At 42.9% G+C, this 70610-nt stretch overlaps 3 protein-coding genes across 6 annotated transcripts; 1 reads left to right on the forward strand and 2 right to left on the reverse strand.

The window, feature by feature from the left end:
* Window positions 1-3202: 3202 nt before the first annotated feature.
* LOC311101149 (phosphatidylinositol 3,4,5-trisphosphate 3-phosphatase and dual-specificity protein phosphatase PTEN-like) lies at window positions 3203-18687 on the reverse strand. 4 transcript variants are annotated; one of them, XM_084142224.1, is made up of 10 exons: window positions 17948-18687; window positions 14998-15082; window positions 11490-11534; window positions 10211-10254; window positions 9840-10078; window positions 9324-9465; window positions 7826-7894; window positions 7241-7407; window positions 6794-7009; window positions 3203-5009 (listed from the first exon to the last, which is right to left on the reverse strand). In XM_084142224.1, exons 1-10 carry the CDS (start codon window positions 18024-18026, stop codon window positions 4824-4826), a joined length of 1272 nt encoding a protein of 423 aa, XP_083998350.1. In that variant the 5' UTR covers window positions 18027-18687; the 3' UTR covers window positions 3203-4823. The 4 variants fall into 4 exon arrangements, with proteins under 4 accessions (XP_083998350.1, XP_083998349.1, XP_083998352.1 ...); XM_084142223.1 differs by having other exon boundaries at window positions 6785-7009; XM_084142226.1 differs by lacking the exon at window positions 7826-7894.
* Window positions 18688-19754: 1067 nt separating this feature from the next.
* On the forward strand, window positions 19755-27969 carry LOC311101154 (outer mitochondrial transmembrane helix translocase). Its single transcript, XM_084142232.1, has 10 exons — window positions 19755-19777; window positions 22402-22587; window positions 22718-22816; window positions 23089-23209; window positions 23338-23538; window positions 23670-23776; window positions 25434-25523; window positions 25815-25865; window positions 25951-26087; window positions 26264-27969. Exons 2-10 carry the CDS (start codon window positions 22414-22416, stop codon window positions 26382-26384), a joined length of 1101 nt encoding a protein of 366 aa, XP_083998358.1. The 5' UTR covers window positions 19755-19777; window positions 22402-22413; the 3' UTR covers window positions 26385-27969.
* Window positions 27970-41398: 13429 nt separating this feature from the next.
* minpp1b (multiple inositol-polyphosphate phosphatase 1b) lies at window positions 41399-46600 on the reverse strand. The gene is made up of 5 exons (XM_084142233.1): window positions 45830-46600; window positions 43358-43552; window positions 43137-43234; window positions 42885-43015; window positions 41399-42480 (listed from the first exon to the last, which is right to left on the reverse strand). The coding sequence occupies exons 1-5, from the start codon at window positions 46419-46421 to the stop codon at window positions 42105-42107; spliced, it is 1392 nt and encodes a 463-aa protein (XP_083998359.1). The 5' UTR covers window positions 46422-46600; the 3' UTR covers window positions 41399-42104.
* Window positions 46601-70610: the final 24010 nt, after the last annotated feature.

Raw genomic sequence — 70610 nt, forward strand, 5'->3', positions numbered from 1 at the left:
TTTACAGAAAATGAACTTTAAAAAGTTAGAATTTCACTGGACAGTTACTTTAAAATAAGCTCCTTAACAGGGATACCCTTGAATAGATTCATACATTTAAGCTGCTGAACATCCAGAATAGTAAGCATATGATTCAGATATACTAATCGGGATAAAAAGAAATAACAATACTGTTATAAATAGTTTATTCCTTTTTTTCTCCAGATGTTTTTATTCTTTTTTTCTTTCTTTTTTTTGATAATAAAAGGGTCAGGACAAAGTAACACCTTTTTGTATCTAAGGGGATGCATGGATACAAGATTAAGGTACAACTAGCCATATTATTCCACCTTCTTTCACTGATTGCAAGGCATTTGTTTTACTGAGGGGAACAACGGGGGGGGGGGGGGGGGAATACTGTGGACCACTGACTGAAACCCTGCAAAAACCTGTAACAGTGCAAAAGTCTAGTACAATATGTTGCTCTATTAATAGTAGCTTTAAATAAGTACTTTAACTATCAAGTCAGTGCTTGGGCAGAATGGTAGATTTCAAAGCAGTAGCAGAGTAAGCATTGTCAACTTCAAGTAAGGCAAAGAATACCTCCCATAGGCCCCGCCTCCAAGAACAAAAAAACTAAAATAAAAAAAGTGTACATTTGGCAGGTTTTCAGTGATGTAATAAAATGTAAACAAAAAAATAACATCTAGATTAAGGTGTTCCTGGGTTAGCTAGTGTACATTTTGCGATGAAGAAAAGTCTCCTTCTGACACCTAGGGAAAGTATTATTTCTAAAACAAGGCGAGATAAAACAGAATGTGCGATGGGGTGGTGAAAAGAGGGAAGCCTTAATGTCAAAAGTACAAGAAAAGGCAGCTTACATCACTACCCGCTGAAGATTCCTGCCCAAGAGACTGAAGATTTTTTGGTCTGGCCCGTGGTATGCCACAGGTCAGGTGTTACAATTTTTTTTGGCATGCTTAAAAGAAATTATGCATATCTAAATATGCTCATATATATATATATATATATATATATATATATATATATATATATATATATATATATATATAGTGTACCAGTCAAAAGTTTGGAGACACCTACTCATTCCCGGGTTTTTCTTTATTTTTACTATTTTCTACATTGTAGAATAATAGTGAAGACATCAAAACTATGAAATAACACCTATGGAATCATGTATTAACCAAAAAAGTGTTAAACTAATCAAAATATATTTTACATTCTTCAAAGTAGCCACCATTTGCCTTGATGACAGCTTTGCACACTCTTGGCATTCTCTCAACCAGCTTCACCTGGAATGCTTTTCCAAAAGTCTTGAAGGAGTTCCCACATATGCTTAGCACTTGTTGGCTGCTTTTCATTCACTCTGCGGTCCAACTCTTCCCAAACCATCTCAATTGGGTTGAGGTCAGGTGATTGTGGAGGCCAGGTCATCTGATGCAGCACTCCATCACTCTCCTTATTGGTCAAATAGCCCTTACATAGCCTGGAGGTGTGTTGAGTCATTGTCCTGTTGAAAAACAAATGATAGTCCCACTAAGCGCAAACCAGATGGGATGGCGTATCGCTGCAGAATGCTGTGGTAGCCATTCTGGTTAAATGTGCCTTGAATTCTAAATAAATCACTGACCTTGTCACCAGCAAAGCACCCCACACCATCTCACCTCCTCCTCCATGCTTCACGGTGGGAACCACACATGCGGAGATCATCCGTTCACCTACTCTGCGTCTCACAAAGACACGGCAGTTGGAACTAAAAATCTCAAATTTGGACTCATCAGACCAAAGGACAGATTTCCACCAGTTTAATGTACATTGCTCGTGTTTCTTGGCCCAAGCAGGTCTCTTCTTCTTATTGGAGTCCTTTAGAAGTGGTTTCTTTGCAGCACTTCGACCATGAAAGCCTGATTCACACAGCCTCCTCTGAACATTTGATGTTGAGATGTGTCTGTTACTTGAACTCTGTGAAGCATTTATTTGTGCTGCAATTTCTGAGGCTGGTAACTCTAATGAACTTCTCCTCTGCAGCAGAGGTAACTCTGGGTCTTCCTTTCCTGTGGCAGTCCTCATGAGAGACAGTTTCATCATAGCGCTTGATGGTTTTTGCGACTACACTTGAAGAAACTTTCAAAGTTCTTGAAATGTTCCGTATTGACTGACCTTCATGTCTTGAAGTAATGATGGACTGTCATTTCTCTTTGCTTATTTGAGCTGTTCTTGCCCTAATATTGACTTGATCTTTTACCAAATAGGGCCATATTCTGTATACCACCCCTACCTTGTCACAACACAACTGATTTGCTCAAACGCATAAAGGAAAGAAATTCCACAAATTAACGAGGCACACCTATTAATTGAAATGCATTCCAGGTGACTACCTCATGAAGCTGGTTGAGAGAATGTCAAGAGTGTGCAAAGCTGTCAAGGCAAAGGGTGGCTACTTTTTTTGGTTACTACATGATTCCATATGTGTTACTTCATAGTTTTGATGTCTTCACTATTATTCTACAATGTAGAAAATAGTAAAAATGGAAGAATAACTCGGGAATGAGTAGGTGTCCAAACTTTTCACTGGTACACACATATATATCTGAAGCAAGCACAATACTTTCTGTAAAATCTGTAGCTGCACTATTCTCATTCCTCAACGAAATGAAACCTGTTTGTAAAAAGGAAAAGAACTGAAAAACCCCCCAGAAAAGTAAAAGAACCCCAGCCAGCTATGGACTGCAGAAGACTACAGAAGTATGCACGTGGCCGTGAACGTTAACAGTTCTCACACACAGAAGTAGTGTATGCCACTGAAGTTACTTGCACCATATGATTGGAACATATTCTTGGCTCTGTTGTTATTATTGGATCTTAAGTATGCAGTTTGTAAGCACCTTTTGTTGGATATACAAAAGCATTTCCACAGAAACAGAGTGATGCGGAGTTAAGATTTTTCACTTTAAAATGTCAAAAATCAATGATTGCAAAGTTAAACAAACCATACAACTCTATGCACAAGGACTAATTTTAACAATTTCCACAGAAGATTTTACAAAAACACATTTACTTGAAGAACAGTGCAGATGCAAATTTAGTAACAGAATGATGATTTGTGCAGTTGGTGCAATCATTCTGTTACCAAACTTTACATCTGGACTGTCCTTCAAGTAAATGTGTTTTTGTAAAATCTTCTGTGGAAATTGTTAAAATTAGTCCTTGTGCATAGAGTTGTATGGTTTGCAAAACATTTGACTCTCAGCATCACTCTGTTTCTGTGGTATTGCCCTCAAGTGATCCGGATCTCATAGGACCAAGTACGATAAGGCTGCAAACAAGTCAGTCAAAGAGCCAAAGATCTGATTTCACAAGAGAAAGATACCTAGTTCACATATTATCCACTCCTGGGTTGATCAAAACCTGCATTAACACCCCTGGATCGGTTCAGAGACAAAGCATTACATTCAATACCTCTGCTCCCATGGTCTCTTACCAAGCATAAGCCTATGGGCCTTACTGAACACTCATCAATAATAGGTCACCATCACCAACACTCCAGGCACATACTAAGATGACAAAAGTGCAGTTTGTCAAAAAACTAAACTTTCTAGAGACTGAGGAGAAACCAACACAGAAACACTAATGCAGGGTTTGATACATGTTCTAGTACGGCATGTTAAAAAGGTACACATTTGGAAGAGATCACCTCTCTATAAGCACATGACACACTGAAGTAGTCACCAATTCAAAACATGAACCATCAAGTCAGTCAGCACCCTATACTATTGTCTTCTGTGATGATCACCAAAACTGTGTCCGGTTACCATTAAAATGAAGGGAAACGCCATGTACTGTATCATAAAAACACAAGGTCATTCTAAATGGCTTGCCAAAAGACTGAAATCATACCTGCAGATACCATGAGAATAAAGGATGTAATCTTTGACCTCCTGGCTAAATACAATCCGATCTTAAATGACTTTAGAAATCTTTTTGTTGTTGTTGAAAAACATTGTATACAATTTATTAAACAAGATGGACAATGATTCCAATAACATGCACACTGTTTGTCGTTTAACTATAGTGTTAACGTTATTGCAACACTGGCTTCCCTGCAGTTTTGTGTTATATTATTTATCTTAACATAAAAACATCAACAATACATGGGATACTGCTTTTCTGCATACCTTGAACAGAAATGGTAGAAGGAATGGACATTGATTAGATGTCATGTAGCTTAATAATATTGATAATAACAATAATCAAAATTCAACTGGAGAAATTCTAACATGCAGTTTATACTGCACAAACTCATGTGAGACAGCCTGCAAAAAGCACAAGAAGCATTCACAGTAGGTAGGATGAATGGGATGGTAGGGGCGTGGTGGAGGACAATGGATGAAGGGGGAGAAAGTGACAGAAGCACTGGCCTTGGTTTCCACAGGAGATGGAGCAGCCAAATGTAGATCTCCAATAAGCCTCTCCCATACCAGATCTCACATCTCCTGATCGTGGAAATCTTCTTCTCTAGTCTTTGACAAAAAAAGGTATATTACATTACAGCTACTGAACCTTTTTCCACTCAACAACGGTGTCAATACTTTTCAGATGAAAGAGTGGGGGCGGGGCAAAAAAGTAAAAAAGTAAAATAAAATTGGTCAGCATTATTGTTCTTAAATTGGTGGCATTTTCCATGACGCAAATGTCTTGCTGCCATAGGTTGGTGGGGGAAAAGGTACTTGCTTTTCAGTTTATATTCAAGTTCTCATTTTTTCCCTCTGAAAGTAGTAATTTTTTTTCCTTCTTCATTTATTTTTTCTTCCCATAGAAATCTCTCACACTTTCGTTATTTGTGTGTGTTGCTCCTCGTCGAACGGTTCATTCTCCGGGTCAGAGTCTGTGGTGTCAGAGTATCGGTAATGGTCAGGCTCGTTGTCACTAACGTCTGGCGTTACCGAGGTGGAAGTGCTGGCCTCAGAGTTGAAGGGGTCCTCCACAGTCTTGGTAAAGTACAGCTTCACCTGGAGTACCAGAGAAAACACAACATCATTATCCATATACTGAAACATGGCAACAGATCTACAGGACCAGTCAAAAGTTTGGACACACCTACTCATTCAAGGGTTTTTCTTTATTTTTACTATTTTCTACATAGTAGAATAATAGTGAAGACATCAAAACTATGAAATAACACATATGGAATCATGTAGTAACCAAAAAAAAGTGTTAAACAAATCAAAATATATTTTATATTTGAGATTCTTCAAATAGCCACCCTTTGCCTTGATGACAGCTTTGCACACTCTTGGCATTCTCTCAACCAGCTTCACCTGGAATGCTTTTCCAACAGTCTTGAAGGAGTTCCCACATATGCTTAGCACTTGTTGGCTGCTTTTCCTTCACTCTGCTGTCCGACTCATCCCAAACCATCTCAATTGGGTTGAAGTCGGGGGATGGTGGAGGCCAGGTCATCTGATGCAGCACTCAAATCACTCTCCTTCTTGATAAAATAGCCCTTACACAGCCTGGAGGTGTGTTCGGTCATTGTCCTGTTGAAAAACAAATAATAGTCCCACTAAGCCCAAACCAGATGGGATGGCGTATCGCTGCAGAATGCTGTGGTAGCCTTGAATTCTAAATAAATCACAGACAGTGTCACCAGCAAAGCACCCCCACATTATAACACCTCCTCCTCCATGCTTTACGGGGGGAACCACACATGCGGAGATCATCCGTTCACCCACACCACGTCTCACAAAGACTGGAACAAAAAATCTCCAATTTGGACTCCAGACCAAAGGACAAATTTCCACCGGTCTAATGTCCATTGCTCATGTTTCTTGGCCCAAGCAGGTCTCTTCTTCTTATTGGTGTCCTTTAGTAGTGGTTTCTTTGTAGCAATTCAACCATAAAGGCCTGATTTACACAGTCCCCTCTGAACAGTTGATGTTGAGATGTGTCTGTGACTTGAACTCTGTGAAGCATTTATTTGCGCTGCAATCTGAGGCTGGTAACTCTAATGAACTTATCCACTGCAGCAGAGGTAACTCTGGGTCTTCCTTTCCTGTGGCAGTCCTCATGAGAGCCAGTTTAATCATAGCGCTTGATGGTTTTTCCGACTACACTTGAAGAAACTTTCAAAGTTCTTGAAATGTTCCGTATTGACTGACCTTCATGTCTTAAAGTAATGATGGACTGTCGTTTCTCTTCGCTTATTTGAGCTGTTCTTGCCATAATATGGACTTGGTCTTTTACCAAATAGGGCCATCTTCTGTATACCCCCCCTACCTTGTCACAACACAACTGATTGGCTCAAACACATTAAGAAGGAAAGAAATTCCACAAATTAACTTTTAAGAAGGCACACCTGTTAATTGAAATGCATTCCAGGTGACTACCTCATGAAGCTGGTTGAGAGAATGTCAAGAGTGTGCAAAGCTGTCATCAAGGCAAAGGGTGGCTATTTGAAGAATCTCAAATATAAAATATATTTTGATTTGTTTAACACTTTTTTTTGGTTACTACATGATTCCATATGTGTTATTTAATAGTTTTGATGTCTTCACTATTATTCTACAATGTAAAAAATCCTTGAATGAGTAGGTGTGTCCAAACTTTTGACTGGTAGTGTATACCAAGCGGAAACAACATTTTAATCTAATTAAAATGTTTTGCTCTCATGAATTGCAGCAAAAGTTCATGAGAGCAATTATCTTGGCACAAACAGTCACATTCTTTCCCAAATATTAATCAAAAGGATATCCCCCCCCCCCCAATGAAATTAAGTCTCAATCACCTGACTGACCTTGAAGTTGGGGGAGAAGTATCTGTTTGCTTTATCCTTGTTGGCCTTGTCCAGGTCGTTCTTCGTCAGTGAGAGGATCAGGCAATCCTTGTCGTTGTCTCCCGTTCCTCCTGTGGTTTGGATTCCTTCCTGCTCCTTCGGTAACGTCCCGTTCTCCACTTTCTCCTCCGGTCCAGGGATGAAGAAGGTGTTCACCCAGAAGTGAAACATCTTGTCCTGATGGAAAAATACATGGGGGATGGAAGGGTGAATAAAGGCAAGACATGACTCCAAAAAGCAGTTACATCATCTCAACCACAACACAAATGCAGACTATACTCCAATCAAAAATCACAACTCATGTGTTTTTCAGTTAAATCCTGCCATCCCTCAAAGTGAATCGGAATAGGCTGCTACAACACCTCATTTAATATGCATATAAATCAATCATACAATCAAGAACCATACCTTCTTCATCATTTTGTTCTGTTTGTGGAAGAACTCCACCTTGATGTCTCCACACACAGGCAGCGGCTGGGGGAACTCGAAGAACACGTACTTCTCCTCCCGCCGTGTGTTCACCGGGTTGGACGTGTGGATCTTTACCTTGAGCTGGTACACAACAAACTGAGGATCTGTGGGGGAGCACAACAAGTTAACACCAGTCCCTCTCTTGGTGGGTGGAGTTGGTGGGTGGAGAGACCACATCACAGCAACTACAACCGGGTACCTATTATTTACATCTAGGCAAATGATGAAAGGAGGACAGCAGAAAAAGGGACAGAATTACATAGTACCACTGCCAGGAATATTAAATATAGAAAAGATTGTTACAGTAACATGCGATAAGGGCCCTACTCTGAGAAGAGTCGACCAAAACCAAGCTTGTTTAAGGGAGCACTTCTAGCCTAGAATCAGTCCACTGAGTTGTGGGGGATGCAGAGTTGATTGTTACCATATTAAGTTCCAACTACTCCAACAACACTGACTTCTAAATCTACAACAACCTCCTAGTCAACATGTAAACATGGAATGAAAGCTGATTATCATTACCCCAGTGCCAATTCCCTTTTCTGAAACCATGTGGAATCTGCTCACTCTTGTTTTTAACGGAAGTGTCCCCTTAGAGAGAGAAAAAAAAGGAGATTAACACAGAGTTCTGCTGCCCTGCCTGGGCTTGGGAGGGAGGGGGTGGGTGGGTTATCATCAGGGCTATGTACAAACATACTGTATACATGCTTACAACCACCCATAAACCGATCCTAACTCACCATCTCAACATGCGAACAGCAACTTCCTGTTGTCAAGTTATTAGGAACTTAACCAGTATAATAATTACGTAACATCCCTTAAATCAATCATAATATTCATATTAATGCATCTCCTAACATATAGGCCTAAATAAGCATCAGCAAAAAAATATATAAGAAACGGACAGAAAACACAATCTTTACATTGCTGCTACTCACTAAGATTTTATAAGGGAAAGGGGCGGGGGCATGGGCGTTGATTAAATTAAAACCACTTCAATATTTTGTGTGTTGTGCCATTGGAACTGACCACATAGGCTGAGGGGGGCTCATGTCATGCTGTGGGTGTGTGTTCAGAATAGGGCCAGGAATTGACATTAAAGTCTGAAAGGCACTGGCCAATCAAGCAAGTCAGGAGTATGTTTTGGTTGCCCAGAAGATTATGACCACTTGCCCGAAAATGTCAATGAATTACTTACAGGCAGAAGTGCCATATATTGCCTGCCTATCACCTACACATAGTGGGGAGGAATCAGAAAGATTATAACTGGAATTCTTTCTATTTTGGTTGTTATCAGAGCAGGCTCAACTTGCCAGAATGCCATAAATTGTCTGTCTTTCACTTAAACAATGGGGAGGAACCAGAAAGATCCGTTTTAGGCTACTGGAATTATTTGCTGTTTAGTCATTTTTTATTTTTGAAAAATATCACCTGCCCAATGGGGCAACATCAGAGCAGGCTCAACTTGAGCGACTGCTCAGTTCACTTGCCCCAGGCAATAGGTAATCCCTGTAGGGCCCGCTAAAGGGACAGGTGAAGTGTCCGAAAAATGTGGATAAAGGAAGTGAAGAGGTGAAACGCCAGACACAGCTGACAAGAGCAGCCACTGACGACAGAATCACACAAAGGGGGTTGTTATATCATAGCTCCGTAGTTGTCTTCTGGCTATCCAGCAAGGTATAAACCCCCTTATCTCTGATGATGCATGCATCCAAGTCAAATGACCAGTGAGCCAAGCAAATAATAGCAGTGAAAATACACCATGCTGTTTTGACTAGCATAACAATAATTGCAAAACGTTCCACTGTGGTTAATGTCAGCGTTGCATGGAGAAAAGGGCAAAAAACATGCAACATGGAGAAGCAAAGCTGTACAGAGCAAAGCAGCAGACAGGGGCAGGACAATCAACTGAAGATCATATTGTGAAAGTGTGGGAAAGCCAGTAGCACACAAGCCCAAGGTAAGACAGCATACAGGAATGAAACAGGATTGAGACCAATGACAAGGAGAAAGCACTTACTACACGTTCCGCCACTGAACATGGGCACCGTCTCGAACACTATCTTGTGGAACAGCAGAGCCACTGGTTTGTACTCCAACTGGTTCTTGAGAAGGTGGCTGTAGTAATAGACATACCGCCTCTGACTGGGGATCGTCACTCCCTGTGGAATGCCAAAGAGAAACACTTAGTGAAACTGAAGATTTTCACTGTCAGTAAAGAGGATCTTTTCCATTTGAAAGATCAAATCATGACGACAAGCCTTTATATGATCCTCAAAAATGTTAAAGCTAGGAAGGGAAGCCTCGACTCCTGCAACTATTCATAATGTAGCCTACAATTAAAATTAAGATTAGAGATACTAGCAACACCCATGATGAATAGGTCTATGGTGTTGACATTATTATCATTTTATCCTTTTAACCCTTATCTTACCATCAAGGTAAGTTGAAAATGGGGATGATCAGTTTCCATGACAGTAGGCGGGCCAGATTGGAACAATAAAATGTACGGCCAGATTGGAACAATAAAATGTACCTTCTTATCTCTGGTCCTGACTTCGCCGTAGAAGTCGAGAGCTTCTTGTGCTTTAGGGAACTTGCCCCGGTGTAACAGGTAAGCACAGATCATGACACCCGTACGTCCCTTTCCAGCTTTACAGTGAATCGCCGCCACATGATTGTCGTCTTCACTTAACCACAGGTCAAGATCTTCGCAGAACGGTTTGATCAGCTCCAGCTGGGGTGGATTGTGATCTTCAAACGGATATTGTGCAACTGGAGAGAGAGGGAGAGAGGTTCCGGGCTGAGTTAGTTATTGTCACACGTGGGTTTTTAGTGAAAGATTCATTCATTCAATGACTGCCTGAATGACAGTGATAATGGTTTCCCTGTGATGTAATATCTAACCTCTGCAATTGAATTTGGCTGCGTCATAATGTCGCTCAGCGCACCTATAAAAAGGGACAAACAAAATACGTTGTTATAATACTGGAATACAAACAGAAGCCTTCTTTCTTTTGTACAAATCGGTCTGTCATTTTTCCACCAGAGATGTGTTTCCATCAAATTGAATTGTTGTGGATAAAAGGCTGTGCATGATGACATAGTGCACGTAAAAATAACTTGCGGTGAAATTCCCACGTACTGAATAAAAAATACAAGTTAAATGGGTTTCCATCGTATTTTCAACAGTACTGATGGTTGTCACAAAAAAAGTTGTTGTTATATTGCGAATTTGCCCACTCTGGTCTTGGCACGTGCACTCTAGCCAACAGCTTGCAGATACAGTGCGGGTATAGCACACAAGATGAGATTATTATAGACAAAATAGCTAGATTTTTATTTGTCAAACAGCAGCCAAGCATCGATCATCATGTCACCAGAATAAGACTTCGATATTTATTGGAAAGGAGCATCAAGCTCATCAACGTGCACTTTCACCACCCTGTGAAGTTCATCGTAACTTATTTAATCTGTAGCATAATAAACTGCATGCTTTCCCGAGTTGTAGTGGGAGGACCACACAATATATCATCGCATGACTCCAAGTTTACGTCGATATGATGGTTATTATATCAATATGTGCATAAAAGCATTTCCTCCGCCATTTCTCACATAATTAATTTTACCGACACAAAAAGATCCCACCTTGTCTAGCGTATTTTGTTTTGTTGACATTTGGAAAGTTTACCGATACATTTTCCATTTCCATCAGGCTTGTCGTGCCATTTTTTATCCAACATATACTTTACTACTCCCATAAAAAGGTTGGATAGAAAGCTGGTTAATGAGAAACCTGTGGTCTTCAGTATCTTTGTAACGCAGTGAGTCATTCAGTTAAAGCCAGTCTACTCAGTAACGACTTTATACTGAGTGAGGAAGACATTGTCGTAAATTCCCTTTCCAGGGTAAAACTATGCCAAAGGTTACCATGATATGATTGTTCTACCCCTTCATCACAATGCTTAGGCCTATCCATCAAGAACCACTGATGACTAAAGGCAAATAAGTGGCTACTGTTGCTACTGCGGTTTGCATTCTCAAAAACATGAGGACTTTTTCTTCCTCCAGGCCTATACTCTACAGACATTTTCTGCACGCATCAGACATAACTTTGCAGCACAGCAACCGCCGCTGACCATACTGCATATGCACAAGCAAAATAGTCAGATAGCAGGGTACTCACAGATTATATATCTTGTAATGATTTTTGTGTTTAGAGTCCAGAAACCTGAGGAGAGAGAGAAGAGGAGAATTACTTTTCCATCCGGAACACATTTTTCGCAGATTCTGGTCCGATCTAAACCTTTCAACACTAACTAACTGCCCTCTAAATCACTAGCTTATGCAGAGTGTAATGACAGCATGTCATAGGGGCAGACTGACAGGCTCTCAGACAAGCTAAATAATAGTGTTACAACATTGACTATCCAGGGTTCTACATTAACATTTTCCACTGGTGACACCAACCTTTTCCACTGGTGACACCAACCTTTTCCACTGGTGACACCAACCTTTTCCACTGGTGACACCAAACTTTTCAGTTGGTGGCACCAGCCCATGATTTGGTCGCACCAATTGTTTTAAATAATTGATAATGGCCTGTGTCCCATAATGTGCCTCCATTCCATACAGAACCAGGCTAATAATCACTAGCCATCTTTTAAATTAGCATGCCCTTGTGTTCTTATATTGATTTGGATAGATTTACTGTAACAGCAAAGAAAAGAGACTTAAAATAAAGTGCAAAATGAATTTATTGCAGATTTCAAAGTGCCATGTGTTATTTCCTGCGAAATCCTCTAGAGGGCAGAATTTGACAAAACTATACTTAATAACGACTGCAAAAATCAAATAAAGCGTGTAGGACTGACTAAATTGGATGTGAAGCAAAAGTGCTTTAAACACATCAGACCATTGATAGCTTGGAAGATTTTGGAATTTAGATTTTTTTTGTTTAGTTATCCTTTAAAATCAGGTGAGCACCAGCCAGACAGTAGTGTTTGGCTAGCAGTATTTCTTAGAGCACATGTGATGGAGTTTTTAAAACAAATGGCTACATAAATGGCTACTGGATTTATGCAAATAATCATGATTCTGCCTGGTAGGCATAAAGGCTACTTTGTAGTTACATTTTAATTGCCTTTCCATCTATCCGAAAACGGTTAGGCCATCATTAGCATCGCTAACAGCTACATAAAGTGGCCGATATATAGGTCCAACGTGCACCACACACAGCAGGACTGGACATTCAGGTACATTTGCCAGTGGCACACCAGCCAGTGCCAACTGAAAGCTACTGGCCCAAATGAAAAAAATACTGGCCTGGGTCAAGACCTGACAGGAAAGCGAATGATGCGTGCATAATTTCAATAGCAGGTGATTTTATCTTTCATTTGCGGGCTGAGCAAATTGCCTATACATGGTTCATACAGACATTGGCAAGTCAAATTCAAGGACTTTTCCAAGCACTTAATTGTAATGTTCAAGGACCTATATTTTATAATGAACTGTTGTAATAGCCTATAGAAAAAAGCTCCCTCCAAAATGTATGCAAAAGTAGTATGCATTACCACTAAGAATAATGCATTTTAATAGGCCTATCCAATGGCATTATGCATTGACATTACTTTTACATTCTAAAATATGTCAGAATAATGTGGACATTGCCTGACTAAAGACAGCATGCTCCCGACACAAACACACTAATTATATCTGTCCATGTGGTAGCTAGTCAGTCGCGCCCTTTTGAGATGTTTAAGAGTTATTGTGAGGTTACTGTATCATGTTTTAAAATGAGAAAGCGACAAGAAATCTGGGTTTCCTTTGTAATGGAATGCTTTGTATGGAAAACCAAGTTGAAGCCAACATTCGATGTGTTGCTCATAATAACTGCACATGTTTTTACCGCAATAGACTAGTGCAACACCCTTCAATTGAAACGGCGGGAAACAAACGAAAGCGCCTACAACTCTCAGAAAAACTGATCAGAAATGAACTCACAGAATAATTATATTGTAGCAGTAGAACAAATATTCAACCATGATTTTGAACTTTTTAAATACCTGGTTTGCATACCCATTATTGCCTTAGCATTTACTGGTAGATATCATAACTTGGAACATCTTTCCTACCACTCCCGCTGTTGGTTTTCGCTCCACGCAACAACCAGCTGTTGGAGGGCTGAGTGCTCTCTCTGCTTGACAGATAATCTATAGGCTGCGTGTGCGCAGCGAGCGTGTGATAAATAAACCGACATAACGAACAGCTTCGGGAATCCATCTGTTTTCTTAGCATTTATAGCCTAGATTAAAAATAGCATTATTACAATATTTTTCTCACTGGGCCAAGCATCCACTGACGGGGACGATAGACTGGCCCGTAGGGTTTCCAAAACCTCCCGTATGTTGAGCCCTGACACACACAGACAGGGGCATTCCCGTGCTGTTGTTGGTTTATTTTTGGTCAATTGCACATTACTGTTTGAATAAATCATGATAAAAATGGTAATTGTGAACCAAAGACTAACGTGACCAGGAAAAGAAAAGAAAAAAAAAAGAAAAATCACTGGCACCCTTGCGACCAACAAATAATATGTGTCGCAGGCCTCCCTCCCGAGTGGCACATCAGTCTAAGGCACTGCATCGCAGTGTTGCAGCGTCACTACAGCCTGGGGTTCGTTCCCAGGCTGTATCACAACCGGCCGTGACCGGGAGTCCCATAGGGCGGCGCACAATTGGCCCAGCGTCGTCCGGGTTAGGGGAGGGTTTGGCCGGGGGGGGGGGGGGGGGCGTTGTGGCTTTACTTGGCTCGTCGCGATCTAGCGACTCCTTGTGGCGGGCCGGGGCGCCTGCAGGCTGACTTCGGTCGTCAGTTAAACAGTGTTTCCTCCGACACATTGGTGCAGCTTGCTTCCGGGTTAAGCGAGCGGGTGTTAACCTCTAAAGAAGCGCGGCTTGGCGGGTCATGTTTCGGAGGATGCATGACTACCTTCGCCTCTCCCAAGCCCGTTGGGGAGTTGCAGCGATGAGACAAGATCTTCATCACGAAATTCGGGAGAAAAAAGGAGGTAAATTAACAAAACCAAAAAATATTAAATAATAATTAATGTGTCGCACAGCCAAGTCAAACGGTCGCAGATGCGACTGTTTTGGTTGCAGTTTTGAACCCTGCTATCAGTAGGGCATGTTGGTCGCTCAGGTTGGTTCACACATCTAAAAACTACAGCTTCTGAGAAATGATGAAGGATGCTTTTTCTGTTCACATTTCCAAAAGCCTGCAACTTTCTGTGTCTACAGCCTGCGTAAATCGAAGGAAATTGTTTGGACAATACAACAAGCAGGGTTAGGTTAAGTTCACAGGTGGCTTGCAGGTCACCCCTTTGGTTTCAGTTGACAAACCAGGCAAGCCTCTGAAGCTGGGATGACAGCATGCATTTCAAACATCCTATTCTCACCACTGTCGCCCATATAATGATAATCAGTGAGAAACAAGACGAGACCAAAGATAGGCCTAGTTTACCAAGGGTTGTGCAAATTAGGTTTAAGAATGGTTTGGTTAAGGTAGTTCGTACATGTTAACTACCTGCTGTTTTCATTTACATGTAGCCCATTTCATTCCTTTACATTCTAAGAAACCCTTCATTATTTTGACAGGGACATCAACATGCACATTTAGGTTTTTTAAGTCCTTACCGTACTACGTCATCGATGTTGTTTCTGTAGACACCCTCAAGTCTTTCAGCAGGAAAGCCCATGGCAATTATGTTTGGATAAATATCTGAACGCAGGAGTCAAAGAAACCAGGAGGTTGGCTGCTGAAAGGTCTGAGACTAATGGGAAGAATCACACCTAGGCCAGTATTAATCACCAACATACACATACAATTATGATTGTCTAGCAATCGTCATTCAATTCACATATCTCGACAATCGTCGCATAAACAAACAACTCCTTGATTTGCCCAAACATAGATGGCTTACACCATACTGTACATGCATTACTTATCATGCCAGACCAATCACGACAGAGCTGTATGGAGAACAGGATAGAGCATGTGTAATATGGAGCAGATGGTGCTCTCTCTACGAGACCCAGTGACGGACATTAACCTACCAGGCCCCACAAGGGCACCAAATAAATCACATTGTTCCACAGCCAACTGCCCCCGCCCTTCCCATCATCTCTTCGAAAGAAAGACCATTACATCACTTAGATATATGTATAATATAAAAGCTTACGTTAGTCTAATTTCCTCATGCCACTTGGGAAATATATCCATGCACAAAATAATTGAATTCTTCATACAATAAATGACCTATTTTGTCAAACAATTAAATCAGAAATAGGCTACTACTATATGAAATAAATATAAAACATTCTCTAAATTATTATTCTGTTACTGTTCATTTACTGAGACGCGGTCCGTCTCGTCACACACTCATCTCCTCCGATAGCGTACTTTACATTTGAACTGGCATAAAATCACAATGACGTCATGCTCAAAAAGTACCCGACACTACTGCAATGACAAATGCAATGTCAGCATGAGCAGAGCCTCACATGTAACTGTTCCTATCAAATACATAGTCAATGGACTGAATGGGATCAATTCAATTGTTCCAGAACATAGGTAGTCTCTATAGGCCTACTGCCATTTTCCAGCGACACCATTTAGGAAATTAACTTAGCATTTTCGTATTCTTAAATAGCACAGACATAGGCCTATAAAAAAGATTTGAAAACCTAACATATCATTACAAAAACCTCCTCTAGTCCCATGAAGACGAGGAGTCTCAAATGGCAGTTAAGGCCTAAAGGCTAATCTTTAAACCTCTGCTACTAGTGTGGTGGAAAGGCATTGCTGTTGATGTGAAATCTCATCACAATTTTAAGGCCAATTCCTAGAACTGGAATCATTACATAACAACCATAGCTACAATGCCTGGAACAATAGCTATCTCACATCAAAATATGTTTGATAAAACAAGGTGATTTAGCTATAATCCCATGTTTCACTCATACAATATCATTTCAAAATTACTTAGTTAGGCAAACCCTAACCCAGTGGTTCCCAAATTTGGGGTTGGGAAAATGTAAATGAGGTCCCCTTAGAAAATCTGTACTCTTATCAAACAAATTAATAACATTTTCCCTCTTCAAATAGGTATAGAATACAACCTTTTAGTGTCAACTAATGGCGTTTTACAATATGTTGGGCCAGCCTACAGCAACAAAGATTTTGTGAATATGAACACAGGGTGTTTACTAGGGAATATAATGTTTCCCCTGTATTTTCTTGTGTCAATTTGCAGTCAAGTGCAGAAAAGGTTTGGGAACCCCTGCCCTAACCATATTCCAGTTCTGCTTTTTGCACAGAGCTTTCTGAGATCACTGAACCAAGGGGCCACACACACAACAAATAGGCTTTGACCATTTCAAGTGCAAGACAAGACATGACAACTTAACATACCAATATTGTACTACAGTAGTACGCTGCACTTCCTCCCTCCAATCACGCTCATAACCTTTACCTAGCTTTTATTTGTGCATTCTACATGCACCTACACTTTCACCATTTGATTGCATACCTTGCAAGGTTAGGTGACCCATTTCAGACAAATCTAACTTCTGAACATTTGTCTTTTAGAGAATGTTCTTCTCTGGTCATTTGTAACTAAACACTTTATCCCTAAGATTGCTCAAATCAATACAAACAAGCTGACCTCATTAAGACATCAAGACAAGCAAACCAACTGTCTACTGATTACGTACATTCTAGCACCATGAAATTGGTACATCCCACTAATGAGCAAGTACTATTACCATTTCGCCTCACTCTGATAATGATTCCATGCTTTTGGTCTTTGTGTGGCTAGCAGCAGCACTGATTGTGAATATAACGTTAATCCATTAGCTATAGTTTGCTAGATCATTTTGTAGGCCAGAGAACCTCAAGAATGCGTCGCAAAAGGTTGATCTCTTTGTTCCCCATCCAAGATTTAGCTAGCTATATTAGCCAACTAACCAGTTAAAATGTACAGTTGACAACCAAATAATTAAAGACTAAACATTATCAACATCAATTAACTAGACAACGTTAGCTACCACGGCATTAGCTAGCCTAGCTACGTTATCCTTATGTTATGATGCTGAATCTCTCATTCAATCATGATGATGTGCAAACTACTAGCTAGCTAACGTTATGCAAGTTTTGGGATATATTTAGCTAGCTAGCTATCAAGACCGCATTTAATTTAACAGGACAGACACCTTTATCAAATAGCAATGAGTAGGTTAGTGTCATTAGCTGCCTAGCTAGCAGGTTAGTTATTCTTTCACATATAGTTAACTAGCCTAACTAAAGAGATATATATATACATATACACACACATATACATACATACACATTTTTTTAGAAGTAATGTTCACCGACTACTAGTACAGACTTACTAGCTAATATTAGCTAACGTTAGCTAGCTAGCTAATCATCTTTTGGAGAAAGGTTAAGTTAGCAATCTAGGTATTCATGTGTTAGCTACAGTAGCTAGCTAACTAGCAATGTAATACAGAGAAAGATTAACATACATAAAAGTTACTGTAGTTAGCTAATATTAACGTTACAGACATTGAACAAAAAGGATACAAGTCAAGTCCAAGTCAAACCCATCTTCCTGGTATCTCCTTTTGTTTCGGCTGACAATTTCCTTTATGATTGCAGCCATATCTGTGGCAGGAGTCTATACCGTTTTTAAATTAAGAGAAAGTATCGTTGCCTTTGTATGAAATGTTGCCAATATTTTTCTCCCTCGCAATCCCGTTGGTGTCAAACGTTGACAGCTAGCTAGCTAAGCTAGCCGTGCTAGCTAGCTAGAATAGTTTCTGCTGCCGATAGGTCATAAAGGAGGGCCTCACTCCGTTCCACCACAGGCCCGGCTTCCCAGGTCCCGCAATTTTACACAAAATCCCCCAGATGAATAGGTGATTAATTATCCAGCCCTCGGAGCGTTGTATTTCAAGAGAGTACCAAGTATCTGATTTCGCCAAAGGCGCCGTGATTATGCCAGACAAGCGGAGAGAAATCTCCCCGCCGTTCCTTTCCCAGAAAAGTGACTGACACACTCGATCTCAGCACACACGTAGGTAGATATGGCTAGCGCATAGCATGTCAATTCTCAAACAAAAAAAAAAGCAGTCACCCGACCAAAAAAATTGAGGGAAAATTGACAGCCTCCACCTTAAAGACTACAAATCTGTTCGATTTTTATTTATTTTATCTTATAACACGCCTGCCGTTCTTCCCTGAAACGTCCCTTTCCCTACTGTACTGACTCGTTTCTCCCAGCCCCAGGCTGCACTCGCGAACTTCCATCATGGCTTCCGTAAATTCCGTTCCAATTGAGAAGGCTATGATTGGACAGAACGTTATGCCGCAGTGTAAAATAGTTATTCAAAGACGTCTATCCGGCGAAACGCCGCTAGGACAACACGTAAAATAGTGCAGAATAAATTGACAAAGCTATCATTAAATGTCTCTTTCATTGAATAAAAAAATAAAAAATGTAATTTAATTTATAATAAATTGTTTTAATCTGCGTTGGAAGGACATGGGCACTGAACAGCGACCTATCTTCTCTTATCACGTGTTTCTGTAATTGTGGAAGTTTCCTATATTTAATTTAGGAATCATGACATTGATATGTATATAATCAAATCAGAGACTTTGCGTTGTGTAACTCTATACTCGATGTGCTGGATGCATTTGTTTTAGCCTTTTAAACAAATACATTCCATTGTATCATGGCATTGTATAAACTACATGTGGAGCAAATTGCAGGTGTATTAGATGAGGAATAAATACATTGGCTGTTGCCTTTTCACTATGCAAATAGACTAGGAAACAAAAATAAAGAGTACGTGTCTCACCATTTCAATGTTTTGATACTTGACAACTTCAAAGTTGTTGCACATTGTGCATCTTTTACACTATGCATTACAGACTAGGAAACAAAAATAAACACAGTTGTTGCACATTCTGCAGTGTCTGAGTACCTTGAGTTTTCCTAGTTCTCTACCCGGACAGGAGTTTGTAAACCAGTGTAGATGACAAGTACTAGTTGTGGTCACTGGACTTTCGCGAATAGTTGTGTTAGGGCGCCATCTGTCAGATTTGCATGGAACATGAAGTACAGTATCCTGACCTACACAGTAAGTAACAAAAAAATAAACGTTTTATGAGAGGGGAGTACCTTAATTTGCACAATATGGGTTGTAGCCACCTCATTAAATCTATAGTTTTACTTGTTGCTATTTACCTAGAAAAATGTTCGTTCAACATCTGTCTCATGTCACAGAAATATTGAGGAAATTATTTTACAGTGTCTATTCCAAAACAGTAGGGGGCACCGATCATGCAAATTGCGCGGAGCCTCACGCTGACAACCCCCGGACAAGAGTAAAGAGTCGGAAGCGCGAGGTGAGTGTCATGCCAGTTCACATGAGCAAACTGTGATGATGGTTTATTTGTTTTTCTAAATATGTTTAATGTTATTAGAAATAGATGGATTAATCCAACACATTTCACAAGGTGGCCGGGCTAGCGGGATTTGTTCCCCTACAAAGTAACGACTAATTTTGGCATGAGGCTGCATGCTAACTGGAAGGTCAAAGCTAGCTCTCGAAAACCCTTCTCCATATAGGGTTTTCAGCGGTTACATTCGCATACATGTGAACTACAATTCCGACGCTGTGTTTTTAACGTTTAGAAAAGTCAATCATCGCTTTTAAACCGGGTTTCCAAACATATGCTGATATGCCCCTTATCTTTCATATCAGCGAGAAATAATCATTCAAATAAAGATACATTTACTGTAGCAGTTTTGCACAGATCCACAAGCTGTGTGTCTCCAGTTGAACTACACATCCTCCCCAGTTACGCATACACACAGGTGTTCGGATCACGCTAGATAGTTAATTAGCACAGGTGGCCGCCTATGTTTTCCGTGAACAAGCGATGTAACGTGGCGATATGGCCATGTGGGAATACTAATGCAGTGTTTACATGGTAGACGGCAAACCGGATGTCATTGTTTTCAAGCACGACTGTAAATGCCGACGGTGAATGCCGTCAGCCGCCACAGTAGACTGGACAAAGTTAAACTATTTCAACTTTTGCCGTCTGTGGTAGCATTGTTTTCTACCGATGTTGATTTGCACTGATTGTTTACTGAAATCACTATAGCAACACATACCTTGTGCTGGCTTGGTTTTGCTGTCACCCTCTTTCTTGCTTTGTTGATCCGCTATGCCAACAGATATTACGTTTTTTTGCGTCCCTCCTCTAAACGCATCATAACACTAACCTAGCTTTTAAACTGAGGCATTCTGCCTTCTTACAGTTTTCAGCCATTAATGCCGTTAGCTTCGCCCACGACTACCTCTTGTGAACTACAATCTTGATACTGTTTTTTAACGTTTAGAAACGTCAATCAATGCTTGCCATATGGCTTTCAAAACATATGGCCCTTATCTTCCATCAGCGAGAACGAATCCTTCTAATAAAATAAACTTACTATAGCAGTTTTGCATAGATCCATCGGACGAAACTACACTTCCGTTTATACACAGGTGTTCGGAGATTGATAATTAGCACAGGTGGTCGCCTCTTGTCTTTTCGTAAACAAGCGCTGTAACATTATGGCCTTGTGGGAACACTAACCCTATCAAGGTGTGTAGTAATTGAACTTTTAGTTTTTAGAAAATTATTTCTCGCTGATATGAAAGTAAGCGTCATCTTGATATTCTGGTGTTGTTCGGGCAATTTTTTAAGTATTGATAGGGCCCTTGTTTGTGGGGGAATGTAACCTTTTCTGGGTGATTTGTGATGTTCTATTTGTGCCATGACTGTGTTTTTGTATTTTAACGTATGTGTGTATATTAATGTTGTACTATACAGGGCGCATTTTAAAAAGAGACCTAGGTTACATTAGAAAAAAGTACCTTGTGTTTCCAAAACCGTACCGCAAGCGTCGAGATCTTAACAAAATTCCAGCGGCCAGAATATACTATCGTCAATAGGTGCTAAAGGTAGTTGGCGTCTATGAATGGGTTAGGTCAAGCCAAACTTTCAGTTTTGTAACACGCAAAGGGAAACTGCTAGCTAGCTAGTAGTCTTTTCACAGTTTAGATTGTCTGTATTGTAAAATAATTTTTAGAAATAGACTGTTAAAGACCCAGAGCAGTCAAACTTGATTTTCCTCTGTTTATACACTGAACAAAAGTATAACCGCGACATGTAAAGTGTTGGTTTCATGAGCTGAAATAAAAGATCCCAGAAATGTTCCATAAGCACAGAAAGCTTATTTATCTCAAGTGTTGTCTACAAATTTGTTTACACCCTTGTTAGTGAGCATTTCTCCATTGCCAAGATAATTCATCCACCTGACAGGTGTGGCATATCTAGAAGCTGATTAAACAGCATGATCATTACACAGGTGCACCTTGTGCTGGGGACAATAAAAGGCCACTCTAAGATGTGCAATTTTGTCACACTACACCAGGGTTCTTCAATTCTGGTCCTGGAGGGCCGAAACACCTCTGCTTTTCATCCTCTCCTTCTAATCAGGGGCTAATTCAGACCTGGGACACCAGGTGAGTGCAATTAACTACCAGGTAGAAATAAAAAACAGAAGTGTTTCGGCCCTCCAGGACCAGAATTGAAGAACCCTGCACTACACAATGCCACAGATGTCTCAAGTTTTGAGGGCGCATGCAATTGGCATGCTGACTGCAGGAATGTCCACCAAAGCTGTTTTGAGAGAATTGAATGTTCATTTCTCTACCATAAGTGGATGTTACAAGTGACATCAATAAGGGATCATAGCTTTCACCTGGTCAGTCTATGTCATGGAAAGAGCACGTGTTCTCAATATTTTGTACACCAAGTGTATTTCCACACTATGAGGATGGAATAATACTGTGTGAAAATTATGTGTTTTGGTGGGATGGAGTTTTGGCCATAGTAGCTACTAGCCAAGCTTTATTGTTCAATGTCAACTGTGATCAAGTTGGGAGAATTTATTTTTTTCTCCAATCCCGCAGACATCTAAGAAGATGGTGTTGAAGGAGATTCCAACTGAAAGTGTTGGCCGGCCCTTGGGCCGGAATGAAGTTATTGGTTTACTCTTCCGACTGACTATATTTGGTGCAGTCACCTACTTCACCATAAAGTGGATGGTTGATGCCCTTGATCCCACAAGGAAACAGAAAATGGAAGCGCAGAAACAGGTGAAGTTTTAAAAAAATGAGAAGTTTGACCTGTTTGATTCTGAGCATCTTCTGTGGATATGTATCATGTTTGTTGGGACTGTATTGTAATGTGCAAAGGTAGATGACTATTTACAGTTGGGGGTTTTAGGCAGAGAAACTCATGAAGCAGATTGGTGTGCAGAATGTCAAGCTCTCAGAGTATGAGATGAGCATTGCAGCACATCTGGTGGACCCATTGACCATGCAGGTAAGAGAGCTGCATCAATACACAATTTTTTGAACCCCAAACTTCATTACAACATTCTACAGAGTATACGAAACATTAGGAACATCTCCTCTCCTTCAACTACACTGATTTGAAGTGGATTTATCAGGTGACATCAATAAGGGATCATAGCTTTCACCTGGATTCACCTGGTCAGTCTATGTCATGGAAAGAGCAGATGTTCTTAAGGTTTTGTATACTCGGTGTATGCCGTCTATGCCTCATAACTAACTGATGTGATGCTCTCTCTACAGATCACATGGAGTGATATTGCTGGCCTAGATGAGGTCATCACTGAGCTGAAAGACACTGTCATACTTCCCATCCAGAAGAGACACTTGTTTGAGGGATCCAGACTGCTTCAGCCACCAAAAGGTGAGTCTCTTCTTTCATAAAATATTAGTTTATTGATACAGGTAATGATAGAGACACAATGCATATTAAGGTTCAACAGACCACCTTCAGTCTTTAGTACTCCTCGTACCTCTTCATTATGATAACAGGTGTGCTGCTGTATGGACCACCTGGCTGTGGAAAGACGCTGATTGCCAAAGCAACTGCCAAAGAAGCTGGCTTCCGCTTCATCAACCTGCAGCCTTCCACCCTCACAGACAAGTGGTATGGAGAGTCCCAGAAACTGGCTGCTGCCGTCTTCTCTCTAGCCATTAAGCTCCAGCCCTCAATCATCTTCATAGATGAGATTGGTAAATGCTTATTTTACCATTGCCCTTCCTTTGGTATACAGTACTTTGAAATCTTGTTTGGGTTCTTCAGCTAAGCCTGTTATGTAGTGATCATCACCATCTCCTGTTGATCCTGTCATTTTCTGTTCCAGACTCTTTCCTAAGAAGCCGTTCCAGCTCTGACCACGAGGCCACAGCCATGATGAAGGCTCAGTTCATGAGCTTGTGGGATGGGCTGGAAACTGACTACAACTGCCAGGTACAGTGAGGGGAAAAAAGTATTTGATCCTCTGCTGATTTTGTACGTTTGCCCACTGACAAAGACATGATCAGTCTATAATTTTAATGGTAGGTTTATTTGAACAGTGAGAGACAGAATAACAACAAAAAAATCCAGAAAAACGCATGTCAAATGTTATAAATTGATTTGCATTTTAATGAGGGAAATAAGTATTTGACCTCTGCAAAACATAACTTAGTACTTGGTGGCAAAACCCTTGTTGGCAATCACAGAGGTCAGACGTTTCTTGTAGTTGGCCACCAGGTTTGCACACATCTCAGGAGGGATTTTGTCCCACACCTCTTTGCAGATCTTCTCCAAGTCATTAAGGTTTCGAGCCTGACGTTTGGCAACTCGAACCTTCAGCTCCCTCCACAGATTTTCTATGGGATTGAGGTCTGGAGACTGGCTAGGCCACTCCAGGACCTTAATGTGCTTCTTCTTGAGCCACTCCTTTGTTGCCTTGGCCGTGTGTTTTGGGTCATTGTCATGCTGGAATACCCATCCACGACCCATTGTCAATGCCCTGGCTGAGGGAAGGATTTGATGGTACATGGCCCCGTCCATTGTCCCTTTGATGCGGTGAAGTTGTCCTGTCCCCTTAGCAGAAAATCACCCCCAAAGCATAATGTTTCCACCTCCATGTTTGACGGTGGGGATGGTGTTCTTGGGGTCATAGGCAGCATTCCTCCTCCAAACACGGCGAGTTGAGTTGATGCCAAAGAGCTCGATTTTGGTCTCATCTGACCACAACACTTTCACCCAGTTCTCCTCTGAATCATTCAGATGTTCATTGGCAAACTTCAGACGGGCCTGTATATGTGCTTTCTTGAGCAGGGGGACCTTGCGGGCGCTGCAGGATATCAGTCCTTTACAGCGTAGTGTGTTGCCAATAGTTTTCTTGGTGACTATGGTCCCAGCTGCCTTGAGATCATTGACAAGATCCTCCCGTGTAGTTCTGGGCTGATTCCTCACCGTTCTCATGATCATTGCAACTCCACGAGGTGAGATCTTGCATGGAGCCCCAGGCCGAGGGAGATTGACAGTTATTTTGTGTTTCTTCCATTTGCGAATAATCGCACCAACTGTTTATCACCTTCTCACCAACCTGCTTGGCGATGGTCTTGTAGTCCATTCCAGCTTTGTGTAGGTCTACAATCTTGTCCCTGACATCCTTGGAGAGCTCTTTGGTCTTGGCCATGGTGGAGAGTTTAGAATCTGATTGATTGCTTCTGTGGACAGGTGTCTTTTATACAGGTAACAAGCTGAGATTAGGAGCACTCCTAATCTCAGCTCGTTACCTGTATAAAAGACACCTGGGAGCCAGAAATCTTTCTGATTGAGAGGGGGTCAAATACTTATTTCCCTCATTAAAATGCAAATCAATTTATAACATTTTTGACATGCATTTTTCTGGATTTTTGTTGTTGTTATTCTGTCTCTCACTGTTCAAATAAACCTACCATTAAAATTATAGACTGATCATTTCTTTGTCAGTGGGCAAACGTACAAAATCAGCAGGGGATCAAATACTTTTCCCTCACTGTAGGTCCATCATGAATAAAATACAAGGATCATGTGACACCTGTCTGGTTGAGTCTGTTTCTCACTTGCCTCTCACCTTTTCCACATGTAGGTCATCATTATGGGGGCCACTAACCGTCCACAGGATCTAGACTCTGCCATTCTGAGGAGAATGCCCACAAGATTTCACATAAATCAGCCTGTGAGTATATTCACAAACTGTACACGTTTATCAGTGTATATACACAGTACTATGAATATGTACTATGATATGTGGTCCTCTGTAGCTCAATTGGTAGAGCATGGCGCTTGTAACGCCAGGGTAGTGGGTTCGATCCCCGGGACCACCCATACGTAAAAATGTATGCACACGTGACTGTAAGTCGCTTTGGATAAAAGTGTCTGCTAAATGGCATATTATATTATGATTATGCAGTACTATATGAGATTACCTGAAATGTATTTAATTCCTGCTAAAAATATCTTCTTGCAGAATGTCAGGCAGAGGGAAGAAATCTTGAAACTCATATTGGAAAATGAAAATGTAAGTTCTACATGTAAGTCATGGTAATTAAGTTATGCTTTTTGTCAGTGTGTGTTTTCACTAAACCTCCCCATGCATATCCCAGGTTGAGCCCACTGTTGACTTTGTTGAGATAGCGAAGGAGACTGATGGATTCTCAGGGAGTGACCTCAGAGAGTTGTGTCGGGACGCTGCTCTGCTCTGTGTGCGGGACTTTGTCCATAACACCCATGCCAATGACAGGTACCACACCCCTTCTCGAGCCCTAACGTGATGACCATTACCACTGTCTTACATTGGCTTTACATATGAGCATTTGTAGTGATTAGAGATTTCACACAATTAGAGTGCCTTCTGCAGTTACCAGCAAGATACTGACCTTTTCTTTGTCTTCTGTCTCCCTCCCACCACCCTTCCAGTCTAGAAGAGGATTACATCCGGTCCATCCAGCAGCAGGACATGCAGAGGGCCATCCAGAAGATGAGGAAGTCCAAGTCTGCAGGGGGACAGAGTGTACTGATGCATGCTGCTATGGATTGAGTGTTGACGTGCAAAAGAGAACTATTAAGCCTCTGGATATGTTTTCCTTATGTATGAAGAGTACTGATAGAAACCATGAAGCGGTACACATAATAATGTAATGCCTAACATAATATCACTTCAACATTTTACTTCATTTATTATTTAAGAACATTTGGTTCAATGTATTCACATTAAATGTTTCGGTCAAAATGCAATTTATTATCTTGAAGTTAGGTGTTACATGATACTTATGTTGGCATTAGTTTCTTATGCATATCTGCTCAACCAACATCTCACCGAAGCATGCTCTCAGACTGCAAAATATGAGCACAGCTTTGGATCCTTTCAGGTTTGACAGTACACATGCTCGTCCTTATTACACACACACAGCAATATTGATTTAGCCTTTGGCTTTCACCTTCCATTTTATCTGAACATCAAATGTTTATTTTGGTACTGTATATTTAGGGCTATTCAGAAAAATGTTTTCAGGAAAGCTGTTAATCAAACTAGCTAGTGTAACATCTGTAATAGAATGTGCTACTTTTAGTTGGCACTGTCATCCTTTGACTATTAGCTAAGTGTTATACAATGAGTGGTTTTCGGATGTCTGAATTATATGAATTAGATCATACTTTTTATCATGCATGATAAATGTTTCTATATCAAAAAGAGCAATTCAACTTTTCATTGAAAGTGAATTATCGCTGTGGATGTTGTGAAGAGAACACGATGCAAAGATGTTTGGGTAAGTTTACAGTGTCATGGCCTTCCATTTATTTATAGTAAATACATAGAGCAGGCTAGAGCTGTAATATCATGAGCTACTAATGTTAAGGTATTTATTATTCAAGTTTACTTTTGTTTTTAAAACTTCAATAGATCAGGAAACCTGTGTGACAGGTTGTGTGTCTGTGTTGTGCTTTCAGGTCCTTTTTATGACCTCTTGTTAGTCCAGGTTTCATTTACAGTAGAATATAGAAACTGCTTGTGAATACTTCCTGCGCTGATTGTCATGTCGCTTATGCCGCATTCATGTGCTTATGCCGCATTCATGTGCTAGTCGGAACTAGGAAACTCGTAAATGTCAGACTTGCTAACTTGTTGTAGTTATACATGTGCCGCGTTCAACCAGTTAGCAAGTCGGAAATTTCAGAGTTCTGACTAGCCCGTGAACGCAGCATTATAGTTTCTGTTGATCCCTTATGATGACCAGGATGCTTAATTGTTGGGTGATTGATTATTTATTCATGACAAACTTCTAGTATCTCCCACAAGCAACAGCCATTGGAACTTGTAAATCTATTGAATGTGTGTGATTGCCAATTCATAGTTTACTTGAATGACAAGTTTTCTGTGGACATATAGTTTTGAGGATTAGTGGAAATTGTTTTGTTTATTATTAAACTCTTGTTTAGATCAAATATGCTTGCTTTACTTTATTTTATATTAAATAATGGTATTGTTGATAAGTTCCTGATTGTGACTAATATTTTAATTGAATATTGTCTTCTTTGCCATTAACAATCGGCTGATGCGCTGCCTTTGTAGTACCCTGAATTCTGGTGTCAGCTAAAATAAATGACACAAATACATCTTTTAATGTTATGTAATAATTTATTTGCTTGACATTTCCTATACTCTGAAAAGTATTCTGAAATATAAAAAGGTAAATACAGTATAAGAACATGAGTTAACATGGCATCACTTGATAAATAAAGTTTCATTCCATTACACAAGAGTAGTTAAAACCCCTTCCATTCACATACCACAAACTTCTTGGTCACTCATCTATGGAATTACATCATTTGTCTTCTCACAGCTTAAAAAACATCTATCATGCATTTTTTAAGTTACTACCTTGGAAGTTAAGATGCATAGATAGGTAACATAAGTGATCTGTTAATAAATCATTCATATTGATTTCTCTCAATGACTTCCAATTAAAAAGTACTTTACTTGCTTACAGATTCCTTTTGACCCACTCATCAAACTAAACGATTTCTAGTTGAAATAATAAACAGTTAAAAAGGAGTAAAAAAAAAAAAAAAAAGCCTAGATTTCTACAGTACTTCAAATCAAATTGTATTTGCCACATGCGCCGAATACAACCGGTGTAGACATTACAGTGAAATGCTTACTTACAAGCCCTTAACCAACAATTCAGTTAAGAAAAAAAAATGGATAAGTAAAAAATTGCAAATAATTAAAGAGCAGCAGTAAAATTAAATAACAGTAGGGAGGCTATATACAGGGGGTACCGGTACAGAGTCAATGTGTGGGGGCACCGGTGGGTCGAGGTAATTGAGGTAATATGTACATGTGGGTAGAGTTAAAGTGACTATGCATAAATAATAAACAGTAGCAGCAGCGTAAAAGAGGGGGGTGGGGGTGGGGGGGGGGGCAATGCAAATAGTCCGGGTAGCCTTGATTAGCTGTTCAGGAGTCTTATGGCTTGGGGGTAAAAGCTGTTAAGAAGCCTTTTGGACCTAGACTTGGCGCTCTGGTACCGCTTGCCATGTGGTAGCAGAGAGAACAGTCGATGACTAGGGTGGCTGGAGTCTTTGATAATTTTTAGGACCTTCCTCTGACACCACCTGGTATAGAGGTCCTGGATGGCAGGAAGCTTGGCCCCAGTGATGTACTGGGCCGTACGCACTACCCTCTGTAATGCCATGCGGTCGGAGGCCGAGCAGTTGCCATATCAGGCGGTCATGCAACCAGTCAGGATGCTCTCGATGGTGCAGCTGTAGAACATTTTGAGGATCTGAGGACCCATGCCAAATCTTTTCAGTCTCCTGAGGGGGAATAGGCTTTGTTGTGCCCTCTTCACGACTGTCTTGGTGTGTTTGGACCATGATAGTTTGTTGATGATGTGGACACCAAGGAGCTCTCAACCTGTTCCACTATAGCCCCTTCGATGAGAATGGGGGCGTGCTCAATCCTCTTTTTTTTCCTGTAGTCCACAATCATCTCCTTTGTCTTGATCACGTTGAGGGAGAGGTTTTTATCCTGGCACCACACAGCCAGGTCTCTGACCTCCTCCCTATAGGCTGTCTCATCGTTATCAGTGATCAGGCCTACCACTGTTTGTCACGGTTTCGGCCGAGACTGCTCCTCCTCCTGGTTCGGGCAGGCTTCGGCGTTCGCCGTCCCCGGAGTACTAGCTGCCACCGTTGAATGTTTTGTGGTGTGATTGCTTTGGTCTGTCTTGTACACCTGTGTCTGTTTGTGTTCTGATTACGTGTCCTATAAGTTCCCTGTTTTGTATAGGTTAGATTGTGTGTTGTTGTCTGCCCGTATTTCGGAGTTGCGTGTTGTCGCTCTGTTTGTTTGTTTAGTGTTTACGCATGGTTTACGCATTCACTCGCCTCTGTTTGTTTCGAGGCCGTGTATTGTATTTTTGCACTTTTGACTAGTAAAGTCTGTTGGACGAAGCCTCTGTGTCCTGCGCCTGACTCCTCCACCACATCCACATCGGTTCATCTGACACTGTTGTGTCGTCAGCAAACTTAATGATGGTGTTGGAGTCGTGCCTGGCCATGCAGTTATGGGTGAACAGGGAGTACAGGAGGGGACTGAGCACGCACCCCTGAGGGGCCCCCGTGTTGAGGATCAGCGTGGCAGATGTGTTGTTACCTACCCCTACCACCTGGGGGTGGCCTGTCAGGAAGTCCAGGATCCAGTTGCAGAGGGAGGTGTTTAGTCCCAGGGTCCTTAGCTTAGTGATGAGCTTTGAGGGCACTATGGTGTTGAACGCTGAGCTGTAGTCAATGAATAGCATTCTCACATAGGTGTTCCTCTTGTCCAGGTGGGAAAGGGCAGTGTGGAGTGCAATAGAGATTGCATCATCTGTGGATCTGTTGGAACGGTATGCAAATTGGAGTGGGTCTAGGGTTTCTGGGATAATGGTGTTGATGTGAGCCATGACCAGCCTTTCAAAGTACTTCATGGCTACAGACGTGAGTGCTACGGGTCGGTAGTCATTTAGGCAGGTTATCTTAGTGTTCTTGGGCACAGGGACTATGGTGGTCTGCTTGAAACATGTTGGTATTACAGACTCAGACAGGGAGAGGTTGAAAATGTCAGTGAAGACACTTGCCAGTTGGTCAGCGCATTCTCAGAGTACACGTCCTCGTAATCCGTCTGGCCCTGCGGCCTTGTGAATGTTGACCTGTTTAAAGGTCTTAATCACATCGGCTATGGAGAGCGTGATCACACAGTCGTCCGGAACAGCTGATGCTCTCATGCATGTTTCAGTGTTACTTGCCTCAAAGTGCCAGCAGTTAAGTCTACTCAAGATTGTACATATCAAACCCAAAAACTCGCATACAAGAAGGATTTGTTACCTTGGTGATGCTGATGGTGGGCAGTGTCTTGGCGTCGCTCAGTGCCAAGTCAAGCTTGTTCTCTGGCACAAAGAGCTCATTCACTTCCTCTGTCACACTAGTGGGCACAATACAAAACAAAGGGATCAATGTGTTAGTACATTAACAAGTTCACACTGTTCAAAGGAGCCTGAAAATACTAATTTGGATAATATTGTCCAATGACTACGACATTTTCCTCATGGTAGAGATAGGGCAGTACCAGTAATTTGAAAATACTGATTTAGCTACACCACAGACAGACGAGGCCCAACAAGGTCTCAGGAGCCATAGATAGACTCACCTGTTCCTTCAGCAGCTCGACCAACTGCTGGATGCACTCATTCGCTGAGATCTCTCCGGTCTTCAGCATAAGCTCAGGTGACTCAGGCTTCTCAAAGGGTGAATCGATGCCCTTAAAGCCTGAGGGGAGAGGGTTAGGATACCTGTTCAGGACCTTGTCAGTAATTGACACTACTTTAGTGCTGTAGCTGTACATTCTATGACCCACTCTCTTTGCTTGTTTAATAGCATGTAAAGTAGTAGACTTTGAAGCCATATGATCTATGCTGTTAAAATCTTGCTCTGTAATGTAACGTAAAAGAGTACTGGAACACTAGAGGGCAGAGTCAGTCTGATCAGTACCTTTAATCTCACCAGCACAGGCCTTCTTTTAGATGCCTTTAACATCCCTGCTCTCAAACACCTCCAGAGGAGCGTCAATGAACACCTCGAAGAACGACAGCCCAGAGCGCTCATGGATCTTCCTGGCTTCATTTCGGTCCTTTCGGAGGAAGAGACTGGGTAGCAAAAATCAACATGTTTGGTATCTTAATTTTGCTTCCATAACAAAAACTGGTTTTCAAGACCATATACCAACAGAAGTGAATGCAGACACACAGTATAGCAGCTATACAAGCCAGAGCTCAGATCTATCACAATGGATGATTTAGAGATGGCCCTTTGATAAGTTTCCAATTGAGTATCTCAATTGCGAATTGAACAGTGTCTGTTTAACTGTGTCACTCACTCACCTTAGTGAATGGGGAAATTAAGCTGGTGATGCAGACCAATCCTGCATCTGCAAACAGCTTGGCCACCTCAGCGATGCGCCTGATGCTCTCCTCCCTGTCCACAGAGGTGAAGCCCAGGTTACTGTTCAGTTTCTGTCGGATGTTATCCCCGTCCAAGGAGTAGCAGGGAAAACCAAGTACTCCTCCAGGGCAAAGCCGACGGTTTTCTTTCCAGCACCTGACAAACCCTTTGTACACAGTGACATAGTCAATATTTACAATACATCCATTATCCAACGAGGCTTATATGAAACTATGTAGTGTAGTATTGGAGAGAGAGGGTTTTCTTTGCTTACCTGTGAGCCAGACAGTGCAGCCTCTGAAGCCTTCTCTGGTGCCCACCACTGGCTTCGCTTGGACCTGCTCACATGGTAAGCCTGGTACCCCACGTTAGTGACCCTCTGAAAATCCTGAAACCACAGAGAGACCGCATGATAACACATCTGCACATTTATAATTGAGCTATTAGTACAAGAGAAATAAATACTGCCTTAGGGGTTTGCAACTGAACACACAATATTTGAGTCAGCTGGGAAACACATAACTGTGCTGTAACATGTAGTGTTACAGCTTGATAAGGACTGCATTAAGTCATTCCCAAGACAAGTATACCTTCCCATATGTTTAAATTCCAAGCAGAACAATATGTCTGTCTTTGTTTAGTTTTGATAAGAGAAACTAGAGAACAACAATTCATTGTTCCTTTGGAAAGGGCCTTATGCATAAATTAGAAGGTGGTGGGAGAACGCAAGTAGTGAGTGACACGTGATCAATGCCATATGATCCCTCTATAAGCTTATGTGAAATACCTGAAAGAAGCCATGCTACAGTGAGCTGCCCTGCCCCAATAGCTGCACTACTCTGGACTCCCCTGTACAGCTGTCTATTACTCTGAATGCAATGGGAAGGATTGTAAAGAGTTTACAGCTCATCAGGTCCTTGTTAGATGTAAAAGAGTTCCGACTACTGACCACCAGGCACAGAGACTAGAATGATATAGATAACCCCAACCCAGGGAAGCTTTCATTGGATAGAATGTCTTTCAGATCATCTGGATATAACAAGGTACACTAATGTCGCTCCAGCCTTTTCTAGTAATTCTCTGTCCAGCCTCCCTAAGTGCACCTCTGTGGCTTCGCATACTGTGTGCAGGCGGACCAGGTTGTTGGGGGCTGCAGAGGGACAGGGGAAAACAAAAAGGTCTATTCATTCATACATTGGCAGTCAGGCCCACTGCTCGCTGGCTGCAACCCCTCACACACAGGCCTGGCTGGGCCTCTCCCAGGTCTGCCCAGAATGAGCATCATTCATTTGGCCCATGGGCTCAGTGACTCCCATAGTACATAGCGGCTCACTGTTACTGTTAGACACAACTCCTCAATGAGCCCTTGTTAGTGACATGGATAAGCTTCATGAAAACCGGTCCAACTGGCACAACTTTGCGCACTGTTTAGCAGCCATAAGCCAGATCCAGGTGTGTGGCCTAGATACCTGTCACTAAATATGTCACAAGCTGTAATAACACATCTCAGCTATTTGAAATAGTTAAACACATCATACACTATCATATCATATGGTAAATCTTATAATACATTCAAAAAAATAAACGTGATTATGTTAATATTATACAGAACAGTCTCAATTCGTCGGGGCATGGACTTTACAAGGTGTGGAAAGCATTCCACAGTGATGCTGGCCCATGTTGACTCCAATGCTCCCCACAGTTGTGTCAAGTTGGCTGGATGTCCTTTGGGTGGTGGACCATTCTTGATACACATGGGAAACTGTCGGGTGTGAAAAGCCCAGCAGCGTTGCAGTTCTTGACACAAACTAAAACTAAAAATAATTAGGCTTCATCTCAAAAGTAAAACAGAATGACACCAATAGAACTGGCATAGCGGTGGGTCCGATAGAACTGGCATAGCGGTGGGTCCAATAGAACTGGCATAGCGGTGGGTCCAATAGAACTTGCATAGCGGTGGGTCCGATAGAACTGGCATAGCGGTGGGTCCAATAGAACTGGCATAGCGGTGAGTCCAATAGAACTTGCATAGCGGTGGGTCCGATAGAACTGGCATAGCGGTGGGTCCAATAGAACTGGCATAGCGGTGGGTCCGATAGAACTGGCATAGCGGTGGGTCCAATAGAACTGGCATAGCGGTGGGTCCAATAGAACTGGCATAGCGGTGAGTCCAATAGAACTTGCATAGCGGTGGGTCCAATATAACTTGCCTATCGGTGGGTCCAATAGAACTGGCATAGCGGTGGGTCCAATAGAACTGGCATAGCGGTGGGTCCAATAGAACTGGCATAGCGGTGGGTCCAATAGAACTGGCATAGCGGTGGGTCCAATAGAACTGGCATAGCGGTGGGTCCAATAGAACTGGCATAGCGGTGGGTCCAATAGAACTGGCATAGTGGTGGGTCCAAAAGAACTGGCATAGCGGTGGGTCCAATAGGGAAGTAAATGAAAATAAATTGCCAAAATTATATTCAGTGCCTTCAGAAAGACATGTTCTGAATTCTGTCACTGTACATTTCAAAACTGCTGAACAAATAGTTATATTGACTAGGTCCGTCCTAGCTCGCTTATTAATGTTTTAATTGAAATTACGGATTGCCTCTTATCCACTCATTGTCCCCTTATGCCATAGTTTGTACATCTCAATTGCCAGTAGAAATCACATTTGTTTAAGCAAGTCACCTATATCAGCTATGTTGTTTCAAAAGGAAGTAAATGAGGCTGAATGAACTGTTTCGCTGCCAGACAAGGCTCCGCTGATAGCCAGGTGTAGCAGTGGTAAGGATTCACTCCATGCTGCTGAAAACAAAGCTCTGCTGTTGGGACAGATTTCTGTAGGCCCTAACAGTTTGTGGGCACCGTTTGTCACCGTTATAATGCAATTAATGTATTGTTTAGTGTTGTGTTGTGTTGGGTAGTGGCTTTGCTGGCATGCATCTAAAACATTTTTGGGGAGTTTGCCCCACCAAGATTTATATGCTAAAATCGCCACTGTGCTTAATATCAAAGATGTTTACAGTCACGCCACGCCCTTACTGTACCCATGTGACCTGTCACTATAAAATGCGGTGTGGTGTGACATACTGTCTATTACTTCACTCGAACCCTACGGAAGTGGAGGAACGACATGAAAGCTTGGCGACCCGTTACTCTACTCAGAGAACCAATGTTAAATTCATAACCCAACAGGATGCAACAGAATGTAACACAGAATTTCAACTGTGGTATACAACCGTATACACAAGCAAGCTGAAAGCTATAACTTACAATATGAGGCTTCAATTGAGTGCAACAGCACCAATAGTGGAAGGCCTCTGTGTAGGACATCCATCTCACTGATGGTTGATAAGTAAGTATGTACAAGGTTCACGGTACGCTCACTTATCTGGGCTGAGAGAGCGTGCCGTGTCCAGAACCACAGACCCCACTGATGGTGTGGACATAGCATTGAGTCTGTAGGACCTCATGAAAGTTATGGGTGTTGCCTGGGCAGCAGCCCATATAACAGTCCAGGGAGGCCCCTCTGAACAGGGCCAATGAAGTGGCCATACCCATGGTGGAGTGTCCTACCATGCCTACCTGCTGCAGGGTGTGATTTTGACACTGCATTGGTAATTCAATATGTCAGTCTCTGCTTCGAGACAGCGCACCCTTTGGTGTTCTGCCCATAACACACAAAAAGCTGTTCTGTTTGACGAACAGTTCTTGTTGCAGCAAGATAGGCACTCAATGCCCTAACCGGGCAAAGTGTATGCAACTCACAACTCTCCTGTGAGGAGTGGGGATGCGGGTGAAATGCCGCTATGATTAAGGGCTGGTTAGCATGTGATGATGAAAGGACCGTAGGTGAGAATGCTGAATTTAACCAAAGCACTGCCTTAGATCCATCTTCTGCTAAAGTGAGGCATGAAGGATGGGTAGAAAGCGCATGTAATTCTCCAACATGCTTGGCTGAAACAATAGCCAATAGAAAGGCAGTCTTGACTGAGAGCTCACATAGCTCAAGTGAAGACAGGGGCTCAAATGGTGGCCTCATAAGTGATCGTATTACAACAGCCAACTCCCATGAGGGTACTGAAGGAGCCTCGGGGGGACGTAGCCTGCGGGCACCTTTCATGAATTGCACCCGCAATCTGGTCATGGCCCATAAACATGACTGCCATATACACTTTCAATGTATAATGAACAAAAATATTAAGGCAACATGCAACAATTTAAAAGATTTTACTGAGTTACAGTTCATATAAGGAAATCAGTCAATTGAAATAAATTCATTAGGCCCTAATCTATGGATTTCACATGACTGGGAAGGGGTGCAGCCATGGGTGGGCATAGGCCCACCCACTTGGCAGCCAGGCCCACCCACTGGGGAGCCAGACCCAGCCAATCAAATACGTTTTTTGTGCATTTCTGGGATTGTTTTATTTCAGCTCATGAAACATGGGACCAACACTTTCCACGTTGCATTTATTTTTTTGTTCAGTGTAAATGGGGAGTTCCCTGCAGCCATAAGCTCCTAGAGGAAAATCCAAATGACAGAAATTGGGCAGGAAGATGGCGATTCTGCATGGTCAGGTGTATTGCTCTGAGGGATGTAAGGTGTTGATTTGCCCAAAGCAGTAGCTCCCTTGCTACCTGGTGCAGTGCCATTGACCTCAATCTGCCCTGGCGGTTGATGTGTGCAACCACAGTTGTGTTGTCTGTCCATATGTGTAGTCCCCTGTAGCTCAGTTGGTAGAGCATGGCGCTTGCAACGCCAGGGTTGTGGGTTCGTTTCCCACAGGGGGCCAGTATGCACTCACTAACTGTAAGTCGCTCTGGATAAGAGCGTCTGCTAAATGACTAAAATGTAAATGTTGTCCTCTCAGTACTGGGAGGAAGTGCCGGAGTACAAGGTGAACCGCCTTGAGCTCCAGTAAGTTGATGTGAGCTGTTGTCCATGGCATAGCTGTGGGAACTAGGGGTGCTGAGAGTGCTGCAGCACCATCTGAATTACAATTATTATTATTTTTAAATATGTATTTCAAAAAACTTTACTAGTCCTGTATTAGCGGACCGATAAAGCCGTCTTTAGCGCATGCAAAAAAGGTTTTTCTGCCATTAAAATTGCAGCACCCCAACTCCACTGGAAGTTTGAAGTGCTAGGCGCCACCATTGTATTGCTCTCCAGCAACTCATTGAAATTGCCCCTTCTGGCAAACACAAAAGCAATGTATTGGCCGCATGTGGAGCAAGCCCAATGGTACAACTTGGACTGCAGCCTCTGACTCTCTATCATTGTCACCGGTTTTCTCAGTTTGAATGTTGAAAGACAATGTCAGAGATACCACTTTTTCTGGAAAGAGTGTTGCTCGCATGATTTCAATGTAACAGTGTCAAGCCCAGGAAGTGCACACAATGAGTGGGGACCAGAGAACTATTTTCCAAGTTCATTGTTAGTCCCAACTCGGAGAGGTGATTTGCAAAAGCTTGGCTTTGTGACTCTGCACATATTAGCCAATCGTTTAAGTAGTTCAGGCCCCCTCTACTCCCTCTTGGCAAAGGGGGGCTAGCGCTTATGCACTTCATGAAAGTGTGAGGGGTGAGCGAACGCAAAACTGAAAAACATGTTTTTCGATGGCAAATCTCAGGTATTTTCTGTGTGCTGGCAGAATGGGGATATGGAAGTATGCGTCTTTCAGGTCCACTGTGGTGAACCAATCTCCTGGTTGTACTGACTAAAGGATGGTTTTGATTTTCAGCACTTCCCTTCAAAATGCTGACAGATGATGATTCAGGCACCTTAGGTCCAGGATCGGACGGAGGCTTCCGCCCTTTTGCGGCACCAGAAAATAGATTGAGTTGAACCCGCAGTTTTGTTGCACTGGTTCCATCTCTTCAATTGCATGCTTTTCCAGGAGCAAGGAGACTTCTGAGCAGAACGTTTGCTTTTGAGCAGGGTTGCAAGCCATTGCTTTCAAGACACCACTGAAGCGTGGGGGTCGCTGACATAATTGTAGTGCGTAACCTTGTGTTAGAGTGCGTAACACCCATTTGTTGGCCGTTGACCTTTTCCAGCTGGAAAGGTGGTGCTCGAGGAAACTGTGTTGTGCTAGCGAGTCAGTCCAATCAGGACCGAGGCTCTGCGTGATGTGGTGCTAGCGAGTCAGTCCAATCAGGACCGAGGCTCTGCGTGATGTGGTGCAGAGGGGACGCGGCCTGCATATGGTGCACCTCTGCCTCTTGGGTGATGCTGCGCTCCACCTCTTTGGTAGGGCCGAGAGTCTCTGTTCCTCCACTCCTGAGCAGGTACAGTGTGAGTCTGAGCCTGGTTTCTTGGCTCCCCAGTTGGGGCCCTGGGATGGGAGTAATGGTTTGCTGGCTGATGCATTCTAGGCTTTGGAATGAGGCACTGAAGCTCCATCTGTGCTTCTCTTGCCTTCCTTAGACACTGGCCAGGTGATATATGGGTACACCTAGGAGTGGAACCTTCTCTTTGTAAGGGAGCTTAGACTGCACTAACCATAGGTGGTGCCGTGCAACACACAGTGTTGCCAAAGATTTCCCAACCATCTGAGTATTGCCCTGAAACCATTGGATGAGCAGCTCTACATCCCAACCATCTGAGCATTGCCCTGAAGGCATTGGATGAGCACGTCTGTAACTATAGACAGTTATTTTATGGTCTCATCATCATAGTTTGCGGAGAGGCATTCCTGCAGCTCTTTCTGATAGAAATTCAGCAGCGATACTGACTTAAGTCTAGCGGCTGAAGCAGTGCTGTCATTTGTCCTGCGTAGGAATCAGAGGAGGCTGGTGGGAGGAGCTATAGGAGGACGGACTCATTGTAATGGCTGGAATAAATATAACGGAGTCAAACATATGGTTTCCATATGTTTGATGTGTTTAAAACCATTCCATCTATTCCGCTCCTGCCATTACCATGAGCCCGTCCTCCCCAATTAAGGTGCCACCAACCTCCTGTGGTAGGAAGCAATCAGATGCCCTGCATCGTTTGTTAGGCAGCTCTTGGTCTGAACTGTGACTAAGAGAAGCAGGCAGAACAAGCGAAGCAAATTATTTGTCCATATGGGAGAAATGGCCAAAACCATTCTAATCTGCACCATGAACTGTAGCTAAGCGAGTGCATATGCTTGGCATGACAGTGGTTGTCATTTGGCATGCTCCAAGTGCATTGGAGCTCACGCAAAGTCTTTGAACAATGGGATAGATGTCTCAGTCTTTGAAGAACTGAATGAATCAAACTTGGATGTGGACATCATGTCAGTAGGTGCATGTTCCACGTTGAGGTTCCTGCATGCCATCGCAAAGATTTCAGAGAAGGATATTTTCTGGTCGAACGTCACTGGGACTGGACGATGCTAGAGCTGTGGTACGTAGTATCATCATCAGAGTGCTCATAGTCTGTGTCATGAGTGGGAGGCTCTTGTGGACAGTATGTCAGTGTCATCTGATTCAACAACCACGCGCCGTTCAGAGGTAGGGGTTGGATTTGGAACCGGCGGGGGAAGCCTGGCCACGATGTGCTCGAGGGCAGACTCAATGGTTGCCATACGACTGTCCAGTCATGATCTCCTTGCATCTCAGTGTGTCGAGATTTGTGCCCAGGTGAGGATGAGCGACAGCGTTTATTGGGTGGTGGATCACGAGGGTAGTGAGACCCGTCATTAGACATTGGAGCGTTTGGAATGATCATTGACCTGTGTGGCACTCATATGATGAGAATCCAGAGGCACCACCCCCAAAGCTCGCAAGTCGATATTTCAATGCTCTTGGTTAGAATTTCTGACAGTGAGTGCAAGAGCTGCTACCCTGTGCAGCCGCTTGAGCATGTTCATTTCCCAAGCAAAGAACGCAAAGTGTGTGCTCATCTGAGGCTGGGAGTTGTTTTTCACACTGTTGCCATGGGTGGAACGTCATCCTGTGTACAGCACTGAATCAGTGTGCAAAGAATGGATTTTCACATAAGAGAAGTGTGTTCAAAGAAAAAAGTTACAAAAAATATATTTTTGTTCCGGTGTGTCTCGGTGTATGCTTTGATTGCTCTCGGTATCGGCTTCGGATACTTTGAGAGAAAGTTATATTTACTATTGGCTCCAACCAGTCGTGTTTCGGGGTCGAGACTCCCGCCTAAATATGTATCAAGGTCCGGGCTCGAAACTCCCACTGATATGAAGCAATCTGACTGGCACAGTCAAGGGTGGACTGTCAGTCTCATCGTTAGTGGACTCGGTCAAGCGAGGACCGGTAGCCTACATCACTGTTGAGCTCCGTGATCACAGCAAAATTCCAAGCGAGGGAGTGGTAATGCTGGATCAACGGGCTGGTGTGGTAGTCAAGCGGGGACTGGCACGACACCGCGGGTCAACAAGCGCCAACAACAGGTACAACAAGCTAACTAGCTATGGTTGCTATGTATGGCTAACTTACAGTGGGGGAAAAAAAGTATTTAGTCAGCCACCAATTGTGCAAGTTCTCCCACTTAAAAATATGAGAGAGGCCTGTAATTTCTATCATAGGTACACGTCAACTATGACAGACAAAATGAAAAAAAAAAATGTATTTGCAAATTATGGTGGAAAATAAGTATTTGGTCAATAACAAAAGTTTCTCAATACTTTGTTATATACCCTTTGTTGGCAATGACACAGGTCAAACGTTTTCTGTAAGTCTTCACAAGGTTTTCACACACTGTTGCTGGTATTTTGGCCCATTCCTCCATGCAGATATCCTCTAGAGCAGTGATGTTTTGGGGCTGTCGCCGGGCAACACGGACTTTCAACTCCCTCCAAAGATTTTCTATGGGGTTGAGATCTGGAGACTGGCTAGGCCACTCCAGGACCTTGAAATGCTTCTTACGAAGCCACTCCTTCGTTGCCCGGGCGGTGTGTTTGGGATCATTGTCATGCTGAAAGACCCAGCCACGTTTCATCTTCAATGCCCTTGCTGATGGAAGGAGGTTTTCACTCAAAATCTCACGATAAATGGCCCCATTCATTCTTTCCTTTACACGGATCAGTCGTCCTGGTCCCTTTGCAGAAAAACAGCCCCAAAGCATGATGTTTCCACCCCCATGCTTCACAGTAGGTATGGTGTTCTTTGGATGCAACTCAGCATTCTTTGTCCTCCAAACACGACGAGTTGAGTTTTTACCAAAAAGTTATATTTTGGTTTCATCTGACCATATGACATTCTCCCAATCCTCTTCTGGATCATCCAAATGCACTCTAGCAAACTTCAGACGGGCCTGGACATGTACCGGCTTAAGCAGGGGGACACGTCTTGCACTGCAGGAGATTAGATTAGATAAAAATCAACTACTTACAGCACCTCCGAGTCATTGAAAAATCGAAATTCCATATGAAAGTAACCTAAAGGAGTTCCCATAGGTCATTTGCCGACCCGTTGCAAAATCGAAAGAAAACCATGAAATCAGAGACCATGAATGGCATTTGATGCCATTTACAAATAACCACTGTTTGTCATGGAAAATTTGAACCATGACATAATTTACTGATTTTAAAATGGGTTGCTAAATTTGCATTTGATACAAAAGCAAATATGTCAAAATAAAAACTCATAAGTCATTTACTTTAATCTAAAATATTTCACAGACAAATCAAATGACAATGTAGAAAATAATCAAATAAAGTAACTCAAGTAAGGTAACCCCAAATTAAAAGCTTATTGTTTAAAATGTATATTTTGTTCACAATGCAGTCCAATAAATCTAAAAAAGGCAACCTTTGGTGTAAATGTCTCTGAAAATGAGTGCAAATATAATCAGCCCACACAAATTACTCATATTATAGAGCAAAATGTTTTACAAACACAAACAATTGCAAATAGTTTTTCAGCAAGGAAACCCAACCCATCTATCCAGTGGCAGACATTATATTCTACTCAGTGTTTCTTTCTTCTTTTGGAAAAAACATACTGTACGAAAACACAAAAAGGCACCTGAAAAATCTGCAATATATTAGAAATCAATAAAAACTCATGAAATAGCATAAATATAAAGCTCTCTCTCTTCTAAAAAGAGTGTGTTCAATAAAGACCCTGGATGATTCTGACCCTAGAAAAGAAAGCAAGCATCATAATAACTCATGCTAAAGTGACATCTGAAAAAAAGGGGGCCCTGTAAAAGCTATCTGTAAAAAAAAAAGGTGTAACTGGTTCAGAGAAAACCTTTAAAACCTCTCTCTTGAATTACACATAGAAGTTTGAGTCTTCAAACCCCTGTAGAGAGAGCCCTCTACCTTCATATGCCCCAAGTTCACAGCTCAGAGTTTATGTTGGGTCTGGGCAGCTCGCACTCCTTCTCGAAATTGCAGCCTTGCAGCAGCTCTCTGTAGGTCTCTCTGACCGTATCGTAGAGTGGAGCCTGGTGCTTTATATCGGGGAAGTTCTGAGGTGTCTCGTTGAGGAGGAACTGCAGCCGGAGGCCTTCGCTGCAGTCATACAGCACAAAGAGCAGGTTGGCTGCGTAAGGCACGATGCGGCTGGTACGGAAGGTGCGGCCATGTTGCATGTCAAAGTTGTCAGCGGTCAGGGGCGTCTCGTCTCTGAAGAAGCCCATGAGGGCCAACAGGGGCAGGAGGGTCTCGGCATGGCCCACCTGGATGGTCACAGCCTCAGATACATGCCCAAACCTGAACAGGAAAAAAGGGGGCATAATCCACAATTCTAAAATCATGATAACAACCAGCCACACACTTACTATGCTATTACAATGTTATAACAACTACTTAGGGAAGTGCTGTGAAATGCATCAGAGGGAAAAACAAAGGAGAAACTATATATTCCCAATTGCCACGTAACAGTTAACTTCAATGACTTTCTCCATTGTAGAGAGCCCATTTAAAACAGGAGTAACCATTAATGGGCGAGGACTTGGTGGATATACCCTCAGGGACCCAATAGTTTTTTAATAACAATCAAAGGAACAGGCTTGATAACAATAATTGGCCTATATAAGCACTTGTGTTTAAGTGATATGATCATGGTACACAATAAAATTAGTGTGGACTGTGGTTTAACTTTACAACCAACTCACCTGATCTCATGAGCAGCCTGATCAAGGCGATTGAACAGGTCATGAAAAAGAGTGCAACTGGACTTGCGGTTGATGTCATGACCATAGCCCCTCTTCCAGTACTGTTTCAGGTCATTTTTGTACTCCAGCACCTGAAAAGGCACAGGTGATTGCGTCAATGAAAATTTGAAAGACCGGTTTGATCTGTATGACTGAACTGGGTGCTTCATTGTTTATGAGGCAGAGGCAATAGCTCTCTCACTGTGGACATACTTGGGCATCAGTCTCATCAAACAGGTTGCACCAGGGGGAGTTCAAAGATTTGATGGCAAACTCGTATGAGCACAGGAAGAATGCAGCCTCCACCAGATCTGGTGAGAAAAAGTGAGAATTATTGAATGAATTCAACTGGCATAAGAGGATTGCAAGTTTCAACCGTAACATTATGAACTCCCTCAACTACACAAAGTGGTTACGATTTGGAACCAAGCAACCTGGTGTGATGTGATTGTATGGAACTTGCAGTTGGTCAGCCATCTTCACTTGCAGTATTTTCATCTCTGCTGAGGCCTTGAAGAGGTGGACCTCTTCCAGGGCAGTTTTGTTGTTCTCCACATCCTCAACAAATTTTTTGCACTGGTCAAAGAATCTCATCAACTCATCATTGATTTTGTGGCTGGGTCCAACTTCTGTAATAAGACAAAAATAGAATATAATAAGTCCAAACATTGTATATTACTGTTGCTGATCTCGCCCCCACCAGACTGTACTAATGGTGATCAGCATTGTTTAATTAGTAAATTGGGAGGTCCCGGAACACATAGTGAGCGCGAGGGGGGGGGTTATCCGTGGGGCTCTGAGGTACCGGATTACATTGAGAAAAAAAGTTTCAAACACAAAGTAGCAGCGCAGCAGACAGAGTAAACAGCCAAGTAGCCTATCTATGGTGGTGAAACGGACAGCACTTTCCAAGGTGCTGATTAATTCAAAGCATTTTATGGCCACATACTTGAGTATAGCTGCGGGGCTTACACAAGTCCGAATTTCTTATAGCCTAATTTTGTAGACATCAATGTACAGCAACATTTTTAGACGTCACTGCAGAACACCCGTCATATGCATATGCACACATACTCAGCTGTGGGGCCTACAAGAACCGAATTTCATATCATTTTCAAGACATCAATGTAGCAGTAGAACATATATCACATTATCGGAATAACTTCAAATAAAATAAATCAATGTAGGCTACAGCAGAACACACATGAGAATATATAGGCCTCCTGTCTATGTGATAAAATTAAGCACATATTCAGATTAACTTCACAGTACAGAACAAGTTTGTAAAGGATTTTTTTTTTTCCTACCTTAGTTTTCAAAACCTCCCACAATGACTCTCCCTATGTCAAGTCCATTTAACTACTGACAATCAATTTCTTGCTCAAAGTCATGAGCTGTGACGTTTAGACTCCTAAGGCTGTTCGGAAAACTCTGGCTGTAGTGTCTACTTTTTCTTTTTGAGTGTTAACTATGCCCTGGGTGTCCTCTTTAGCCTTGTCTACAAGGCTTGCTGCCACCAAATGCGCCTTGGTGAGGGCTCTTTGTTGTTGTTTTTTTGCTGAGGCAGAGGATGTTACTGTACATTCCAACCACTCTTTTGACAGTTTAATCCCTTCAGTCGTTTCTAGACCCAAGCTCCCTACCTTTTTGCATGTTGTACAGCCCGACTTTGAATTCTGCATGACAAGCAAGGGGTTATACGTTTGCTTGTTCTTGAACTGCAAATTGCACCTGCTCAGTGGATGCACTGAAAAGTCATTACTTTTTTATTACATTGCTCAACATTTTCTTAACATTTATCATAATTAGTTAAAGCAATGAATATTTACTTTTTGTATTTACATTTGTATCGGCTCTCGTCAGACTTCGGCTGCATATTTTCTGCCATTTTCTTAAAATCTGAAAATGTTGTGAAGCCACGCCCATTTTCTGAAGAATTGCATTCTAGGGCCTAAAAGTACAGAAATAATGTCCACTGCTTATATACTTCGAATTTTGACGAATGTAGTATGACATCCGGGAACTTTTGGCATACGAACTTTATACAATGGGTGGATCTAATCCTGAATGCTGATTGGTTACCACCGGATATGCCGTTAAAATGCCTATTTACTCTGTTCCATCTGACTCATCAGCCAGGCAATTTATAAATTTGATCTCCACTATAAAAAGCATCTAGACATTATCTCACATTTCTTTTAGACTAACATTTACAGTGGCCTAACGTCTCGGACCTAACAACACCTGTGCCAATATATCCTCCAAACACCGGCTTCTCGGGCATTATCACTTCTTGGGCATTATTACTTAAATGATCAATAAGCATACTACATACTAAATTTAGGTCACAAATAGTACGGTTAGTATGAGTATTCGAACACAGCTCGGGTCTATGGCGCCGACAGACATGGCAGCTCTCCTTCTAGCTCCTAAGCAACCTTGCAGTATTTATTTTTGTGTGTGTATTATTTCTCACAAGCTTTTCGCTACATCCGCAATTACGTCTGCTAAATATGTGTATATGTGACCAATAAAATTGGATTTGGAATCAGTGTTGCAGGATAGGATGAATACGCAGAAGGATCACCGCGCTTTTACATGACGGTCTTTCTGGGGGGCGGGAGAAATAACGAGGCAACTTAATTCAACGCTGATCGCTTTTAGTAGAATGTTTACAGTGCGAACAGTGAAAGAATTAATAAATAATGACGCGACAGGTACCGGATCCGGGAAAATAGTTGCCGGAATGAACAAAGTCAAATCTGAGAGGTGCCGGATCCTGTTCGGCCAGGCAAAAAAATTAAGCACTGGTGATCAGTGTGAGTGACTGAGTGTGATACCCCCAGGCATATTTATAATTCAGGGAATAGTAAAACGACTAAACTAGCTTTACTCAACAAACTCACCTGTCACTTTCCAAAGGTTGAGTAGACCCTCTTGGAAAGCTACAATGCTGTCCACGCATCTGTGTTTGGAGCTAGTGATGAAACGGATACGTTGGCTCCTGAGGTTTTCCTCTGATATCAAAGATGGAAACAATGTTGCCAACCTGACAGCCAGATGCCTATGGTCATCTCGCCCCTTCTCCACAAGCTTGCCATCCATATCGTCAGTGTACCACATTTCCCACTTGGTTTTGATTTCATTCAGCCATTTATCAGTGTTCATTGCGTCGTTTAGAACAAGGTCGTAAAGCCGTTGCATCCTTTTGATATTTTTGGTCGTTGGATATCGTGTTCCATGCCGAATTATGGCGGTCACATGAATAGCCGTGCAATCGGTACATCCCGGTTTTAAAAGGGATTTGTTTACCGAGAGGATGTCATTAATGAGATAGGGGTTTACTTCCTCATATCTGCCTTTCGTTCCGAAATAATTTGCAATCGCAGGTATGTTTGAATTAACGTTAGCATTTGCAACTGAGCAGAATGAAAACCCGGTCAAAGCAAGACTAAATGTCGTGAACAACAAACTTTGTTTAGATAACGCAGATGTCATTTCGTCAAATTAGTTGAGGTAGAAACAATTGATACTTGCAAACTACTAAACTAAGTTAGCTAGCACATTGATGTCTGCTTTGTTTGTTGTTGTTTCCCTGCGAACTTTGAACTTGGCAAAAAAGAAAATGGAGCTCCACCAGCCGGCCAACCGAATTATATCCCTGCGTTTTCGTGTGGAACGGGACCCACACTAAAACACTGCATGACTTAGTTATAATTGATGTAGAAATTGGACAGAAATCAAGATACAAGATAATAAAACAAACAAAGTGTTCAGGGCTGTGGGATATCAAAATCAATCAAATATCCCAAACGCAGATAGACCCAGTGGATTCAACATAATTTGGTTTCTTTCGACTGCCATACAATATCAAAGGTTTATCACAGTGCTTTTATGTGCCTGAGGCACAGATTTTCTCTTATATCCCGAGATTTGCAAATTTCCAGGATTGTTAAATTCCGTAGCTATTCATCAGCAGAGCAGTAAGAAAACGACAACTGGGATTTGCATTAGTGAAATTGCTGAAGGAATTTCAGGTGTCTTGCACATCTCCATCATTCGGAGGCAAGGACTTTCCTATCGAACACCACACACGCGATTTCTAGGTCTGTTTGACTGGCATCGGAGCTCTTCTGACTGCATACCTGATGCATTTCAAGTCAAAAAGTGAGTATGAAATAAGATGTCAAATATCTTTCATGCATCAACTTTTGCTGGATCGCTAGCTCACTAATTAAGGAGAATAGGCGCTGCTCGTGCTTAAAGGTAAGTAATTTGGCTCGAATCTGAGTTCTTTGCTCGGCGCACGCGGCACTGATTTATCTAGATACCCTTGCCAGAAGATATCGATCCTACCATTATGCTTGTCTACACTGAGCTGCACTGGGGTCGGAACTCAATCATGGTTACATTAAGACACCATGGAGCTTGTACAAGATAAAAAAAATACATGCATGAGATGCATGCATACACTTGCCAAGCTCGTGCACATGTTTACATGGTTCTGTGCATGCTACAGGTGATAGAAATTAGAATGCACTACGAGCGCTTTCAAAAGTTGACGTAACTGCACTTTCCTGTGGATATATTGTCTCGCATTCCTACTGCCAAAAGGACCAACTGCACAGACAACCGGTAAAGTACGCTAAAATATAATTTTATAAAAAATTCTGGCTTGTAGAGGTCGTGAGAGGAAAACTTTCCTGATTCAAACGCTAATTTCTGCCCGATGTAGAATTCTATGGAATTCAATGTTGGGTTTCCAGGCAAGGGCACAGTGTTTCCCGCTTGGTGAGGACTGCTGTCCTGCAGTAAGGAGAGGCGAGGGAAGTAGCTAGAGAGTGTAGCCAATATCAGATTAGGGTGACAGCTAAAGCACATTTATTGTAGTGATTTTCACCAAAAAAGGAGGCCTATAACTACAACATTGACCTACTCCTATAAAAACTTCAGCAGACAAGTTTCAAATTCTCGCTGAAGTTTCTAGCCACAAGCATAAACTATCTAGCTGATAAGGGCTCATTAGGAAGATTGACTGAATCGAATCCGTTCATCCCCACTAAATTCTCGCTGCGGGACATACTGTACGTCATCAATTTCGGGCACCCGGCTTGCCCGTATAGCCTCGTCCTTATAATTCTGAACGTCAGATGGCTAGCAAAAATAACAAGAAGCTGCCATGTGGGGAATCATAGGTGGTTAGTTTTAGCTCGTTGTATCTTGTTATTGATACCATGTCTTTTTGTCCCCCATGATGAAATCGGGGAGGGGACTGTGGATCTGTCTCCGCGATATCTCAGACAGCACTGGGCCAATTTTGGCCCCTAGTTGGGAGCTATAGTAATTAACTGGAATTTGTTAGTCACACGCGATATCTCAATTGGCCCAAGGGGGTGGGTGCTGTATCATTCGTGGGGGATGACATGTTTACTGTTTTCATTCCACTTCAAAAAGCACGAGAGAGGATTTCGACACCCACCATCTCAGATTGTTCTGAAATAGATTATGTTGTTAGAAACATAAGATTAGCATTCCTGCAACATTATTTTGTTGAAATATCATTTGATCTCTGAGAAATTAAGCTAATTGAGTGCACCCAAATTGACCATTTTAATTTATAGGATTCATATAATATTCAATAAATATAGTACCTAACATCTAATTTGGAACAAACTTTTTTCTATCAATGAGTTAGACATGGGAAATCCAAATAAATGGTCTAAAGCCACCCACGGACCCCCTAAACCCCATGCCAATCCCACCCTAACAACGAGTATATAGTATTAGTTCTATGTCTGACAAGTAGTATGGAGCTGCGGCTCTGTGTATTGTTTTGAAATCCTATGGAATGTATTCCCAGTGAATTTGGTTATGTTTTTTTCCCATATTCAGAAAAATTAGTAGTTTAAGTTCTTAGGTTTATGTCTCATCCTACATCCTTATATTACCAGGTTCTGACCACTAGATGGTGCTGTTCCAGTTTATTTATTTTTAAGATGTTAAAGGGATAGTTCACCCAAATTACTAAATTACAATTGGTTTCCTTACCCTGTAAGCAGTCTATGGGCAAGGTATGACAACAATCCACGCTTTGGTTTTGTTGTCCACTGTTTGAAATTCAAACTTTTTAGCATTTGTGACACATTTCCAATGCAATTCAATGGTACCTATATTAGCATTTTCACGCTTCATATCCACATCATCCTAAAGTATCTACAAATGTATTGTGTAACTCAATGATGTTACTTTTAGATAATTTGGATGTGATGCACGAAAATGTTAATATACACTACCGGTCAAAAGTTTTAGAACACTTACTCATTCAAGGGTTTTTCTTTATTTTTACTATTTTCTACATTGTAGAATAATAGTGAAGACATCAAAACTATGAAATAACACATATGGAATCACGTAGTAACCAAAAAAGTGTTAAAGTCTAACTGCCAGGGTTGTCCTCTTAAGTCCAATGCTTTTTGCTCTATCCCTAAAGTCTCTTGCGCAAGCTGTCTGACAATCACAATATCATGACCCCATTACTGCACTTGGCACAGACCATCACATATCTCTGTATGCAGATGATATACTGCTGTATGTTGGCAATGTACCTCAGTCATTACCTAACCTTCTCAGCATTTTTGATAACTTCAACTCTATATTTGGATATAAAATCCACTGGACAGAATCTGCTTTTCTTACCCCTGAATGAGGCAATGTGTAATTCACAGCTGCCCCTAAAAATCCCCAGAGTCCAACATTTTCACTACCTGGGAATATAAATATATCCTTCTTTGCAATCAATACTCAAAACAACTTCAACACCATCTTAAGAAGCATAGTCTGATGTGGAAGGATGGGAGCAAATCCCAAACTCTTTCCGGCTCGAGTCTCGATAATTAAAATGAATATGTTGCCAAGAATCAACTTTTATAATTCCATGATCCCTTTTTCACCACCGGCAGGATACTGGGATAGGCTACATTCATTACTTGCTAAATTCATTTGGAAGAGTAAATGCCCTCGTATTAAATTCTCTACACTTCGGTGTGAAAAATTTGCAGGTTTCAAATTACATTTTTGGCCTTTCATTTTACGCCCTCTGTATTCATGGTTAAATCCTGTTACAGCTGCCTCTTGGCTCCCTCTGGAGGTAAAACGAGTTGCCCCGCAGACTCCAAGACATAATCCATTCTGATATCCCGCTCAAACACTGCAAACTCAAATTCAGCCCTATCATCTCACAATTTATCTCAGTCTGGCGCCTGGTTGGTAAATATACCAAAACCAATCTCAAATACCATCCTCACCTTCCCTTATTTCACAACCACGCTCTCCACCTAGGTTGTCGTCGCATCTCTTTTCTTAAATGGTCTGAAAGAGGGATTCATACCATAGCAGATATTACTGAAGCCTACCCTCTCTGTGCATTCCAAGACTTCCAGAAACAATTTAACTTACTTGGCACATCCTTTTTCTTTTACTTAAAGCCCTGTTTTGCTTTACGTGCATATGTAGTCTCCTGGCAGCAAGAATGGCCTCTCCATCCAATCCACAAATGATTTATTCATAGTAGTACACAGGCACTGGTCTCTAAATTACATTTTCTGCTGCTTAAAATGATTCAGAAACCATTCCCTCCCCATGCTTCATGGAAGAAAGAACTCCATCTGTAGTATTGTGATCAATTGGACCAGAGTTTGGTCCAACATATACATTTCATCAAGAAACCCCTACCACCAAATGATACATTACAATTTTGCCCATAGAACTTACTGCACACCATGCAAACTATTCAAGATGAAAGCTAGAAAATCCCCAAATTGCTCACTGTGCCCTCAGGGGGCTCCTGGCACATTTGTTCATATGGTTTGTGAGTGCCCAGAGGTTTTATGTTTCTGGAGTTGTTTCATCCTGTCTCTCTGATATGTGTAGAAATGTACCATGTTCACCATCTATTTTATTGTTAAATGATGACGCTACTTTAGACCCATCTGTCAAACAGCAACGTATTTGGCTGGCTGGATTAACAGCAGCCAAAAAGATGATAGCCTCACGTTGGCAGGCTCCTCATTCTTTAAACAGACAGCAGTGGCTGCTGTCATTCATGGATATTATAAACATGGAAATATCTTTAGCACGTATGCATGAGCTGAGTAAAATAAACATATTTGCTCTTTCATCAGTGTATGACTGTAAAAAGACTGCTGTTGTGAACAAATAATCTTACTTTGGAAGTCCTGTGAGTGGGGCGTGGGATGGGAACTGTTTGTCTTGTACGGTCTTGTCACTTTGTCCATGTGTGCTTGTTTTATGTACCTTACTAAAAACAATAAAAACATTTGATCACACAAAAAAATTTTGTTCACTAGCTGGTAGAAAATAAAAATAGGTCTATCACATATTTTCCTCAGGCAAGCAGTGAACTAATCCAAGTTGTAGCCTAGCGGTTAAGACTGTTGGGCCAGTAACCGAAAGGTCGCTGGCTCGAATCCCCGAGCCAACTAGGTGAAAAATCTCTGTACCCCTGAGCAAGGCTCTTAACCCTAATTGCTCCTGTAAATCGCTCTGGATAAAAGCGTATGCTAAATGACTAAAATGTAACAAGTAAAATGGAAATGTGTTGAACACATTGTGAACACCTTCTCTTTCCATGATATAGACTGACCAGGTGAAAGCTATGATCCCTTATTGAGGAGATGGATTAAAGAAGGATTTTTAAGCCTTGAGACAATTGAGACGTGTATGTGTGCCATTCAGAGGGTGAATGGGCAAGACAAAATATTTAAGTGTCTTTGAACGGGGTATGGTAGTAGGTGCCAGGTGCCCTGGTTTGAGTCAAGAACTGCAACGCTCTGGGTTTTTCACGCTCAACAGTTTAATAATAATAATAATATGCCATTTAGCAGACGCTTTTATCCAAAGCGACTTACAGTCATGCGTGCATACATTTTTGTGTATGGGTGGTCCCGGGGATCGAACCCACTACCTTGGCGTTACAAGCGCCGTGCTCTACCAGCTGAGCTACAGAGGACCACAAGTTTCCCGTGTGTATCAAGAATGGTCCACCACCCAAATGACATCCAGCCAACTTGACACAACTGTGGGAAGCATTGGAGTCAACATGGGCCAGCATCCCTGTGGAACCCTTTCGACACCTTGTAGAGTCCATGCCCCAACGAAAACAAATTAAGGCTGTTCTGAGGGCAAAAGGCGCAACTCAATATTAGGAAGGTGTTCTTAATGTTTTGTACACTCAGTGTATATGGGCTTTAAAACAGGGGGAGGTAGGCTATTCATTTGAAATAACTTTTGTCTCCTTTAGCCACCCAGAACAAGATGCCATAGCCCCTTGTGTGGTCTCATTATCCTTGCTCCGTTGTTGCTGTTTGTTTAAACATGGTGATTGAGATCTTTGGCTTTTGTGTGTGGAAAAAGCCCTGTGAGGAATAAACTATCCTTGGAAGAATAGATCCATCATGTATGATTTGTGTGGGTTTACAGCTGTGCCAAGAACTAGTGTTTTTAAAAAAAGAGCTCAACAATGGCACACAGGATAGGCTACTTGTTTCGTGTTTAGCCTACACATGGTTTGCAACTGAACACCCCAAACACTGTTTTAAATATTTTGACACATAGCTTACTTACTCGATGCAGAGCACACACTGGAAGCATAAGGTTTAAAATGGCCATAACCTTCTTGAAGTAGGACAACATTTCATTACTATCCATTATCAAGGTAGCCTGCTTATACCATTACAGTTCAAGGATAGATCTGCAGGAAATCACTTGATTTCTGTGGCCCTTAATATGATGTGTCAATTCCTTTTCCTCTCGTGACATTCAGTGGGTTGGAATGCGCAGAATATAGGCCTAAGCCTACTTGTTTTCTTCTAGCTGAACATCATTTAAACAGTGAGTATAGGCCTGGAATCTAGATCATGTAAACCTTGTATTTCAAAAGGCTGTAAGGTATGAAAGTGAAGACGGATGGTGTTGGTTTTGCCAGTCAGACCTGCTAATGTTGCCAAAAAGATAATGATTAGCCTATTCTGTGAGCATTTCATTTCTTCTCAAGCAAAACTTTGATCATGTAGCATCTGCTTAGTTAGGCCTACATTTCCAACGAGCATGGCCGTCTCCACCCCACCCCATGGTTGCTGACGACATGAGCGAGCGCTCATTGGTGCAGTCACTTAAATTGAGCTTTAATTAAATTAGAGCTTCAGCCCTGTCGTCGTCGGTCTTCACATTCCTGATTCTTTTTCCCCCCTCTCACTCTCTAGTTATGTAAACTAGAACTACGGCCTATTGTATTTCTATTGTGTCAATAACACTTACTATGGGTCTCTTAGGCTTGACCGATGGATAAACACAAGACCTGCATGACAGTGAAGGTTGAGCTCGATGTTCCTGGTTGGGTACAGACTATCTGGAAATATATGTGGTGTCTTTGTCTGGCGGAAGTTCCCGTTGTGTTCCTGCATTATTCACGGGCCTCATTAGGAAAACCTCAGTGCCATTTTGAGAGAGAGAGAGGTTATGAATGATGGTAATTTATCCCTGTGTTGTGTTGAGTAGACTGCACTCATGGCCAAAGGAGTTTCTCATTACCTGTGGCTGTTCTGCAATTTGTTTTTTCGCAATGATAATGCCTACTAAGAGACTGGCTGAAAGGCAATGCCTTTGTTTGGTAGGTAGGCTACTATGCTTTGAAATGTATAGACAGTGATGAGGGTTGGATTTGATTGTAGCTGTGTATGGCTTTCACTGGCATCAGTAATAAAGTCTTAATTCCTTCCATTGGCTGAAACTGACCTGATCTTTTCACAATTTAGCCTACTGTAAATTTAACCGAACAAGCTTGATATAATGTTTCATTTCCTCAACTTTCCCATCCACCACAGGCTGGTTTGTCTTTCAGATGGATGTGGTTTGAGATGGAGATTCATGCATTCATTGAATTTAATTTCACGGTCAGTCAAAGGCCAAACACACACTGCTGTGTTGTTGGCATCAAGATTGATTGTCATGACCAAATGAGCACTGATAAATTAGCTTGGCTGTTTAAGATAATCAGAGGTCACACTTGGGCTTTAGATTTTGCACTTTTCAGGCTCTTACAATGTCTCCAATTGTTGAGTTTTGTCCTGGCTGATCTAGCTGATACTTAACTGCTTTTGTTGCTGATGAAACACTGGTTAGTGCAAATAGGGGGAATGGACTGAGAAAATTCCTGAAACACACAGTTCGAGTCTGTTGGTAGTTAAGCCTATGAATCACACTACCAGGAGCTGTCCTGTTGGCCAACAAAACATATGTATATGTAAAGTGGATGGAAATCAGTTGACCTTGGTCCAGTTGAGTCATTGTTTTAATTTCTGTCTGTGCAACAGTAGTGCCTAAGGCACCATGGTTTGTTGAAGAAATGAAGAGAAGTTTGAATTCACCCATTTGTATTGCAATAATATCATGACTCATTTGTGGCCTGAAACCCGGGGTCAAAACTGAGGCAAGTGTGGACTGAAGTCTAGACAAGTTTGAACTGATCTCCATAATATATAAACAACTTTTGGAAAGCGCATATGCTGAGCTAGCCATTAAAAAGGTATGGTCCACATATTTAATTGAATCTGAACAACCATTTAACTGGAACAGAATATGGAAAAATATGACCTTGGCATCCTGTAATCCGATCCAACAATTTACACATTTTAAGTTTGTTCACAGACTTTATTTTACACCAAGGAAACGTTTTATAATGAAATTGGCCCCAACTCCCAACTGTTCACTGTGTTCCCTAAATCAGGTAGGCACATTCCTCCATATGATGTGGGAGTGACCTTCAGTTAAATGCTTCTGGGGCAAAGTTACGAAATACATTTCGAAGTGCATGAATGCAAATATTAAATGCTTTGCATCTATTACGTTAACAATGATAGCTCCTTGAATCTCTCAATCAGAGACTATTACTGCTGGCAGGCAGCACTGCTGCAAAAAAGATGTTGGCTCTTAGATGGCAATCACCTCACTCTCTCCCAATTCGCCAGTCGATACAGTTACTATTAGAAGTTATAACATTAGGATTATCAAACAGCGAACAATTGAGGCCCGGACAAATATACTTAACTCTGTAAAGAATATTAGCTAAAACCCAACACATACAAATAAATAATTCATAAAGCCCAACACGTACACTACCGTTCAAAAGTTTGGGGTCACTTAGAAATGTCCTTGTTTTCGAAAGAAAAGCAATTTTTATTGTCCATAAAAAATAACATCAAATTGATCAGAAATAGAGTGTAGACATTGTAAATGTTGTAAATGGCTATTGTAGCTGGAAACGGCTGATTTTTAATGGAATATCTACATAGGCGTACAGAGGCCCATTATCAGCAACCATCAGTCCTGTGTTCCAATGGCACGTTGTGTTTGCTAATCCAAGTTTATCATTTTAAAAGGCTAATTGATCATTAGAAAACCATTTTGCAATTATGTTAGCACAGTTGTGCACCGGGGCCTCCCACTCCTCTTTCTATTCTGGTTAGAGCCAGTTTGCGCTGTTCTTTGAAGGGAGTAGTACACAGCTTTGTACGAGATCTTCAGTTTCTTGGCAATTTCTTGCATGGAATAGCCTTCATTTCTCAGAACAAGAATAGACTGATGAGTTTCAGAAGAAAGTTTTATTTGTTTCTGGTCATTTTGAGCCTGTAATCGAACCCACAATTGCTGATGCTCCAGATACTCTACTAGTCTCAAGAAAGCCAGTTTTATTGCTTATTTAATCAGCACAACAGTTTTCAGCTATGCTAACATAATTGCAAAGGGTTTTCTAATGATCAATTCGCCTTTTAAAATGATAAACTTGGATTAGCAAACACAACGTGCCATTGGAACACAGGACTGATGGTTGCTGATAATGGGCCTCTGTACGCCTATGTAGATATTCCATTAAACATCAGCCGTTTCCAGCTACAATAGCCATTTACAACATTAACAATGTCTACACTATATTTCTGATCAATTTGATGTTATTTTAATGGACAAAAAAATTGCTTTTCTTTTCGAAAACAAGGACATTTCTAAGTGACCCCAAACTTTTGAACGGTAGTGTACATACAAACAATATACAGTATATGTACTTTACAGTGCCTTCAGAAAGTATTATCACCCCCTTTCCCAAATTTTATTGGGTTACAGCCTGAATGATTTTTTGTTTCTATTGAGTTTACTATCAATTAAATGTATTTCTTACTGTTATTTTATTTTGAGTGTCAGCCTACTGGTACATGTTTAATAAACGTAGAATTTGAAATGGACAACCCCCCTAACAAAAAAATAACATTTGTAAAAAAAAATCTGGTATAAAAAAAAAAGTGTGACCCGAAGTAAAACGTTCAGTTGTTGGCAGAACAGAAATGCCTGTGTGAAGTGCATGGGCAGCTTTCCAGACTGTCTGAAAAGTATGCAATGGTCCTCCACCGTTCAACTGGAAAGGTCACTGCAGAGATAGGCAACTTTTTATCTCTCAGCATACCTAATTCCCAATCCCAACATTGGTAATGTACTGTATCAGAGAGAGCAGATCATTTGTAGACCTTGTGAAGTTGCATAATGATTTTTACAGCCGCTCCATTTTTCTTCTTTAATATCTTCTCTGCGAAGAACATTGTTAATAATTATTTCTAGGTATTAGCATATCTGTTTCCGAATGTTAATGGCTTTTTGATCCTCTATGTCTGTCTCATACTTTTAACGGGATGTCTCATATTCAAGTTCTTTAAAGCCAGTGTTTTGGTGCACAAGCGCCACGGCTGAATGGTCCAAACAAGTCAACAACCTTTTGGCCTGAGCTAAGGTTCTTCTCACTCCAGCGTGGTTGCGGTGGTGTTATCAGATCAGTGGGGAATGAAGTTATCATCAAGCGATAAATGATGCCAGCTGGTCACCAGACCTAGACCCTACACCCTCATGTCCCCTGTTCTAATCCTTTCCTGCCGCCTCTACCTCGAAGTGGATTTAGTAAAGCCAACTCGTGTGGCTGTCTGACAGCAATGAGGTGATGCTGTGGCCAAATTTAGAGGAATGGCCCGCGTTGTCTCTCGTGAGTAAAAGAGGTCACCAGTCGGGTATGAGGGTAGTTGAAGAGGGCAGTTTCTTAATGAAAAGCTGAGTTTTTCAATTGCCGCAAGATGGTCTAACGCACCTGCCTCAATGATCTTACTAATGTCTAATGGCTATTAGATTGAGTTGAGTCACCAGAAGCTGCTGTGAAATAAAATGTGCTGCTTCAATAGACACCACAGTGGAAACTTCTCATCACAGTTCGAGGAGAAAATGACTCATTCTCTAAAGTAACGTTCTGTCTCTCTGTGGACTCTGTAGTCTGACTTTTTCCTCTCAAATTGATTTGAGCCAAGTGAGTAAATGTCACCTGTTAGGTGGCTGGAGGCAAATGCTTTGAATGCACATAGGCCTATTTCTATTGAATGTGAATAGAGAGGAGGGTTGAAATGTACACCTAAAGCCTACATGTCATATCGCTTTGTTTCTGGGTCTTCTGATTGTATGCCTACTTCATTCTTACAAAACAGTTGCTTATTACACATTCAGAAAGTATTCACATCCACAGACTTTTTTGACATTTTGTTGTGTTACAGCATGAATTACAAATGGATTAAATTGAGATTGTTTGTTACTGGCCTCCACACAATACCCATTTTTCATGTCAAAGTGGAATTATGTTTTTAGAAAAGACCAGGGAGGTTTTCCAATGCCTCGCAAAGAAGGGTTGGTAGATGGGTAAAAAAAAAAAGCAGACATTGAATATCCCTTTGACCATGGTGAAGTTATTAATTACACTTTGGATGGTGTATCAATACACCCAGTCAGTACAAAGATACAGGCGTCCTCCCTAACTCAGTTGCTGGAGAGGAAGCAAACCGCTCAGGGATTTCACCATGAGGACAATGGTGACTTTAAATCAGTTACAGAGTTTAATGCCTGTGATAAGAGAAAACTGAGGATGGATCAACAACATTGTAGTTACTCCACAATACTAAACTAATTGACAGAATGAAAATAAGGAAGCCTGTACAAAATACAAATATTCCAAAACACGCATCCTGTTTGCAACAAGGCACTAAAGTAATACTCCACAAATGTGGCAAAGCAATTCACTTTTGTCCTGAATACAAAGTGTTATGTTTAGGGCAAATACAACACATTACTGAGTACCACTCTCCATATTTTCAAGCATAGTGGTGGCTGCATCATGTAATGGGTATGCATCATGTTATGGGTATGGAATGGAGCTAAACCTGGTTCAGTCTGCTTTCCACCAGACACTAGGAGATGAATTCACCTTTCAGCAAGACAATAATCTAAAACACAAGGCTATATCTACACTGGAGTTGCTTACGAAGAAGACAGTGAATGTTCCTGAGTGGCAGAGTTACAGTTTTGACTTAAATCTATGGCAAGACCTGAAAATGGGTGTTTAGCAATGATCAACAACCCATTTGACAGAGGTTGAAGAGTTTTGAAAAGAATAATGGGCAAATGTTGCACAATCCAGTTGTGGAAAGCTCTTAGAGACTTACCCACAAAGACTCACAGCTGGAAACACTTGGTTTGTTGTTTTTGTAAAATAAAAATGGTCAAAAACAACAGTCTTTGTTAGATGTAAATACTGAACTTGTTTTTGCATGGATTCCACGACGCGGTTAGCTTTTAACAGCTAGGTCCGCTATTTCTTGTCCCGGAATCCTGCTTAACAGACAGGTTGAAGCCTGCTTGACGGAGCCGCTAACCTTAGCTAGCTAGCTAAGCTGCTAGCCGTCAAGCTAACGAAGTTAGTCCCAGATTAGTCTTACAATGGAGCCCTCTTTATCTGGAGAAGTAAACAATTCCAGCGCTGTAGGAGCTGTATCTACTACGCTTTGTTTCGGGACAAACTGGATCACTCGGAGTTCCAATGTGGCAATTGTTTGTTTGCAGAGGATTATAGGATTCAAGTGGCTTCCTTGATCAAGCAGGTCGCCAGCCTACGTAAGAAACTGGGGAAAACGCAGAGTGGAATGTTTACCTTTTCTATGACAGTGGCTGGACAGCGTTCACGCTTGTTGGATGCATCTCCACCTTGTCGTTGTCCGACTGGCCGGTGTTGCCCGGAGTTCGTTCTCCAGGGGAGCCATCTCCTGCCTCTCTTCCCCCATCAATAGCGGAGTCGAAGGAGCACAGCAAGAGGAGCATGCCAATCAACGATGGTCGCATATCACAAGCTGTGGAAGCTGAAGACAGCGGATACAAACGACTAATAGTTTAGCCGCCCTGGAGCCTGATCTTCCTTCAACTTCGTCGCTGGTGGTCCCTGTGTCTGCGGCCGCTGTGCCTACTCCTTCCCCTACGATTTCTAAGTCGACATCAGCAACCTTCCGTCCCTGCTCTGGATCGAGCGGGGCTTCTCCATCTGTCGGAGGCCTTCACCAGGTGCCGGGACCTACGGGCTCAAGTTATCCTGCCTCTCGCCTGTCCTTAAAGGATTCTCTGAATCCTGTGAAGTGTGGGAGTGGGCGGATTTCCTCATCCTTCTCGCCAGCTGTGATTTTGGGCAGCTACATGGTAAGAAATGTGACTGTTCCTGGTGCAAAAACAATGTCCTATCCCGGTGTCACGACTTCCTCCGAAGCTGCCTGCTCTCCTTGTTCGGGCAGGCTTTGGCGTTTGTCGTCACCGGTCTTCTACAATGGGGGAAAAAAAGTATTTAGTCAGCCACCAATTGTGCAAGTTCTCCCACATAAAAAGATGAGAGAGGCCTGTAATTTTCATCATAGGTACACGTCAACTATGACAGACAAAATGAGAAAAAAAAATCCTGAAAATCACATTGTAGGATTTTTAATGAATTTATTTGCAAATTATGGTAGAAAATAAGTATTTGGTCAATAACAAAAGTTTCTCAATACTTTGTTATATACCCTTTGTTGGCAATGACACAGGTCAAACGTTTTCTGTAAGTCTTCACAAGGTTTTCACACACTGTTGCTGGTATTTTGGCCCATTCCTCCATGCAGATCTCCTCTAGAGCAGTGATGTTTTGGGGCTGTCGCTGGGCAACACGGACTTTCAACTCCCTCCAAAGATTTTCTATGGGGTTGAGATCTGGAGACTGGCTAGGCCACTCCAGGACCTTGAAATGCTTCTTACGAAGCCACTCCTTCGTTGCCCGGGCGGTGTGTTTGGGATCATTGTCATGCTGAAAGACCCAGCCACGTTTCATCTTCAATGCCCTTGCTGATGGAAGGAGGTTTTCACTCAAAATCTCACGATACATGGCCCCATTTATTCTTTCCTTTACACGGATCAGTCGTCCTGGTCCCTTTGCAGAAAAACAGCCCCAAAGCATGATGTTTCCACCACCATGCTTCACAGTAGGTATGGTGTTCTTTGGATGCAACTCAGCATTCTTTGTCCTCCAAACACGACGAGTTGAGTTTTTACCAAAAAGTTATATTTTGGTTTCATCTGACCATATGACATTCTCCCAATCCTCTTCTGGATCATCCAAATGCACTCTAGCAAACTTCAGACGGGCCTGGACATGTACTGGCTTAAGCAGGGGGACACGTCTGCACTGCAGGATTTGAGTCCCTGGCGGCGTAGTGTGTTACTGATGGTAGGCTTTGTTACTTTGTTCCCAGCTCTCTGCAGGTCATTCACTAGGTCCCCCCGTGTGGTTCTGGGATTTTTGCTCACCGTTCTTGTGATCATTTTGACCCCATGGGGTGAGATCTTGCGTGGAGCCCCAGATCGAGGGAGATTATCAGTGGTCTTGTATGTCTTCCATTTCCTAATAATTGCTCCCACAGTTGATTTCTTCAAACCAAGCTGCTTACCTATTGCAGATTCAGTCTTCCCAGCCTGGTGCAGGTCTACAATTTTGTTTCTGGTGTCCTTTGACAGCTCTTTGGTCTTGGCCATAGTGGAGTTTGGAGTGTGACTGTTTGAGGTTGTGGACAGGTGTCTTTTATACTGATAACAAGTTCAAACAGGTGCCATTAATACAGGTAACGAGTGGAGGACAGAGGAGCCTCTTAAAGAAGAAGTTACAGGTCTGTGAGAGCCAGAAATCTTGCTTGTTTGTAGGTGACCAAATACTTATTTTCCACCATAATTTGCAAATAAATTCATTAAAAATCCTACAATGTGATTTTCTGGATTTTTTTTGTCTCATTTTGTCTGTCATAGTTGACGTGTACCTATGATGAAAATTACAGGCCTCTCTCATCTTTTTAAGTGGGAGAACTTGCACAATTGGTGGCTGACTAAATACTTTTTTTCCCCACTGTAGCCACTGCCGCTCCTCATCTCATCATTCCATTTGTTTTGTCTTGTTTATTACACACACACGGTTTTAATTCCCCTCAAGTGTTCCCTCTGCCCCCTTGTCTTTGTGTGTGATTGTTTATTGTGGAGGTTAGTTTAGCTCGGTGGAGCTCTTGTATTTTGTATTGCCGGGATATTCACCCTTGTGACTTGTTGTTTCCAGTGCGCTGTATTTTCTGCACTGGTGTTTGACGCATTGCAGCGTACCGCTGTGTCAACGGAATAAACCTGTTATTCTGTGATTTACCCTTCAAATCACATCACCACAGAATCACACACCTGCCATGGAGTCAGCAGGAGAAGAGCCTATGCCTGGAGCCGTGGCACGGATCCACAAGCATTCTAGGATGCTAGCCAGCTTGGGCGAAGCGATGGATTAGCTGAGCAACCAGATCCGGCCACCCACACTCCAGCACCCCGAGGGATTCATCTATCCCGACCGAGGGAGTTTGACGGGACGGCTGCCCGCTGCCAGGGATTCCTCCTGCAGCTGGACCTCTACTTCGTGAACATCAGCCCGGCTCCATCGGAGCGGGAGAAGGTGTCCGCCCTCGTCTCCTGCCTCTCGGGGAAAGCCCTGGAGTGGGCCAACGCGGTCTGGAGAGAAGGAGGAACCACGTTGGACAACTACGGGGGGTTCGCTCGCCTCTTCTGGGCAGTCTTCGCCCGAAGGACGAGAGGCGGGCGAGCGTCTGGTCCAACTGAGGCAGGGGACGAGGACCGTACAGGTCCACAGAGTTTCGGACCCTAGTGGCTGGGTCCGGGTGGAACGAGCGAGCCCTGATCGACGGATTCCGGTGCAGCCTGCGAGAGGACATCCGACAGTCGACCATTAGGGTCAGGGTTCGTTAGGGAAGTTACAGCACCAGTCACGATGGTTACCCAAAGGACCCATAGAGAGCATGTCACATTTTTTATTATTTTGTCCCCCGATTTCCCTGTTGTGTTGGGTCATCCCTGGTTAGCACTACACAACCCCACCTTTTCATGGTCGCAGAGGGTTCTCACCGGGTGGTCGCGAAAGTGTCAGGGTAGGTGCCTAGCTGTTTCCGTTGGTGCAACCACGGTGGAAAGTCCAGACACTTCCTCCACCGTGCGCATCCCCCTCGAATACCTCGATTTGGCGCACGTGTTTTCCAAAACGTACGTGACCAAATTACCACCTCATCGGGGCAGGGGGATTGCGCGATAAACCTACGAGTAGATGCTGTGCCTCGCAGGAGTCATGTATATCCCCTGTCACAGGCTGAAACGGAGGCGATGGAGACATACGTCCCGGAGTCCCTGCGCCAGGGGTTCATACGTCCCTCCACTTCGCCCGCCTCCTCAAGTTAATTTTTTGTGAAGAAGTAAGACGGAGGTCTGCGCCCGTGCATTGATTACCAAGCACTGAACAAGGGGACAATACGTTATAGTTATCCTCAACCCCTCATCCAATCTGTGATCGAGTCAATGCATGGGGCGCGCTTTTTCACAAAATGAGATCTCTGGAGTGCATATAACCTGGTGCTTGTCCGAGAGGGGGACGAATGGAAGACAGCATTCAGCACAACCACAGGGCATTACGAATACCTGGTGATGCCGTACAGTTTGATGAATGCTCCATCCGTTTTCCAGTCCTTTGTGAATGAGGTGTTTCGGGACATACTTGGTCACGATGTAGTGGTCTACATCGAAGACATTCTGGTGGATTCCTCTATGCGCGCAGAGCATGTGTCCCTGGTTCGCAAAGTGTTGGGCCGACTGTTGGAAAATGACCTTTATGCCAAGGCAGAGTAGTGTCTGTTTTTCCAACAGTCCGTCTCCTTCCTCGGATACCGCATTACCACCTCAGGTGTGGAGATAGAGGGAGATAGCATTTCAGCCGTGCGTAATTGGCCGACTCCAACCACGGTAAAGGAGGTGCAGCGCTTTATTGGCTTTGCCAACTACTATTGGAGGTTTATCCAGGGTTTTGGCAAGGTCGCAGCTCCCATTACATCTCTGTTGAAGGGTGGGCCTTCCCGGGTCCGCTGGTCCGCTGAGGCTGACAGGGCCTTCAGTAACCTGAGGGTTCTGTTCACCTCAGCCCCGGTACTTCCCCATCCCGATCCATCACTACCGTTCGTAGTGGAGGTGGATGCGTCCGAGGTAGGGATAGGCGCTGTCCTGTCTCAACGCTCGGGGCACGCCACCCAAGCTCCGCCCCTGTGCCTTCTTCTCCAAGAAGCTCAGCCTGGCGGAGCAGAACTACGACGTTGGTGATTGGGAGCTGTTGGCTATTGTCAGAGCCCTGACAGTGTGGAGGCACTGGCTCGAGGGGGCGAAACACCCTTTCCTCGTCTGGACAGACCACCGTAACCTGGAGTATATCCAGGCAGCGAGGAGGCTAAACCCTCGCCAGGCCAGGTGGGTCCTATTCTTCACCCGGTTTGAGTTTACTCTGTCATACATCCAGGCTATGAAGAACGTGAAGGCAGACGCGCTGTCACGACTGTACGACATAGAGGAGAGGCCCATAGCCAACACCCCTATACTCCCGGCATCCTGCATTGTGGCGCCGGTAGTATGGGCGATGGACGCGGACATAGAGCGGGCGGTACGCACAGAGCCATCTCCACATCACTGTCCAGCTGGGCTGCAGTACGTGCCGTCTCTTGTCTGTGACCGTCTGATCTATTGGGCCCACACGTCTACCTCCTCTGGTCACCCATGTATCGGTCATACAGTGCGCTGCCTGACCGGAAAGTACTTGTGGCCTACCTTGGCTAAGGACGTGAGGGTGTATGTCTCCTCTTGCTCGGTGTGCGTCCAGAGTAAGGCACCTAGGCACCTCCCAGCGGGTATGGTACAGCCCTTACAAGTTCCACAACGGCCATGGTCCCACATGTGTATTGACTTTCTAACTGATCTTCCCTTCTCTCAGGGAAACACCACCATCCTGGTCGTTGTGGACCGCTTTTCAAAAGCCTGCCACCTCCTTCCTCTGCCCTGTCTCCCCACGGCCCTGCAGACTGCGGAGGCCCTGTTTACTCATGTCTTCCGGCACTATAGGGTGCCAGAGGACGAAGTGTCTGACCGGTGTCCCCAGTTCACATCCAGGGTCTGGAAGGCGTTTATGGAACGTCTGGGGTCTCGGTCAGCCTGACCTCTGGGTTTCCTCCACTAATCTAACTCCCTTTCAATGTGTCTTAGGTTATCAGCCGGTTCTGGCACCGTGGCATCCGAGCCAGACCGAAGCTCCTGCAGTGGATGACTGGTTTCGGCGCGCGGAGGAGACGTGGAACGATGCTCATGTTCACCTCCAGCGCGCCGTGCATCGTCAGAAGGCCAACGCTGACCTCCACCACAGTGAGGCCCCGGTTTTTGTACTGGGTGATCGGTTCTGGCTCTCTACCCTCCATCTGCCCCTCCATCTGCCCTGCCGGAAGCTGAGCCCGCGGTTTGTGGGGCCAGTCAAAATCCTGAGGAGAATCAAAGCAGTTGCATATAGGTTACTACTCCCTCCCGATTACCGTATGAACTCCTCGTTTCATGTGTCTCTCCTCAGGCCGGTGGTGGCTGGTCCGCTCCAGGAGTCTGAGGTGCGGGAGGTCCCTCCGCCCCCTCTGGCATTCGAGGGGTCCCCGGCGTACTCCGTCCGTTCCATCTTGGATTCGAGGCGTCAGGTGGGGGGCCTTCAGTACCTCGTGGAGTGGGAGGGGTACGGTCTGGAGGAGCGGTGTTGGGTGAGGAATATCCTCGATCCCTCCCTGTTGCGGGATTTCCACCGTCGCCATCCGGCTCGCCCTGATCCGCGTCCTCCTGGCCGTCCCCGAGGCCGGTGTCGGCGTGATGCTGAAGCTGCGCGTCAGGACTTCCTCTGAAGCTGCCTTCGTCGTCACCGGTCTTCTAGCCACTGCCGCTCCTCATCTCCATCATTCCATTTGTTTTGTCTTGTTTATTACACACACCTGGTTTCAATTCCCCTCATCAGTATCTGTATACAGTTGAAGTCGGAAGTTTACATACACCTTAGCCAAATACATTTAAACTCAGTTTTTCACAATTCCTGACATTTAATCCTAGTAAGAATTCCCTGTCTTAGGTCCGTTAGGATCTCCACTTTATTTTAAGAATGTGAAATGTCAGAATAATAGTAGAGAGAATTATTTATTTCAGCTTTTATTTCTTTCATCACAGTGGGTCAGAAATGTACATACACTCAATTAGTATTTGGTAGCATTGTCTTTAAATTGTTTAACTTGGGTCAAACGTTTCAGGTAGCCTTCCACAAGCTTCCCACAATAAGTTGGGTGAATTTTGGCCCATTCCTCCTGACAGAGCTGGTGTAACTGAGTCAGGTTTTTAGGCCTCCTTGCTCGCACACGCTTTTTCAGTTCTGCCCACAAATGTTCAATAGGATTGAGGTCAGGGCTTTGTGATGGCCACTCCAATACCTTGACTTTGTTGCCCTTTAGCCATTTTGCCACAACTTTGGAAGTATGCTTGGGGTCATTGTCCATTTGGAAGACCCATTTGCGACCAAGCTTTAACTTCCTGACTGATGTCTTGAGATGTTGCTTCAATATATCCACATACTTTTCCTTCCTCATGATGCCATCTATTTTGTGAAGTGCACCAGTCCCTCCTGCAGCAAAGCACCCCCACAGCATGATGCTGCCACCCCCATGCTTCACGGTTGGGATGGTGTTCTACGGCTTGCAAGGCACCCCCTTTTTCCTCCAAACATAACGATGGTCATTATGGCCAAATAGTTCTATTTTTGTTTCATCACACCAGAGGACATTTCTCCAAAAAGTTCAAACCGTAGTCCGGCTATTTTATGGCGGTTTTGGAGCAGTGGCTTCTTCAGCAAGGGCTGAGCGGCCTTTCAGGTTATATCGATATAGGACTCATTTTACTGTGGATATAGATACTTTTGTACCTGTTTCCTCCAGCATCTTCACAAGATCATTTGCTGTTCTGGGATTGATTTGCACTTTTCTCACCAAAGTATGTTCATCTCTAGGAGACAGAACGCGTCTCCTTCCTGAGCTGTATGACGGCTGCGTGGTCCCATGGTGTTTATACTTGCGTACTATTGTTTTTACAGAGAAACGTGGTACCTTTAGGCGTTTGGAAATTGCTCCCAAGGATGAACCAGGCTTGTGGAGGTCTACAATTTATTTTCTGAGGTCTTGGCTGATTTATTTTGATTTCCCCATCATGTCAAGCAAAAAGGCACTGTGTTTGAAGGTAGGACTTGAAATGCATCCACAGGTACACCTCCAATTGACTCCAATTATGTCAATTAGCCTATCAGAAGCTTCTAAAGCCATGACATCATTTTCTGGAATTTTCCAAGCTGTTTAAAGGCACAGTCAACTTAGTGTATGTAAACTTCTGACCCACTGGAATTGTGATACAGTGAATTATAAGTGAAATAATCTGTCTGTAAACAATTGTTGGAAAAATTACTTGTGTCATGCACAAAGTAGATGTACTAACCGACTTGCCAAAACTATAGTTTGTTATCAAGACATTTGTTGAGTGGTTGAAAAACGAGTTTTAATGCCTCCAACCTAAGTGTATGTAAACTTCTGACTTCAACTGTACAATACAGGTGAGAGTAGTATGCATGTCTATTGTGCTCAATGCGAGACACCATTTGTTAGCTTCATCTCAGTTCCGTAACGGAAACACCATTTCGTAAACAATTCCACAGGGAATAAGAAATCTGAAGACATTGAAAATGTGTTTGACTTTCCTATGGCCAAGCACTCGACTAGGCCTACATTTTGACTGCTGTAGAAATACTTTATTAGGCTAGTTGAACTAAATGTACCACTACTACTAACTGATTTTGTCTTGAGAAAATGTTTGACTTTGTTCAGGATATTAATGGGTTAAATCAACCTTTCCCCTATTCTTTTAGAATTCCATATCAGCCTACCTCATTGATTCCTAATTTATTAGTTCACACTTGATTGTCATTGAACCCATACGGGAAAAAATACATTTCAATACATGTACATACATTTGAATCTTTGCTAGAATGCATGTAATGCCTTAAAATGTATTCCAGAGATGCATACATTTTACATTTATATAATTTAGCAGACGCTCTTATCCAGAGCGACTTACAAATTGGTGCATTCAACTTATGATAGCCAGTGGGACAACCACCTTTAAAAATAAAGTGTGGGGGAAGACGGATTACTTTATACTATTCCAGGTATTCCTTAAAGAGGTAGGGTTTCAAGTGTCTCCGGAAGGTGGTCAGTGACTCCGCTTTCCTGGCGTCGTGGGGGAGCTTGTTCCACCATTGGGGTGCCAGAGCAGCGAATAGCTTTGACTGGGCTGAGCGGGAACTGTGCTTCCGTAGAGGTAGGGGAGCTAGCAGGCCAGAGGTGGATAAACGTAGTGCCCTTGTTTGGGTGTAGGGTCTGATCAGAGCCTGAAGGTAAGGAGGTGCCGTTCCCCTCACAGCTCTGTAGGCAAGTACCATGGTCTTGTATTAGATGCAAGCCTCAACTGGAAGCCAGTGGAATGTGCGGAGGAGCGGGGTGACATGCTGCACCAGACGGGCTGCAGCGTTCTGGATAAGTTGTAGGGGTTTAATGGCACAGGCAGGGAGCCCAGCCAACAGCGAGTTGCAGTAATCCAGACGGGAGATGACAAGTGCCTGGATTAGGACCTGTGCCGCTTTCTGTGTAAGGTAGGGTTGTACTCTGCGAATGTTGTAGAGCATGAACCTGCAGGATCGGGTCACCGCTTTGATGTTAGCGGAGAATGACAGGGTGTTGTCCAGGGTCACGCCAAGGTCCTTTGCACTCTGGGAGGAGGACACAACGGAGTTGTCAACCGTGATGGCGAGATCATGGATCGGGCAGTCCTTCTCCGGGAGGAAGAGCAGCTCCGTCTTGCCGAGGTTCAGCTTGAGGTGGTGATCCGACATCCACACTGATAAGTCTGCCATACATGCAGAGATGTGATTCGCCATCTGGTTATCAGAAGGGGGAAAGGAGAAAATGTATTGTGTGTCGTCTGCGTAGCAATGATAGGAGAGACCATGTGAGGATATGACAGAGCCAAGTGACTTGGTGTATAGAGAAAATAGGAGAGGGCCTAGAACTGAGCCCTGGGGGACACCAGTGGTGAGAGCACGTGGTGCGGAGATAGATTCTCGCCACGCCACCTGGTAGGAGCGACCTGTCAGGTAGGACGCAATCCAAGAGTGAGCAGCACCGGAGATGCCCAACACGGAGAGGGTGGAGAGGAGTATCTGATGGTTCACAGTATGAAAGGCAGCGGATAGGTCTAGAAGGATAAGAGCAGAGGAGAGAGAGTTAGCTTTAGCAGTGCGGAGAGCCTCCGTGACACAGAGAAGAGCAGTCTCAGTTAAATGACCAGTCTTGAAACCTGACTGGTTTGGATCAAGAAGGTCATTCTGAGAGAGATAGCAGGAGAGTTGGCTAGAGACGGCACGCTCAAGAGTTTTGGAGAGAAAAGAAAGAAGGGATATTGGTCTGTAGTTGTTGACATCGGAGGGATCGAGTGTAGGTTTTTTGAGGAGGGGTGCAACTCTCGCTCTCTTGAAGACGGAAGGGACATGGCCAGCGGTCAAGGATGAGTTGATGAGCAAGGTGAGGTAAGGGAGAAGGTCTCTGGAAATGGTCTGGAGAAGAGAGGAGGGGATAGGGTCAAGCGGGCAGGTTGTTGGGCGGCCGGCCGTCACAAGTCACAAGATTTCATCTGGAGAGAAGGGGGAGAAAGAAGTCAAAGCATAGGGTAGGGCAGTGTGAGCAGGACCAGCGTTGTCATTTGACTTAATAAATGAGGATCGGATGTCGTCAACCTTCTTTTCAAAATGGTTGACGAAGTCATCCACAGAGAGGAAGGAGGGAGGGGGAGGAGGAGGAGGATTCAGCAGGGAGGAGAAGGTGGCAAAAAGCTTCCTAGGGTTAGAGACAGAGGCTTGAAATGTAGAGTGGTAGAAATTGGCTTTAGCAGCGGAAACAGAGGAAGAGAATGTAGAGAGGAGGGAGTGAAAATATGACAGGTCCGCAGGGAGTCTAGTTTTCCTCCATTACCGCTCGGCTGCCCGGAGCCCTCTTCTGTGAGCTCGCAATGAGTCGTCAAGCCACGGAGCAGGAGGGGAGGACCGAGCTGGCCGGGAGGATAGGGGACATAGAGAGTCAAAAGATGCAGAAAGGGAGGAGAGGAGGGTTGAGGAGGCAGAATCAGGATGAGGATTCCTGTGCCACCGCCGCGCTGACCAGATGCTCTCGGGGTATGTGAGAACACATGGTCAGACGAGGAAAGAGCAGTAGGAGTAGCAGTGTTTTCTGTGGTAATCCATGTTTCCGTCAGCGCCAAGAAGTCGAGGGACTGGAGGGTAGCATAGGCTGTGATTTACTCTGCCTTGTTGGCCGCAGAACGGCAGTTCCAGAGGCAGCCGGAGACCTTGAACTCCACGTGGGTCATGCGCGCAGGGACCACCAGATTAGAGTGGCAGCAGCCACGCGGTCTAGGAATAGACTCGAATTTAGATTATTCAGCTAGCTAACTTGGTACAGTATTCTTCCGTGAAAACCGTCCAGGGCACCGAATCCTATGATGCCATAGTCAACTAGCATGCCAGCCTCCAATAACACGGTTTAGCACCAATACTCGGTTACAACAAACCACCAGTGTGTTAACACGCCAAACAGGTCATTCGTGTCCGTGTCTAACGTTGTGTAAAGTTATGGGTTAGTTTTGACAGTTTGAGTGAGTACTTTGTCAATTTATTCAGCCAGTTAGTTAGCTAGAATAGTTAGCATACTAGCTAGCCATTGCTCTCTGCATAATAATAAAAATAAAATAAAAAAGTTTTCCCATCTCAAGAGGTTACATACAAAAAAGGATTATAGTAAGCTCTTCAGCTTAATAATTTTTTTTAAACATCTCACTACATGCAGTCATTTTTGTAGTCATTTAAATGCATTTTAGTGCTTCTGGTATGCTTTTGGTATGTATCAAGTACAATAAAATTATATTTTTGACAAAATATATTGTAGCTGTGGCAGCCTGTTAAAAGGATCTGGAGGCGTGGCCTTGGGTTAGCTCTCTTTGGGCCACCCATGGAAAAAGTGTCATGACAGTTCATGTGTTATGTTGTACTCTGTTAATAAAGGTTTAGCTTGTACAGGCCAGTTCTGAAGTCTGAGCCTGGCATAAATGAATGTGATACTAAAGAGCACCATTTGTTAATATAGTCACCATCTTATTAAAATATGATTTGGACAGTTTTTTACATTTGCCAAACATTTTTATGTCAATATTTTTTTTTTCTTACAAATA

The sequence above is a fragment of the Coregonus lavaretus genome (genome assembly GCF_964263955.1).
Source record: "Coregonus lavaretus genome assembly, chromosome: 25".
NCBI lineage: Eukaryota > Metazoa > Chordata > Actinopteri > Salmoniformes > Salmonidae > Coregonus > Coregonus lavaretus.

What these genes read in the sequence shown, in the direction of transcription:
- LOC311101149 (XM_084142223.1), bottom strand. Translation starts at nt 18,026, where the DNA reads ATGGCTGCAATCATAAAGGAAATTGTCAGCCGAAACAAAAGGAGATAC. An exon ending in TCAGGACCAGAGATAAGAAG is followed by an intron (nt 9,466 to 9,839) that starts GTACATTTTATT and finishes GGCATTCCACAG; the next exon opens with GGAGTGACGATCCCCAGTCA. An exon ending in AAAAGGGAATTGGCACTGGG is followed by an intron (nt 7,408 to 7,825) that starts GTAATGATAATC and finishes GCTCCCCCACAG; the next exon opens with ATCCTCAGTTTGTTGTGTAC.
- LOC311101154 (XM_084142232.1), top strand. Translation starts at nt 22,414, where the DNA reads ATGGTGTTGAAGGAGATTCCAACTGAAAGTGTTGGCCGGCCCTTGGGC. An exon ending in AAATGGAAGCGCAGAAACAG is followed by an intron (nt 22,588 to 22,717) that starts GTGAAGTTTTAA and finishes TGGGGGTTTTAG; the next exon opens with GCAGAGAAACTCATGAAGCA. An exon ending in CATCTTCATAGATGAGATTG is followed by an intron (nt 23,539 to 23,669) that starts GTAAATGCTTAT and finishes TTTCTGTTCCAG; the next exon opens with ACTCTTTCCTAAGAAGCCGT.
- minpp1b (XM_084142233.1), bottom strand. Translation starts at nt 46,421, where the DNA reads ATGACATCTGCGTTATCTAAACAAAGTTTGTTGTTCACGACATTTAGT. An exon ending in CAACCTTTGGAAAGTGACAG is followed by an intron (nt 43,553 to 45,829) that starts GTGAGTTTGTTG and finishes GTCTTATTACAG; the next exon opens with AAGTTGGACCCAGCCACAAA. An exon ending in TTGATGAGACTGATGCCCAA is followed by an intron (nt 43,016 to 43,136) that starts GTATGTCCACAG and finishes GTGCCTTTTCAG; the next exon opens with GTGCTGGAGTACAAAAATGA.